This window comes from Lutra lutra, chromosome 15 (assembly GCF_902655055.1).
Source record: "Lutra lutra chromosome 15, mLutLut1.2, whole genome shotgun sequence".
NCBI classification, from domain to species: domain Eukaryota; kingdom Metazoa; phylum Chordata; class Mammalia; order Carnivora; family Mustelidae; genus Lutra; species Lutra lutra.
The window spans coordinates 67,048,991-67,119,093 of NC_062292.1; the positions used below are offsets into that span (position 1 = coordinate 67,048,991).

Genomic DNA, 70,103 nt, shown 5'->3' on the forward strand with positions numbered 1-70,103 from the left:
GGGGCTCAGAAGGTACCTCTCACTTGCTGGTGTATCTGGGAGAGGAAATTCCTTTTGCCCTGCTTGGCTCTACCACTTCCAGGTCCCTATGCCAACCTGTATGGCTCCTTTGAACTAGAAATGCATTTACTTGTGTGTAGCATGTGGTTTGCCCAGCAACAGGCAGGCTAGATTTCAGCCTCCACTGGCCACCTGAGTTAAGGGGTCCTTGGAGCATGCATAAGCTGCACAGAGAATGGGTCTGTCGAGAGGAAGGCTGTGATCTCCAGACTCAAGGTGGTTGGTCGTGGACCATCCGCTTCTTATACATTATTCCATTGGTCTTTTTCTCTTGATGGTAGAGGCTTTACCAGAGAGGGACAGCCATAGACTCTGCAGTGGACATGGGGGACCCCACACCAGCAGGATGTAATTCAGTTCTTTCAACATTGCTGGCTTGGGTTCTCAGTGCAACAATCAGATTTCATGGTCTTTTTCCCGTGGCGTCCAGGGCTGTCCTAGCTGTCGGTACAGGGACCACAGCTCTACAGCTTTCCCACGGCCCAGGTCACTGCTTCTCTACCCCCAGCCCTGCTCTCGAGCTGTCAGCCAACAAAGTAGGCTGAAGACACTGCCCAGGAGGCAGCTGTCCCAATGACCCCTCTGCCCTTCTCTCTGGCTTTCAAATCTCTTCTCAGCTGGGTTTCTTTGACACTTAGACTGTTTCTTTCTTATATGTTTCTTCTTTCTAAGGATGTCTTCTAATCCTACTTTCCCTGGAAAATAAAACTCATTTAAAGCCAGAATTTTACAATTCAAAACCAGATAACATGTGCATCATCATGATAGCTAGAGTTTCCTGGGGTACAACACAATAATGCCTGTCTAAACTCAAATCTTGCAATGACCCAAATGCTATTTCTGGATGATTCTTCTTGAGTTATATTTGTACCCTATAAATGTAGGTGTGCAAAAATGAAAACTTTTCTTAGTTTTCTGTAGTTAAAATTTAAAATCTATTTCTAGTCTCCATTCCTCTCATTGCTTCCCTCAGAAAACACACGGAAGAAAAGGAGACACAAAAATAGATGAACAACCCAAATGTCAACTTCCAATGCACTCTAAAATCAACCAAGGTCTTCTCACTCAGAAGCTTCTTCTGGGATGGATTCCAGGTTCTAGGGTGTTTGTGCAGAGCTGAGGCAGGATAGATGGTGGAAGATCTGGTGCTCCAAATTCATGTTCCATTTGTGCAGGTGCCTGCATCACCCACATGTCCTACGTGGTCATAGGTGACACTGCTCGAAATAGGGTAGGCCACAGACCAGCAGTCACATGTGGCCCCACCATGTACCCCAGACCTGTCTATGTCAACTACCCCACTGCATGGAGGCATGGACCATTCAGCTCCTCTGTAACATGCTGTCACCCAGGGACTACTGGAGTCCTTGTGGGTTTGCTCCCAGACCTCTTAAATATAATGTCCTGGAGGGCAGCACTGCTCTGAGTTCATAAACCAATACTTGGAATATAGTATATATATGCTCAGCAAAAGTGTGTTGCCTGCTAGGCTCTTTTCTGCTCTCCCACAGCCATCTCCACTCTATGTCCATCTCTTGGTGGAAGAAGGAAAAAGATTTCCATTAGCCTTTCCAACCTCAGAGTTATGGTTGGGAAGCAGAATCGTGTCCTGGATTCCTCAGAACTTATCTGGAGGCTCTGGGGAGACTGTTTTCTACCCTAAGCCCTAGAACCCTCTAGACTAAGAATCTGACTGGTCAAGGCTCTGACCTTTCCTTCACCCACTGCTCTCTGCTGCTGGGTTCTTGGGCATGGGAAGATGTCATGAGAAGCAGCAAGGATGGGTAACGGGGGATCATGGATATTGGGAGAGAAAAAGAGTGAGGTTGTTCAACCCAAATTATATCTAGAGAGCCTGCCCAGTCTGGCTGCCATGGGGAGAGACAGAATCAAGAAAAGACAACACAACAGACCACATCTCTACACTCGTGTTCTGACCCAGGGCTCCCACTGCTTAGCGGTGTGAGCATATATACCTAGGTGTCTTTAAGCAGAGTTTCTCGGCAGGGTAAGTTAGGAGTGGAGCAGAATCAGAACTTAGGGATGGGGTCCTGAAGATCCTCTCCCTCCACTTCCCTTTCAAGCCCTCCTTTCTCAGCCTCCAGCATCCCGCACCCTCTGGGAGTGGTGGAAGTGTTCTGAGATGCCTGAGTCCTCTCTCATCCTCCAGATGCCCAGCCAAGCTCTCATCCCTTTGGAGGGTCTTTGTCCAGAGTGCGGCTCGTGGGAGGTGACCACCGCTGTGAAGGGCGGGTGGAGGTACAGCGGGCCGACGAGTGGGGCACGGTGTGTGATGACGGCTGGGACGAGAACGACGCAGCTGTGGTGTGCCGGGAGCTGGGTTGTGGAGCGGTCAGGAAGGCGATCAGCGGTACCGCATATGGGCCACTGATACAAGAAGATCAGAAAATCTTCGTCCAAGAATTCAAATGCAATGGCACGGAAGAGAGCCTGTCTCAGTGTGAAAGGGAAGATTTTTTTGACTGCAGCCACAAGGAGGACGCGGGAGCTGTCTGTGGGTGTGAGTACCATAGCCCCGCACCCTGTTTCACCCAGCCCATGGGCCACGCTCACCTGTCTTAACCCCTTGTGGACTTCACAGGTGGCTAACTAGCTCCTCACCCTTCTCAACTGCGGGCCCTGCAGAGTCGGTATTTTTCCTGCTCTTTGATTGAGGTAATGAATTCAGCTTAGTTTCAACTACATGGGAGCCTGCTTCTCTCCTTCACACACACACACATACACACACACACACACACACACACACACACAGGCACACCCAGACCCATCCACCACTAAAGTGCTCGTTAAAGAGTGTAGCCTGTGTCGGGAGCTCAGGGGAATTTGTGGGGAAGAAAAGAGCTGGCAACGTATGATATATGTTTCCTGGGTTTCACTCCTAAGAAAACCAAGGACAGTGCACGCTTTTCCAGCTCCCAAAGAGTCCACCAACGAAAGAGCAGGCAAGAGAAGCTTTTAGGAAACCAACACAACACTTTGCCTTCTGTGCATTAATAATCCCTTCTCTGCATGCACTTCCCATTAGACTGTGATTTGCCTGAGGAGCTGGTCCCTGTCTTCTCTTTGTCACCAAGCAGACTGTTACCAGGGAGACGGCCAACAAATCTTTGGGCCTGATGCTGAGATCTCATTCCTACTTGTTAGAGAGATTGAAGGTTGAGAGCACTAATCCACGATACTCGGGTGATAATGATGAAAATGAACCAGGACGTTTTGGGGCTCGGACACATTGTGTCTGTCACTATTGCATTTTATTTTTTAAAAATCTATGCAATCCATCTACGTGCCTCTTATGAGGAACAAATGAGAATACAAATGTGAAAATAATTTGAAAAACTAAAAATGTTACAGAAATAATTAATTCACTTGGAACTGAAAAATGACATTCATTCTGTCGATTCACTCATCCAACCCTTTCAACAAGCATCTGCTGGACAATGCCAAGCGCTCTAGAACATTGGACTAGACACCGAGAGCGGAGAGGTGTGCCCATGGGGCTCTATTCTGGGAAGACCGTGTTCTTGCTTGAACAAACACCTCCCCTTTCCTTTCCCACAGTCCCAGAGGACGTGCGGCTGGTCGACGGCCCCAAGCACTGCCAGGGCCGGGTAGAGGTGAAGCACCAAGGGCAGTGGGGCACCGTGTGCAAAGCAAGCTGGAGCTTTGCAGCCACCAAGGTTGTGTGCCGGCAGCTGGGATGTGGACGGGCCATGCTGACCCGGAAATGCTGCAACAAAGCCACCCAGGGCCAAGGGCCCATCTGGCTGAGAAAAGTGTCGTGCTCGGGAAAAGAAAGCAGCCTTGAGGAGTGCCCTGCTGGGGTCTGGGAGAGGAGCAACTGCACCCACGATGACGACATGTGGGTGGAATGTGAAGGTAAAGCCCACGAGGTTGGACGCTAGATTCATTCCTGGGTTTGGCCACACTGGATTCCGTCCAACCGGTGTCCACGGAGAGCTAGCCACGCGCTAGCCACGCGTCAAGAGACAGGCACAGACTCGCTTAGTTGTGCTGCTCGCCAATTCTCATCTATGTATTTATTTTTAAGATTTTAATTTATTTATTTGAGAGAGAGAGAGCACCCGTGGGAGGAGGAGGAGAGAGTCCCTAGGAGGCTCCTTTCCGAGTGTGGAGTCCGATGAAATCAAGAGTTGGGCACTTGACCGACTGAGCCACCCACACGCCCGCTGGGGCTTTTACAAACACTGACACGAACGCCTCCCTTCGTGCAGGAACGTGGTTTTGGCAGAAGTAAGCCCAGAGTACTGTGGACTATTAGCACACGGAACTCACATACCGGGGATGGAGCATGTCCTCCATTGTTGAGCTCTCTGATTTTAAAAGCGATCAGAAAGTCATTATTAATATTAGAGTTTTATGAATTAGACAGAGAAGTGGAAAATCCTGGTTAAGGAAGGGACTTGGGACACTTGGTCAGGCCAGGAGAAGCGGATGTAGGGACGGGAGCTGGGCGGAGGGTCTCACATGCCGGTGGGATCTGAATGTAGAGCAGTTCCTCTCTCTGTCCCCCTGCTTGCCTCCACCGTTCCTCCCTCCTGTACCTGCAGATCCCTTTGAGCTGCAGCTGGTAGGAGGAGACAGCCGCTGTGCTGGGAGGCTGGAGGTGCTGCACAAGGGCCAGTGGGGCACCGTCTGTGACGATGGCTGGGGAGAAAGAGCGGACCAAGTGGTATGCAGGCAGCTGGGCTGTGGGCCGTCCCTCTCTCCACCTACTAAATTCCGGAGAAGATTTGGCCCCGGAGCCGGCCGCATCTGGCTGGACGATGTGGCTTGCTCAGGGAAGGAGAGGTCCCTGGAGGAGTGTCCACACAGGTTTTGGGGCCGACACAATTGCAACCATGCAGAGGATGTGGCTGTGGTCTGTGCAGGTAAGTCCTGGAGCAGAGTTCATGAGGACGTCATGGGCGAAGGGGAGGGATGGCGGCTCCCGCCGCGGTGCTCACCTGCTCTACACGTACTTCAGGGGATACTAGTGAGGCATTTCAGCAATAAATAGAAATAAGGATGAAACAAATAATGAGTCCCATATCACAGACTTACTGATGTGAGGGCAAGAGAGGTTTTAGAAACTACACCCTTATATGAAAACATGAACAAAAGTGAGAATTAGAGAAAATAAACAATTTTCCAAAATCATAAAAAATTGCTTTGAAATGATAGAACATAACTAAAGTGACCAGTCCTGACTCTGAACTCAGGGGTTGTTCATCCGGAAGACCCCAACCCTCACACCCAGAGTTTAAACCATGGGAGACAGTCCTGCCTCATTCTACCTACGTCTCTCCGCCGATTTTACGTGAACCTGTGGGACTGGGGCTGGGGTGGAGGGGCTCTTTGGAAATGCCCAGGAGACAGTCTTTCCGGACAGTGGGGGGGACTGTAGGCCTCTTCAGGGGATGGGAGGAGGAAGCCCTGCCCCAACCTGAACCAGGAAATGCAAGCTCAGTCCCTGGGGGCTGAAGCCCAGCTTGGCGAGCAGGGTGGGAATGCAGGGCTGCGTGGTTTAAGCACCCTGCTGCGGAGTCCAGTGAGGGCAGAGGCTGACCAAGGGCCAGATGAACAGCTAGTGCCCAGGAGAGGAGGGGTAGAGTCCTGGAAGGCTGCAGGTTGAGTGCTGACGCTGCCACCCTGAGGCTCTGTTAACTTAGACAGTCACTTAACTACTCAGGACCTCATTACTTTCATCTGTAAAATGGGAAGACCCTGGTGCCATTGACCGTGAAGAGTTCTGTGATCATGTGAGGGCGAGACGTGTTCACATGTGGGAACACTGTGGCCGCTGGCCGAGTGAGCCCTGGGGAGGCTGCACCCGACTCCACCTTGGTCCACATCCGTGCAGGACATGTTTATGATTAGGGTCTGGGAGGGCTTCTCTTTCCTGTTCTGGGCCCAATATTCTTTCCTAGCCTCATTGAGCTTGAATGAGATCATCCTTTCTGACGTGTCCCATCCTTACTGTACATCCTTTTCTCTTTGCAGAACAGTAGCCTGGCCTACCTGGTGGTCGACCAGAAGCCCACAGGTCCCAAGTGTCCCCTACTTCTCATGGACCCTGATTGGTCTGGCCTGAGCCCCGGGCCGCAGGCTGTACCTGCCTCCCGCTTTGCCCCCAGCAAGCACCTGAGCCCTGTGCCCTGCCGTGCTCTAGAGCCAAGCACTCCCATCACCGCCTGGAGACAGGAGCTGTTGAATGTCCTCTGCCAGGAAGACAAGCTCACGGTCCCCCTCTCCTCACCGTGGACCCTCCACACTGGCTCTGGCCTGTGCTGCCTCTTCTCACCCCACCTGGGATCCCCAGCCCTGTGCTCTGACCAGTATGGGCCATCGCTGGGCATCATCTGTGTCTGTAGAGAGCATGAGAGGAAGCAGACCACTACATGGGACTTGGGGGAAGCTTGGAGGCATTTCTCCCTGTTTCTCATGCTTCAGGTGATTGCAACCACGGCTGGCACCTCACTGCCCTTCTGCTTCTCGGTGACAGCATGTTCTTCCGGGAGCAGGGCAGTGTCCTGTAATTCCAGGTGCTGCCATGGTACCTGAAGCCACGGCACGTCCCCTCCCGGTATCTGCAATAAAGCCCCTCTGGGGACCGTATGCCACAGCCATCGGGGTTGCTCTTTACCAAGGAGAATCGCGCAAGGTTTTCTAACGGATCCAGGGAAACGTGTGTTGGCAACGGGGTTGCCTCTGGAAGGAGGGGAGGCTGAGGCAGAAGGAGGCTGGGGGGTGGGAGTTGGGCCCCCTGCCGATCAGATGATACCACTTTTACTGCACCCCCCCCCCCCAGGACACTGGCACTTGCAAGCGTAAGGTAAGGCACAGTGGTGCCATGCTCAGGACTTGAGTCTACAGCGCAGCAGCCTTGGACTCAGGCGAAGGTGAGCCCCCGCTGCAGGCCTGCGTTTCCGCTCCCTAACGAAGCAGACTCTGCCTCTGCGGCGGCTCCGGTGCTGTGTGCTTTCCCTGCCGCCAGGAAGCAGGTGTGTCAGCTCCTCCGAGACGGCCTCGGGGCCTCCACTGGGCAGAAGAGAACCTGCCTGCCGACAGGACCAGGCGTGTTACAGAGCCCTCTCCTCCTGGCTCTTCCCTGGCATGGGAATTAGAGCCATCGGGCTCCCCAGTAGAGAAGACAAGGCCTTGGAAAACATTTTGGGATCTACCCTAGATACTCGAAGAGATTCCGCCTTTATCTCATCAGCTCTCTTTAACTGATGAGTTCCTCCTGATTTTCCCTACAGATGAGGGTCCTGTTCCCTTCATCCCATTGTAGCTGGAAACTGGAGGGCCACTGGCAGCCAGAACCGAGTGCTTAAAAAGCCGTTTTATCCTCAGTAGAGTGGACAGGTTTGGAGTGTCACAAAAGGGACTTCAAATCTCCCTCAGTTTCTGTATTAAAGTTTCATTTGCTTCCATTCCAATAAGTCCCCTGAGAACCAATCAGACAAAAGGAAGAGCCCCTGGGAGAGACGGGGAATCCGTCCCAGAAGCAAGAGCTGACAGTAGTTTGCATGATGTCCCTGAAGGACAGCAAGCCGAGAAGCCGCCCCCGGCCTGTTTTCAGGGCGGAAGGCATGACCGCCGTGGGCTCGGAGGAACCCGGGCAGGCCAGCATGTGACCCTGGCTGCCAGCGCTCAGATACCGCTGTGTCCCCCCAGACACACCCCTTGTCTCCTCCAGGGGTCTCTTACCAGGAGGTATGCCAGCCCGCACCCCCAGCCAGGCCCGGGCCAGTGGGGCGCTCACCTGGAGCTCTGCATTTGGGGGGGTACATCCTGGGTAGGATGGGGATTGTAAGCTGGTTTACACCTTCTCCCGCAAGAGACCCTCTTGACACCCTTGAGAGGGTCCAGGTCCTTAGGAACCCCATGCTCCTGGGCCCACACCTGTGCAGTGTGCACCCATTCCTCTGGCCTGGGGCCGATGGGGCCCTTGTAGGCCTGTGGGGCTGAGGACTAGCCACGGCCTTCCGCAGATTCCTCAGTACACAGACAGCCCCCACCCTGAAAACCCCCCGAGGAGCAGCGACACGCTGGCCACAATTAGGGCCCACCTGGACTTGCTCTTTGGCAGGGTCTGGGGCCTCGCCAGCACACAGGGCTCCCAGATCTGTCTTAGTAGAAGACGCTGTGGGCAACCCCCTCACTCTGTCATCAGTGGAATACTGTCCCCTGGGTGGGCAGGTAGGGCTCGCAAGCCGCATGTGCCTTGTGACCCTGCTTGTCCTGCCCCTCGTCACAGCACACACGTCGTCCCGCAGCCTGGGGCAGCTGGGGCGCCGTCCCCAGTAGAAGGGGGCCAGCCCCTGAAGTCACCGTGAGGCAGCTAGAGTCGCCACCCTCAGCCCCCACTGGCACCTGCTGCCTTACGGTGCCCGGCTCCTCCAAGCGTCCAGGGCTCCCAGAGGTCTCTCCCATGTACACAGGGTCATGAGGCCAGCTCTCAGAATGGACGTGACACCTTCCCATCAAGGCCATTGGCAGAGCTTGGCTCCCTCATGCTCTCTCTCCCTGTCCGCCGGCTCATCAGGGAAGACCCCAGCGACACAGGGGCAGGCGGGGCCCTCTGAATGACTGGCTGGTGGGCCCTCACCCAGTCTCCACTGACTGTGAGACAGGGGAGACCTGTGTCAAGCCAGGGAGATGTTTGGAGGGCTTATTAAAAGCACACAGCTTACCCCAACTCACACAGACATAAACAGTTTTTTCAAAATCAGTCCCATTTCTTCAGAGCTCTCCGACCAGCGCCCCGATGCACTCTCTGCTTCCATGGGCGCCTCTGCTATCTCGTATTTGGTGCTGATCAGGGGTTGGGCCCCCTGGGCCACTCACAATTGTATTTTTAGTATGAAGGAATCATATTTTGTTTTCGACAGCCTCCTGAGCCTTTGTTTTTTAACCCAGCATGTCCGTTGTGGACATTGCGTGGGTGCGTTTTTGGACTTTTTTTTTTTTTTTTTTGAAGTGCAGTTTTAGGTTCCCAGCAAAATAGAGAGGAAGATACAGAGAGTTCCCACACACCTGCTGCCTCCACGTGTGCGCAGACCCCCCCATTGTCAACATTCCTCACTGGGGAGTGCGTATGCCACAGCCAAACTTCTTTGACACATCATCACCCAAATTCCATAGTTTACACTGGAGTTCACTCCAGGTGTCGTTCTGTGGGTTTGGGCAAATTTATAAACATGTATCCAGCATGATAATGTCGTGCACAGTAAGTTTATTTCCCTAGAACTCGTCTAAAGTCCTCTGTGCTTGCCTGTTCCTTCCTCTCACCCCCAAAGTCCTGACAACCGCTGATCCTTCTACGGTCTCTCACCCTTTCTCCTTTTCCAGAACATCACACGGAATTGGAGTCAACTGTACGTAGCCTTCACGGACTGGCTCCTTTCGCTCAGTGGTACGCGTTTCCGTTTCCTCCGTGTCTTTTCATGGCTTGAAGGCTCATTTCTTTTCAGGACCAAGCGGTATCCCATTGCCTGGATGGGCCACAGTTTACTTGCCCACCAACCTCCGGAAGAACATCTCGGTCGCTTCCCAGTTTTGAAAACCATGAGTGAACTCGCTGTGAATATCCACGGGCAGACTTTTGTGTGGACGTGTTCTCAACTCCTTTGGGTAAAAACTAAGGAGCATTTTTAAACAACACCATCCTGCCCTCCTGGCCACAGTTAGCTGGTACAGCGAGCAGGTGTCTGTCCCAAGCCGGGTGGGCCAGCCCTTCCTGGGAGATGGGAACTGCGGCTGAGAGTAGCTGGACCTGTAGCAGGTTAGCCCAGGAGCTGCGGGTGGCCGTTTTCCACACCAGGAGGACCAGAGAATGAGAAGCAGCCCTTCCACAGAGACACACTGGACGTCTGAAACACAGAGGAACAGAGATGAGAGACAGGGAGAATCCAGACAGCATCTTCTGGTTCTACTTCTTATCTCTTTCTCTTTTGTGTCCAACTGCATTCTTAGTTTTCGGTTCTGGGATACATGATTGTATACTTTTAATATACATTTTATGTATAGATATATGTAAATAAACATATACAGATATATATGCAAATTTTTTCTTCTGAATTTTTATTTAAATTCTAGTTAGCTGACACACAGGACAACGTTGGTTTCAGGAGTAGAACCCAGTGATTCATCACTTACATACAAGACCCGGTGCTTGTCATTAAGTCCCCTCCTTAATGCCCCTCCCCCATCTAGCCCAGCCCCCACCACCTCCCTCCATCATCCGTCAGTTTGTTCTCTGTGGTTAGGACTCCCTTGTGGTTTTCTATGTATATTATTTATTTAAAATTTGGATTGAATTAGCTCACTGGTCTTGGTACTGCTAACCAAAATAACCCTAACCAAATTTCTGGTTTAAAATTAAGAGAGCGACAATTTATTCATCTTGTGTGAGGTTAGATAAGCCCGTTTATTAGTTATGAATCAGTTCTCACTGCACTTACAGCATCAGGATATGGATCTGAAAAGGCGAGGGCCAGGACCTATAGGCGAGTCTCCACTACGACATGTAGTTGGCTGCATATCCCTGAATTCTAGTCCCTAGTCCAGCTCGAGGTCACGGCCTCTCTTAAATCATCAGAAGCTGATGGCCCTCCAGCCACGTCCTGTCCAGGCTGTGCTCTCAGCCTCTTTCCAGAGACGTCTGAAGTTGATCTGCTCTTGACTGACTTGGCATACCCAAGCCACACCAACGTCCCTGGTGAGTAGGTGGACAGTCAGTGTGGACAAGGCACTGTGACAGCCTGGAAAGCAGCTTGGTCTTGGTAACTCTGAGAAGAGAGAGGCAAACATCGGTCTCTGAGTGACCCTTCTGTTGGACTCCCTCTCTGTGAGAAATTCCACAGGAATTTTGACCTGATGCACTTCATCAGTAGCAGTGACAAGACTTATCCACGGTGGTTATCCCAGAGACACAGGAGAGGAGCCCTGTCATGTCAGAAAGCAGGAGGGGAAACACTGGGGGTGATCCTTGGTTATCTGAGGAGAGAGGGAAAGCCTGAAAGCACGAGTGTAGAGGAAGGTTTTCTGGTGAAGTCATAAAAAACGTTGGTCCCTGTTTTCTTAGGACAGGAGGGTTGATGTCTGCTGAGGGCCAGCTAATCTGTTAACAATTTTTAGTAGACATTTCCTCTCCCAAAAGTGTCCTGGTTTGGATGATAAAGTTCTGTGTCCATTTTAGCACTGAGGGATGGTTAATACTTGAGAACCGTATTTGGCAAGACGGAAATGTATGGAAAGTGGGATGTTGTTGCCCACAGAGCAACACTCTCTTCCCCAGAAGAGCAAACTCCCATGGTCCCGGCGGTCGGACTCCGACTCACTCCGCTGCCCACTTGCCCACCACTCGTTCAGCAGGACCAGCCAGTAGCCTGCTCTGGGGGAAGACGACCTAGACCATGAGTTTTCTATAGGACAGGCCCACGGTGTGATCTGAATTCATGGCAACGCTCTGAAAATTGCAAGAATGTCCTCATCTCTGATCTGCTCCTGATACGGGACCCCGGACCCAGCACGTTCTGTGGAGATGCTGCCATTTCTGCTCTTCCCCGAGCTCAGACTTTCCCTCTCAGTGTTTTTCTTCTACTCTGACATGGGGCATCACATCTTGCGGGAGCTTGACACAGGCAATGGCCCAGGCCAGTGTTGCCTGCCTTCTGCTGTGGGCTGAGTGAGAAAGCCTCTTCCTGCTGGGCACCAGGGCTGAACCGCTCCATCCAGCAGACACGTAAGAGGGGCCACACACAGAATGTAGAATTTGCTAGTAGCCATACTGGAAAAGAGTAAAAAGAAAAGGAAACAGGTGGAATTAATACTTTAATTTTAACATTTTTAAACCTATTACATATAAAGTGTTATCATTTAACATATAATTGATGTAAAATTATTAATGAGACCCTTCAAGTTCTTTTGTTTTTTTTCTCAAGTTTTTAAAAAACGTAGTGTGTGAACCGTGCTCACAGGGCCTCTCAGCTTGGACTAGCTCGGCTTCAAGTGCTCGGGAGCCACGTGTGGTCAGGGGCTGCTGTCTCGGCCAGCGGACCCAATCAAGGGTAAGGTGAGGTTAGGGGGTCACACCAGCCCTAGTTCTCACCACCGGTAAAGCTTTGAAAATTGCCCAACATCTTTGAGTTGCAGATTCCTAATTTGTAGAATGAGTAAACTTTCCACCTCAAAATGCGCAGACTCAGTATGTCCCTTGATTTTCACCTTCTGTGGGGCTACTTGTGTCTTCCCTTACCGTCCCACGTGCCAGCCAGGGCGGAGGTCGCACAGCTGTGCTGCTGTACAGAAATGCTTTGTTTTGAAACAATTTTAAAATTTTGCTCTCCAGCATGTAGAAATTAGTAGGTTTTACATAAAATCCCAAAATTCTGGCTTCGGGGAACAATCAGATGGTCAAACAGCGTGTCCTTCGACCCTCACGGCAGTGGCGGAACGCTGCCTCCAATGGGAGGTTCCTTCTCCAGCCCCTGGTCCCACTAGCCCCTGCCCCTCCCCGAAGAGCCCATGTTCTTAGTGCAGCGCACAGACCTGCGGTGGCTTCTCCTCCTCCCTCCACCTCTTTGGCCTCCTGCTGTCGGTACTTCCCTTTTGTTCCAAGAATCAAGCTCCAACTACCCCAGCAAAACACCTCGCTGTTTCATGACTTCAAGCCGCACACCCTCTTGGCTCTGCACAGGTCTTCCTTCCCCGCCCGCCCGCCCCAGTCATCCCCGGAAATCACACCCTCTGCAGACCCCCCCTCTCCCGCCCTTTCCCGACACCCGCTTTCGCCCCTCGACCAGGACTGGCTCAGTCGTCACGATTTTCGCACCTCCCAGTGTTCGGTTTGCTCCTACATCTCTCTCGCCTGCCGCACTGTGAATTCTCAGCACTCAGGGAACATGCACGTCTCACCTCCAGATCCTCAGACTGTAATACGGTGCGGGGCAGGCATGCGGGGCAGACGCTGCCATCTTCCGGGAACAGGTAACACCCTTCTCTTTCTCGCCCAAGCACAGGACGAGGGGAAGGTAATGGGTGTCATGCAGAAGGAGGCAAACTTCAGATTTTGTACCAGTAAAAATTACTTTGGAAGAAGTGGCTTAGCTGTGTGACCTCCATGGGTTCTCATAAGTCAGCATTACCCAAGGCAGGTTTACCATCCGGCCAGGGCGACTGGACAGCCCTGGGCCTGTACAGCAGGGACGGACCCTGGTATTGGAGGGTGAGCGATGACAGCATGGTGAGGCCTGTCTTCTCAAGGAGAAAACCCAGGTGGCATCAAGCCACTCTCGCTCCATTGCTTCTCCTAAATTTATCAAAGAAGTCTTTTCCCCTGGATAATTTTCTTCCTGAGACACGGAGAAGAAAATCTCTTCCGCTGTGGGAACAGGAGCAGCACTGGATGTGTACCTCTAACCGGCCATGGCAGGGGCCCTGTAAGCGCACGTAATGTTAACGTGAAGATGGGATCAAAGTGATAATGCGTGTGGCCGCCTGGCCACAAATCTGCGGAAATGTGCTCTTTTCCCGTGGTTCTTACTACACCAGTGCCCCCCGGCTCCCAGCAAACGTTCACCTCTTGCCCAGGCTGACCGAGGGCTGCAGGTCAGTTGAGGTCCTGGGGGCGCGGCCGGGCTGGGCTCCAGGCTGTGGGCAGGGTTCGAGTCCCCTCTGTCTTCTCACTTTGGAAAGTAGATCGAAGGGGCAGCCCGGCCGACCCATGCCAGTGCCGTGGGCATCTGACGGCGGGCGGCAGCACCTCGTGCGCCCACCTCGCTGCCCGAAGCCCGTCGTGGAGCCGAGCCAGAGCCCGTGACTCAGGCACCTCCCCTCCCCGCACAAAAGATACTAGCGTGAGTGGCTTGGTCACGAGAGAACATTTCCGACCCCCTTACAGGAAGGGAGCAGAGAGCCGGAAGCAGTGATCCGACCTGGAAGTGACCGGAAACAGGTTTCTTCTCTGCGGGCCCCGCTGGCTGCACTCGTAATGCGTGGGATGAAGAGTCCTTCTTTCACGCCCGTAGCTGGCCACCGTAGCCTGGCCAAGCTGACCCAAAATTAACCACGCCAGCCTCCCCTACAGAAAGTGAGGCCCTGCTCGCTCGATTCAGCTGGTGAGCCCTGTAGATGCCCCCTCGGCCGTGAGCTGTCACCTCTGTGTCCTCCTCACGGCTGCGTGGACCCGAGGTACAGATTTCCCAACAGAAGCACCAGATCCTCCTGCGAAAAGGCTTGTCCTGATTTTGGAACCCCAGTGACCCCCTCCGCGTCAGACCTCACCCCCACGGGCCCCACCGGCATCTCCGTGCGTGGGTTCACGGGCTTGCGTGGCATCAGACTGTCTCACAGTTTCCACACACACCAGCCTTCTCAGTGTGTGCGCGCATCAGGAGTGAACAGAGGTAAAAACGTGAGGGAGCTCGTCGAATACTGTGCAGCCTTTAAACCAGAGCAGCAGGAGGGGAGAGGCCTTAACCCGAAAGAGCCGTGCAGGGGAGCACATGAGCACAGACGGAGAGGGGAATGCAGGGTGTACCCACCAGAAGCCCCAGTCCTGAAGTTTAAACAGGGCAAACCCACCCGGGCAGACCTTCCTGAGCCCACTAGCCGGGGGCACTGCCTCGTCTTTGGGAACTCCCTGGGGCTTCCAGTCAGTTTCTGGCACTGCTCCCTCCTCCTGCAGCTGGCTCAGCTCTCTTCTCATGCCTTCCCTTGGAGCTCCACACCTGCACTTGAGCGTCACTACCTAATGGTATCTTGCTGTGTCCCCTATTTTTGCTCACATGCTTTGCTTCCGCACGTCATCTGGTTCTTTTTTTTTTTTTTTTAAAGATTTTATTTATTTATTTGACAGAGAGAGATCACAAGTAGACGGAGAGGCAGGCAGAGAGAGAGAGAGGGAAGCAGGCTCCCTGCTGAGCAGAGAGCCCAATGCGGGACTCGATCCCAGGACCCTGAGATCATGACCTGAGCCGAAGGCAGCGGCTTAACCCACTGAGCCACCCAGGCGCCCACGTCATCTGGTTCTTAATCGTAGATCCTCAAAGACTCAGGAGGTGCTGGAACCTGAGACGGTTTATTCTTTCTGAGCACGGTCTGAATCACACCCAGGCTCCCCATGCCAAGCACCAGGAGCCCCAGTGTGCTCCAGGGGGGATGGAGTAGAAGACACTCACCTGATGTGGGGGAGGGGAGGACCGCCATCACACATGCCAGGTGATCATGGCAAACTGTCCCCAACGCCCAGAAGCTAATTTGCATAAGCTTATATCCTGTATTTCACTTACAAACATCCCCCCAGGCCATAATTTCCTGTGATTCTGTTTTTCATCTGTTTCTGCTTCACTGACTGCTACGCCGTGAAAGTACCTTACAAACAGCTTGACCCTGAGCCCATAGGTCCTGCCCGTAACCCCGGTGAGAGCCATCAAGCCCCGGCTTGGCCATTCGTGCCCAGAGAGACAGCGTGCAGCTGTGGAGAAGCCGGAGCACGTGCGGAGGGGGCGCGGTGGGGGGGACGGACCTCCCCACGGGGAAAGCACCCACCGCCCTCGGCAGGACTGCAGTCCAGGAGCACTCATCCCGACTTCCTCAACCCTCTGTCAAACTGGATTCCTCCTTCACGGAAAAAGCATCTCCAGGGACAGTCCCCAACCCGGTCCTCATGCTGCTGGGACTTGTGCTGCTGATGTGCGGTGAGTAGGACGTCCAGGCCGGACCTCCCAAGGTCTCCGGCTGCACCCACAGAGGCCAGGACCTCAGCCTCCAACCTGTGGCTCGGAGTCAGGCAGCAGGTGGGAAAGACTAGAAAGCCAGGCATTTGAAGAAAACTATCAATTCACTTTTTATCTCATAGGAAGTGTTGAGTGTCTGTTCTTCCTTCCGATGTGAACTCTGTCTCTGTTCTCAATGTTGTGGGTAGCTGCAGGGGTGGTTCACACAACAAACTGGGCTCTTTGTTCCTTGTCCTCATGGTCATCATCCTTTCCTTTGTCTTCTGTCCTTGGACCCTCATCCCTACCTAGAATGGATCATCACCAACAACGCTTGCTTTCAAATCCCTGTTTCTGGCACCCCACCCCTACCCCACCCTATGACCACAGGGCATTTGCAACTTTCCTTCTCAACCCCAAGGATTGGAGTTTTCCACGGCCTGTTCCTGTCCTCCGTGCCCCCCACCTCTCAGCTCAGATGCTGGGGCTGGCCCAGCACTCCCCTGTCTACACCCTCCGTCAGCTTCTCCGTGTGCTTCACACCAGTGCCCAAGCAGCTACATGTGACTTCACACAAAAGGCACCATCCTGTTGACTCACATCCTTTAAATGCAGGGCACACATCTATGGTGGCCCCTGTAGGGCCGGAGACCCTCCCACACCTTCCCACTCGGTGCCTCCCACTCGGGCCCTCAGACCACTATCTCCCACCTTCTCTGTCTCCTCAAACTCCTTCTTACTCTCGGTTTGTAATCCTGCTGCATGTCACTGAGGAAGTGAAAGCCGTCAGAAGACAATGTCCTCACCTTTCTGCGGCCGTATTTGTGAACCTGCCAACCCCCACCATTTGTCCCCAGTCAGGACAGCACCGTCCCTCCTCCCATGCAGGACGGGACTCCTCCCGTATGCACTGGGTTCCCTAATGCTCTCGCTTTCTCAGAACCTTCCCTGTGCCATCACCACATTTCTTCATCCTGGGTTAGTCCGGCAAATACACAATCAAGCCACTGTGTCTTTTCCCCTAAGACGATGGAAATGTGCCATGACCATGTTCTGCTCCCTTTCACAAAATTTCCAGAGAGCTGCTGGGCTTGCCTTATCGCCTCCCGCCCTTCCTGTTTTAAACTCATTTTTATAATGAATACTGTTATGCTGAAAAAATAAAAAAAACTAAAAAAAAAAAAAAAAAAACCTCATTTTTAACTTCCATCACATTAACTTTCACTTTTAAGATACGGCAGCTCTGATTTTCCAGAAGGATTTGCAGTCATGTGAGCTCCCACACCATCACGATGCAGAACATTTCCATCTCCTCAAACACTCCCTCCTGGCCTCCATCCTTTCAACCCCTGGCAACCGTTGGTTGGTTCTCAGTGCTAACAGGTCCTTCTCACCCTTGGCCATGGCTGTCCACCTTTCGTCCCCACCCCTGCCCCTGCTGGGACCACCAACCCCTTCCCTGTCATCCTAACCAAGGCTCTGTTTTCAGCTTCCTTTAACTTGGACTCTCCCAAGTGGTCCTTCACTCCGTCTTCTGGAAGCACTTCTTCCCTCAGCTTCTGGAACACTACAGGCTACTGGGTTTCTTTCTAACTCAACACCTGTTGCTTCCTGACCACCAGAGGTTGGAGTTGTCCAAGGCTGGTGCCAGACCTCACACTCCATCCATGTGCACGTCCCTGCCCGGTTCAGACACTTCCTGAGCTGCTTTGACCTTCAACTCAAGCTTATGTCCCCAGCTCTGGTCTCTCCTCTGAGTGCCGTGCATGCGTTCCGCAGACACTCAGCTGTTACACTCCATGCGGCCAAACACATGTCCTGATCTCCCATGAGTTCCCCCAACTTACCCAGCTTCTCCGGGTGACCGTGCCATGCTCACGAATGTCACCTCCACTCTTCCAGCGGCTGCGACCAAGAATCTAGGACTTACACTCATTCCTCTCTCTCCTCTACACTTAACCTCCAATCCGTAAGGAAGTCTTGATTCTACTTTCAAAATTATACTGGACTCTGGCCCTTCACAGTGGCCCTGCCTAGCCCGAGCTCTTCCAGACTAAATCTTCCAGACTAAACTGCCACTAGTGTCCTCTCTGCTTCTCCTGCATGATGGTGGTCTGCCCTTCTCCCAGGATAAGAGTGATTTTACAAACGTAAGTGGAGTCAGAACTGTCCACAGCTCCCCATCATACCTGGAATGAAATCCAGACCTGGTGCCAAGTCCAGGGAGCCCTCCGTGACTGACTGACCATTTCTACCACACCAGTGCCCACCACTGCCCCTCTGTCAGCTCCAAGGGTGCCACCTTCTCTTCCCCACCCCACCACAAGCTCATTCCTTCTCACGTCCTTTGCATTGGCTAGTTCTGTGTTGGGGGTCTCATCCCCAAACACCCCGAAGGCAGCTGTCCACTTTCATTCTGTTTTCTACTCAGTTGACAGCTGTCCAAAGAGTCCAGACTGTCCTAAGACCCTCGGACTTGTGTCTCGGCCTCATCCCTCCGGTAACACTTATCACTCTCTCAGGTCAGGCTCTTTGGTGATTTTTCGATTGTCTGTCTCTCCCGAAATTCCTGGACAGCAGAGCCTGCTGCTTGCTCTCGCTCCTGCAACGCCAGTCCATGTACGGGCCCGGGCACGCCGCCGTAAGAGCTTGAAACCATTTGTAGAATGGACGGATAAAAAAATGTGATTTTTCACGCTAGCCCCATCGATTCCATTCTCCTACCTGAGGCACACATTAGTCACACCAGCTTTCCAGCTCCAACGGCAGGCTACACAAGTCAGACTAAACACGGGCTCAAATAGGTACTAATAATGAGTAATGTTTACTGGATGGTAAATAAACCCCAAGCACCCTTCTAAGCATTTTATGGGTGTGAACTTATTTAATCCCTGCAGAAACTGAGGGAGGTCTATGATTACCTGCATTTCACAGAAAAGGAAAGCGGAGCACAGAGAGGTGAAGCGTTGTCCCTGGGGTAGCACAGCTTGTAAGGGGAAGAGGCAGGCTTCAGGGCTCTGTCTTCTGGCTGCAGAGCCTGCATCTCCCCAGAATGTTCTGTTCTTGAGCATTATGCTGCCATACCACAGTCAGACCCTTGAGGTGTGGGAGAATCTTGGGAGAAATCCAAATTCTTTCTGTGGACCTCCTCCACCGGGACGTTGGTGAATAAAGGACATCAAGAGCAGGAGCCTGGCTGCTGTGACTGTGGTGGGCCAGCCCGGGCTGGGGCCACCTGGACATTTGAGAGGAGGGATGAGAGTCCAGGGCTTGAAGGGGCCACAGAACGAAGGCACCACCCTAACCATGGATAGGAGCAGTGATCAGGAAGGAGTTCCTGATCACAAAAGGAATTGTGTGGTGTTGGGGAATGTAGGAGAGGGAAAAGAGGTAAAGAAGGATGAAGGGAGGAGAATAGAGGGCAGGAGAGAGGGGAGAGGGAGGACGTGGAGGAGGAGGGAGTGGGAGGGAGAGAAGAAGGGGAAAGGGAGGAGGGAGGGAGGGGCGGCTGCAGGAGGGCACGTGGAGAACCGCACTGGGGATGGTCAGTCAGGTTGCAGGGGCTGCCTGTTTGGAATTCGCACCTGCACTGACCTCTCCTGAATTCTCTCCTAGCTGCCCCCTGCGAACCAGCCAGTGAAGGTGAGTCGGACCTCCTTTTCCTCTTCGCGGCCCAATCCGTGCAGCGGGCCCATGGGTGCTGTCTGCCATCCGGTGACAACCGCTGAGGCCTACCATGGCAGCGGCTCCCAGGGGACCAGGCTGCTTGTGTTCAGGTCAGTTTCTGCACCTGACACGTGGCCGCTCAGCTAGGGGAGCAGGTCTTCTTGAAACCATAGCCCTTTCTGTGAGAAGTCGCAGCTCGGGAAGGGAGATGCTGTTTAACTGGAAGTCACAGAGTGTGGAAGACAGACGTTAGAAGACTCGTCGTCCTCCCAGACTCGGGGGTGGCAAGGCCCTCGTGTCTTCCCCATGAGGTGCTCCCCCAGGAGCGATGGAGGAGACGCTGCCATCACACATCCATAGAGAATGTGACAGTCGGTCCCCGGACCACAGGAAAGCCAAGTAGCTCTCTGTCCCCCTCCCATTTCCAGCCCTGCTCTGTAGCCACAGCCATTACCCATGCGACTTCTCTCTCACTCTGGTTGGCACAAACCCAGCACTCTGACGCTCATTCGAGGTCTTGCTTCTACCAGACAAAGAGTGGAGGAAGCTTTCTCCCAGAAGGAATCTTCCGCTGAGGAGCATTTCAACCCAGGATACATCAGAACGGCTACCCGCGGGGCTCGAAGAAGCTTCCTGCCTGCCCCCCCAAGAAGACAGGCCATGCACACAGCTGGGGAGCACAGCTCTGCCCAAATACTGGGGACCAGCCCAGGCCTCTGGGATGCTCTCCCAAAGTTCGTCCAAGTAGAACTCAGGCTGTGGGTTAATGCCAACATACTCTGTGCCTGATCCTGCTTCTACCCCTTGAGTGCCCAGTCTGAACCCAAGCGCAGATCCAAATCCACATCCAGAAGAAACAAAGCTTCCACTACCAGGAACTTGCCAGGTTTGCCTGGGAGTCTGAGAATTCTTTGAAACCAGCTGGGAGCTACAAGACCAAGCTCCAGGCCTTGCAAACTCCCCTGTCTGGCGTCCCCTCCATGCCATCAGCCCCATTCAGAAGAGTGGGGAATGGGTTCCTGGATGCCTTTTTTATTCCTTTCTCTGTCCTAAGTCCTCTGGGGGATTGCAGGATTCCCAGGAGAGAATACCACCCCTGCCAGGAATTCCAGGCCCCGGAGCGAACCTTCTGGTACTAACACTGGACTAGAGTTTACAAAGTCCCAGGGTAAATCATCCTAGTAACACAGCTTGAGGCTGACAGGTGTGGCAGCAGCAGCCCCCTCTCAGGATCCAGAACACTCGGCATTTTTATCTGAGCAGAGCCTCTGACGCTGGGTAAACAAATATTTCGAGAGTTGGTGTCCTCTGGGATCCCATGTCTTGTTGGGCGCTGCCGCCAGGCAGACGGAGAGGAGGGGAGGCGGGACCCAGCTTTGCCCATCTGTAGTGCATCCATAGAAGAGCCCCTATCGCCGAAAAGGGAGACATCCCTGGGGCTCAGGGTATGGAATGAAACTGCCCCTGATGGCCGTGGTTCGCACGAGGTTTGCACAGAGTCGCAGAGCAGGGGAGCTGCGCGTGTGCGGGTGGCATTTCCAGGCAAGCATTCGCCTGTTCTTCCATTGGGATCAGCAGTAACAGGCAGGAGAGGTTCAGTAAAGAAGGCATTAAGTTCCACTAATCTTTCCCCCACTGGCCGAACGTCCCATGTCACATTCTGTCCTTGAAAGACAGTGTGTGGCTCTGGGATGCCAGGGGGAGTGAGCAGAAGATAACCGACATGGTTTATGACAAGAATGAATGAAACACACTCACTTTTCCTGAAACGTCAGGCTTCACCATCTCCGGTAACAGTGGTTGGCGCCCTGCCCTGTGTCCAGAAAAGGTGTTTTTAGTTTGTGGACGGAAATGTCAAAGAGTGGGAGCCAAGCGGGAGGTAGAGGTTGCCTTGTGGGGGGCGGAGACATGGCCCAGGGTCATGCTGGAGTGGGGGGCGGTCTCTGCACCCAACTCGCCTTGTTCCAAACACGGAGAGCTCAGTGTGCCTCTGACAGGAACTCTGAAACCCATGGCCCTGGGATTTGTCTTTCGTCCCTCTCTCTAGCACTGCTTCTGACAGCCAGGCCCTCTCGGCCCAAGGAGGGGGACTCAATGACCCTGACCTGTGAGATGCAGGCCACTTCTCAGAAGCTGGATGTCCCAGTCCAGTTCTGCTTCTTCAGAGATAGTCAGGCCCTGGGGCAGGGCTGCAGCCGCTCCCCAGAGCTCCAGCTCCCGACCGTGTGGAGGGAAGACTCGGGCTCCTACTGGTGTGGAGCAAAGACCTCGATGATCAGAGTCACTTGGAGCCCCAGGATCCAGATACAGGTGCAAGGTGAGCCCGGGGCCTGCACGGGAAACTTACACAGGGCCGGGGGCCTGAGGCTGCTCTCCCCTGGGGAGAAGGAGCTGGTGGAGACATGCTGGAGCTTCTCTCCTTCTCAGAGTCCTTAAGGGATCTGCTCCTATTCTCCCTAATCCCGCTCAAGTGCCCAGGAGAGTACTTAGGAGCCCCTCATGGCACCCTCCCTGTGCTGGAGAGTGGGAGCAAATCACTGCAAAATCCCGACCCCTGGCAGCATCCTCCCCAGGGGGGACACGTGTGGCCGTGGTGGGGAGTCACGGGAGCTACAGAGAAGGGAGAACTCAGACCCGCATGGTAAGGGCCCGCTTTGGGCCCGAGGCTATGGGAGGCGAAGCTGGGGCTTGGTTTTGAAAGAAAGGAGGAGAAGGGGGCATTCTGTGACTGACCCGTGTCATTCCGTGTTCCGGGGGGCATGCTAACGTCCTCCCCCATTCTCAGACAACGATGCCTCCACGGTGCTGGGAAGAGGATGTGGAATACCTCCAGAAGGTTGGCTTCCCCACCCTTGCTCAAAACTCAACACTGGTGAGGCTGGACAGGAGCAAAGAACCACCGGGCAGCCGGCCCGGCTCCAGGCCCCACGTGTGCTAGGTCATGGGACCGTCCCAACTGTAGGAGATAGCTAGTATCCCCCCCTGCATTGTACAGACGGGAGACTGAGTCTGAGAAGTGAAGTGGTTGGATCAAGCACCCACAGTAAGACGTGGGGCCAGCATTTGAGGCCAGACAGCTCGATCGGCCATCTGTCCTGTGGCCGCCGTCGTCCCGTGCCCTGCAGAGCATGGGCTGGAGAGGCCCGGGCCCTGAGAGCCCCACTGCCCCGGGAAGGGAGGGAGCTGCAGCCACCATGTAACAGTATGGCCTTCTCACCCCCACACTGTCCACCTGACCGAGGCCGCCCCCAGCCAGCAGCAACCCCCAACCCCAGAATACCACCCACCACCACGGAACAACATCAGTTATTGACTTGACCCAAGGCCTGTGCTTTCGGGACTGTCACATCCCTGGTGTCTCCTTGTGTTTGTGTAGGAGTCCCCGTCTGGAACGTGAGCTTGGAGACACGGCCTCCAGGGGGACAAGTGCAGAAGGGAAAGAAGCTGGTTCTCATCTGCTTGGCCACCCAGGGCACAGGAAACATCACCTTCTCCTGGTACAAAGGGGCCCTGGGTTTGACCCTGAAAACAAAGACCCAGCGTCCACTCACTGCCACGTTCGAGATCCCGGCAGTGACCGACAGTGACGCAGAGAAATACTACTGCACGGCCGACAACGGCTACGGCCCCAGCATCAGCGAGCTGGTGAGCGTCACTGTCAGAAGTAAGTTCCGGAGCCTCTGGCCCGCCAGCACCCCCACTCGCTGGGCTCCACGTTCCCCCGGGGCACCGTGCGGACGACCAACGGGCCTGAACCTCTGTGGGCAGGGATTACGAGTCTGTCACGGTGTGGAGACCCTCTCCAATAGCCCCCTGTCTCCCTCAGGTCCAGTGTCCCATCCCGTCTTCACCCTCAGGGTGCCCGGGGCCCAGGCCTTTCCTGGGGACGTGGTGGAGCTTTGCTGTGAGGCCCAGAGCGGCTCTCCCCCGATCCTGTACCGGTTTTACCACGAGGACGTCATCCTGGGGAGCATCTCGGCCCCCTCTGGAGGAGGAGCCTCCTTCAACCTCTCTCTGACCGCAGAACGTTCTGGAAACTACTCCTGTGAGGCCGACAATGGCCTGGGGGCCCAGCGCAGTGAGGCGGTGACCCTCAGTGTCACAGGTACGGCTCAGGCCATTGAACTGTCTTGGCCAATGTCCCTCTCTGGTATCCCAGAGAGTTTTACACAGCATTTCTGGTGCTGCGTTACCTACGACGGAGCGTCTGAGGGTGGTGCTGCCCCAGGAGGTGTGTCTGAGGGGCACAGAGGACGTGAAGGCTGTGCCTCCCTCCTGCCATGAGGGTGATGAGCTGCAAATCACATAAGTCAGTCCTGCTACCCCAGCCCCTCGCCCAGGAAGAGCAGACCTTGGCTTCAGCCCTCACCCGAGACGTCTGCTCTCCAAAGGCCAGCCCTGCTGCAGGCTGGCTCACGGGCAGACCTCTCCCCTCAGTGCCTGTGGAGGACAAAAAGGAACTTCTCGCCTCAGGAGTCCTGGAGGGGCTGCTTGGCACCCTTGGTCCCACCGTTATGGCCTTATCGCTCTGCTGTTGGCTCAAGAGAAGAATGGGTTAGTATTTATAGATTCTGGTATTTTGTTATTGTGAACTTTGTTTTCACAGAAATAGGAGGGACTGGGGACAGACAGGAATGCTGTGGGGGAGGGATACGTCCTGCCAGCCCCCAGCCTGGGAGCAGTACCTGTGTCTGTGGTCGAGTCCCCCGACCCCCGTGTGTGATCCGTCGGGGCTCAACTGATGTCCGGTGCTTCCGGGATCTAATTTTCACCCAAAACTCTGACTCTATTAAAAACAACAGGTCAGCTACTAGAAGAGAAACACAGTTAGCAACTCCAGCTCTGCCGACCACCCCCCGGTTAAACTCAGTGCCTCCGTTCTCATCCCCCCAGAGCACCGTCACGAGCTCTTCCTGTGTTCTGGAACGCTCACCTATGCACCCGCTCGTCTGCTCATGGCGGGATCTCTCCTACTTCTCAGCCTGACTGTCTTTTTCCCCCAGAGGCTTCAGCCAGCCGCACGACCTACAATTCTCTCCTTTTATTCTCTCCTCAGACCCCTAAGTTGTTCAGCTTTGCCCCGGCTCGCAGCTGGTAATTACATATTATTCAGGTGTTTAATCCTGGACTCCTGTTCTCCCCTGAGCAAGATGGAGACCATGTGAGATTCTCACTGAAATTCTAAACTTGTCCTGCCGCTTGGGGCCCCTCACCTCACCTGTAACGTGGCTGTGGCTGTGCCTGTGGTGCTTCTGAGGGCTCTTGTCATGACAAGAGTAGGTGGTGTGTTGTCAAAACCCAAAGCAAAAAAGACAATAGGTGTTCGGGTTCAGAGGCTCAGGCTCAGGTCCTTGTCGTGGGATGAACTGTCTGGAAGCTCACCGACTGCTCTTCATTGAGTGTCTTCACCTGCGAGTGAAGGATCCGAGCAGACGACGCCCTCCGGCAAGCGGTGACAGGCCTGGGGAGCAGCCCCCGCAGAAGGGCCATCTGATTCCCTTTTGACGTGTTTGCTCATCTTCTTGACTTATAGGAAGACCAGCAGCTGCAGACCAGGGCAGGTGAGGCTCTGCTCCTTCTGCGTGTGTTGATGATGCAGGAAAGCCCACCTTCCCCACTCCAAGTTGTCCTCTCTCATGTGCTTGTTGTGTATTTTATTATCTGGAGTTCTCCCACTGCTAACAGGGTCTGTTTGCTGCTCCTCCTCATTTGTACACGGACTAATTGATTCAAATCCTTTTTCCGTCATTCTTCCTGATTCACCTCCCTCATAAACTAACCCATTTCACACATTCACCAGTGAATTGATTTATCCAATCAATTAACCAATACCTGAGCATCTGTGAGTCATTCTGACGAGGCAGGAAAACAGGATCCTGAGATCCTGAAAGTATCTCAAAGGCATGAAGATACAAGCACATTTCCATCATTCAGGCCAGAGAGTGATAACCATCCCGAAAACTTGCTGGCAAAGTTCTTTAGTTTAGAGGAGGAAAATATTTTTAAAACATCAAAGTTTAGTTGACATATTTTTGTACCATGTTGTTGTTTATGCCAACAAAAATCAGATTATTTTCCCAAATCAGAGTAGCGGTCTTCCAGGGGTACAGAGCCCTGTACATGCAAGTTCACTTTTTTCTCTCCCTTCCTCAAGCTGCTTGTTCTGCCTAAAAACCTGTTCTCCATTGGGGGGGAATCAATATTCTCACTTAGTATTCACCGAGCACTTGTGATGGGAGGGGCCCTGTTCTAGGTGTGGGCGACACCACACTGACCCATCACGTAAGGAACTGCGCTCACCTCGGGCTGTGCACTCCATGGCTGCTCTGCCGTGCCTTGCTCAGCCCAGGTACAGAGTTTGTAACACACAGCGGAGCTCACTGTGGATCTTCCCAGAAGTCAGTATTCTGCTCAGGACCCTTGCTAACAGGCTTCTCTCCTTCAATGTCTCGCTCACAAACCTGGACAGTAATGTCTGGGGTATCTGGGATGTTTTCCCACAGAGTTATCTTGTGTTTCTGTGTCTGCAGGAGCCCTCCCAGCCCCGTGCCACAGGTGTCCAACTACATCAACTCAGCTGCCCCACTGCAGGAACAGTTTGTATACGAGAATGGTGAGGTTTCCCAAAGGTTCTGGCCCAAGCAGCTAGAGGGGGCCAGGGAAGGGGTGGAGTCTGCTAGCCCACCAGTGCCTGCTGTGCCCCAGCCACCCCCAACAACAGACGGCACATCTGTCTTCATGGTGACAGATGGTAGGCATGGAATGAGGTAAGTGGTAGGAAGAAAGGACTGTGTCACTATGCCTCCTTTCTTCTCTTCAGTGAATGTCGTAAGCGGGGACGAGGTCTACTCTTTGGTGTACCACAGGCAGCAAGAGCGGCAAGCAGCAGGTGAGACATGAGGGAGTGAATGTGTCTCTGACTTTTGTCTTTTCTGGAACCAAGTGGAGAATCAGTGCCTGCAAATGGCATATGGAAGTGTTCTTCAGCACTGCAGCTCTGCCTTGGAGTTGGCTGTGGGCTTTGCTCTACCTTCCTGAGCACTGGCCTTGGGTCTGGGAGCCACCCCCAGGAGAGTCCAGTTCTGGTGCTAGCTCAGCACAGCCTGGTCAGAGGAAGATTGGGGTGGTGGTGTCTGCCTGCCCTCCTTGTGTGGCCCCACTTGCTGCTGTTGTCCCATCCATACCTCAAGGGTCCAGAAATGTGAAAAGTGTAAATGCCCGGAGGGACTTCTTACATGTCCACCTCTAGGCTGCCCATTGTCCTCCGTACAGCAAGGAAATCATGTTTGTAAGAGATAAAAAAGCAAGAGTGAAATTGCTGACAGAAATCAATACATGGGAAGTAGATAGGAGGAGAAGAAGCCCTTATTAGCATGACTTTAGGGAAGGACTTCAAATAGAAGTGAAATCTTACAGCACACATCTTTTGTTCCACAGTAGACCCCCAAAGGACACATACCGCAGACCAGGTGAGTTAGAAGACTTACAGACTTTCTTTCCTGCTCTTCTTTCTTTCTTCTAGTGGCTCATTCTCAAACTCTTACAACTATGGCCACTTCGGAAAAACACAAGGTTCTCAGGGTCTATCTCTTCCCTTATGTCCCCACACAGCAGGAAAAACATTTGGTCATAACAATAAAGCCTCACCATGCAAGGGAATGTGGGAGCCTTGCACAGATGTTTCCTTTAGCAACGACACATGGATGATCTGTAGGTACAGTGTAGCACACGGCAAGTCTAAAAATTCTATACCTTTAAAATCTTTATCCTGAAATATTGTTGAACCACACACACACCACTTTGTGCTGTGAGGTTAATCACACAATCTGTGGAAAACTAAATTAATATTGAACAAAGCTAAACTAATAGTGATTTGTGTCAACTCAGTAATTTGTAAACCTTGAACAATCCAGGAGATCACTGGTAATACAAAGATACTTTCAGAAAATTACAGGAATTCCAGCTCTACATGGGTGCAAGGATAGTAGGTGCTTTGTACATTTGTCTAGTATGGAAGTGGGGAGTAGCCAGAGGTCTCAGGACAGAATTTGTGTTTAGTTTAATGTAGTTTATGAGTACAAAACTCCTTAAGAAAACATCCTTAAGACATCCTTAAGAAAAAATGATAGCCTGTGGAAATGCCTAATGGTGGCACATTAGAATGGGAGTTTGCACGTTTGGGTGAACTTATGGCTCATCAGAAACACCTCTGCAGCCCACTCGTGGGACACAGTCCTTTGAAAATGCTCACCTATGGTCAGTCTTCCAAGAGGCTCTACTTTCTGGGCCGTGTGGCGTGCCGTGATAGGACACATCCAGGGTGGTTGGGGAAGAGAACCGCGTGTCTTCCCTGCTCTGGTCCTATCCATGTGCCTTTGCTTTTAGGATGCCTCAGCCATCTATTTTAAGCTGAAGAAGGCAAGCCCTGCAGATGTGGACTATGAAGACGCCATGTAAAGTCCTGGAAGATTCTGCTCTTTGGAAAGCATCCATGACCCCAAGCCTCAGAACTGATATGTTCTTCAGAGATCCTGGAGTAGTCAGCTTTCTAGGACTTCTCATCTAGGTGCTTCCCCTCACCCTCCAGAGTCTATTCCTGCGTCAGGCTAAAAGCCCTGAAGAAACCATCCAAAAGACCCAACATGAACGCGGGGGGGGGCCTCACTCCCACTGGTTCTTTTAGGCACAGGTCAAATTGTGCTCTAACTTCATTCTATAAGAGGAAACAGGGTGGGTGACCTTGGGGTGGAGGGACAGTGAAGCTCACTCGGAGTGCGTGGACATGAGGTTAACGATTCTGCAGGCAGCTGTGCAGAGGTGAGTGCCCATCCTCTTGTCCAAGTGCAGATGCCCTCTGTGTTGAACTCCAGAATAACCCTGACACATACATGACTCTTCCTGTTTCTGCATGAAATATGTGACTCGGGGCACTTGGAGTCACGATATCATTATCCACAGTGACTATGGGTACATTCAATTTCAGTGACATGTTTTGTATGCACAGATTCATCTAGATGCCCTCATATTTATCATGACATACAATCTTTGTGTCACCACACCCAAAGTTCTGTATTTGCTGCACCTCTAGAAGATTATGAATATAATTTTTCCTCTTTTATTCACGAACTTCAAAAAAAATGTGACAATACAATTTGGAGTCCATGTTTTCATTTTAAAACAGTTATACACCAACTCTTACAAATTAAAACAATTTAGAAGTATATAATATAAAATGTTGGAGACTTCCCTATATCTAACACCACAAGTGGTACCCCTGTGTTTAATAACTGAGCATTGATGGGGCGCCTGGGTGGCTCAGTTGTTAAGCATCTGCCTTCAGCTTGGGTTGTAATCCCAGGGGCCTGGGATCAAGCCCTGCCTGGGTCTCCCTGCTCAGCGGGAAGCCTGACTCTCCGTCTCCCACTCCCCTTGCTTGTGTTCCCTCTCTTGCTATGTCTCTCTCGGTCAAATAAATAAAGTATTAACAAAAAACTTAGCATTGTTAATCAAATACTATCATAATATATTTTAATCTTTTCTTTTTTTACCATTATTAAGGAGTCTTTTATTTTGAATAAAGCTGAAGTAAAAACCATAAGTAAGCCCTCAGAATCCTTTTCAATCACTGATGCACGTTAGGTGGATTCCAAAAATTTTCTATTATTAAAAAAATACTAAAACAAACGTCCTCATACAAACGTATTTCTGTGTTCCCACTAATCCATCTGAAGGAATAATTTGTAAAGCAGGGACTCGGGCATTTTAGGTCACACACACTCTGTGTTTGTGCTGAATACTCTTGAACAGCTCTCCTGCACCAGGGAACACATTACCAACGACACATGAGAGCACCGTCTGTGAGAAAAAAGTGTCATTGTTATTTCAATTAAAAATGTTACAATGACTCGTGCAACTGAGCATTTTTCCCTTAAATTGACTGTTCATTTGTAGTTCTTCCCCGTTTCCTGTGCTGGCCCTTTGTGCATTTTCTCAGTGTTCATTCACCTCCTTCTTACAGCTTTTGGAGGAACTACTTATAACTTACACCCAGTGAGGTGTGCATAATTTAGGTGTTCAGTCCCACCAGACCGACACATACACACACCCAAGTAACCCAAACTCTTGTTGGGTTATAAAATTTCTTCCTCATTCCAGAAACTTCCGTCCCATTCCCTCCATGTGATTATGTTCTAAAAATGTTCTCGCACGTTCTTACGATGCTTTCACGATCTGGGTGTATATTCACACAGGATATCATATGTACGTTTGATGTGAGATAAGAATCTGACTTCTCCTGTTTTGGAATTTTATATTTATATTATGACTTTACTTTTTGGAATAAAAAAATTTATGTGAGATAGAGATTGAAGTATTTTTTTCAGACCGATATAAATTATCGACTGCTGTTAATCAAGTAGTCTGTTCTTTCTTCTTGTAATTCCGTGCTACCTTGTCTCATTCAGATAAAAACTTCCTGTTTCATACTTCTGCTTGACACTAACACCATTTGAACACCTGTGCAGGACGACTTTTCCCATCGCTGGATTGGCTCCAACCACATCCTCCCAGTGTTCTTCCTGCATGCCCCGGGGCCATCCCGCTTCGGGAGCTCTTCACCCACTCTCCCTTGTCCTGAGATGCTCTTCCTCTGCAACCCTCACTGGCTCTTGCCTCCTCAGCTGCCTTTCTCCCTTACATTTCTGTTTCTGGCCCATGGAAATGTTTACCTTTTTCTTTCTTAGGACAAATGTAGATTTTTAAATGTTATGTTTTATCTGCCACTGTGAAGTGTTTGGATCTCAGGCAGGACTCCAGGAATGAAGTGGGAGCCCCAGGGGACCAGAAGCTTGAACTTTTTTCTGGATTTACACACGTGTTCTGCCATTTACTAAATCTGCAGTTTTGTTTGAATTGGTTAATTTCTGTGTATTTCTTCATGCTTAAAACTGGGATAACAATTGTATCTAATATATCATGCGGTCTTGTTCATCAGATAAAATCATTTGTTTAAAGTGCTTCAAGATCAGCTGATGCATCACTGAACTCTATCTCTGAAACTAATGATACACTATATGCTAATTAATTGAATGTAAATAAAATTTTTAAAAAGGCTTAGAACACCTGAAAAAAGCAAAATGCTTCAAGGTGTACGTGGCACACATTAAATGCTCAAAAAATTATTAGGATTCCATTTCAAATTTCCCTTTTTGTTTTTTATAGCACTTTACAGTGATGGGTGTAACACTTCATTTTATTATTTTAACAACTTTAAAATAGTTCAAATACATTTAATTTATTGTATTTCTTAGGTAGTTCTTCTGCTAGAAGTTTTAGGTGTTTAAGCCTGCATTTCTTACATATTTTGAATCTTGTTCATCACGATTTGCTGGGGTTTGTGACTGTTGATGGAGACAAGTCCTGTCCATGGTGAGTTTCATGACCTATGCTTCTGTGTCCTTCAAAAGCCACTCTGTATGTGCTGCTTCTAAGTCCTGGGGATGTCACTGGCCCTGGACCACTTTTTACAACAATTCCTTATCTGGGGCTTCCCGGGGCCCACCCATGGGAGCGGGACAGTCCTGGGGTTCTGATATCTCAGGAGAAACTCTCTATCTCCCCCAGAGTTCATAGAAAGACAAGGTTACTTGTCCTCTCTGTGCTGGTGGGTGAATGTTTTTCCCTAAGACGCCACTCTTTTCTTAAAAAGAAAGTCTTCTGTGCCCCAATGTTTATAGCAACAATCGCCACGGTCGCCAAACTGTGGAAAGAACCAAGATGCCCTTCAACGGACGAATGGATAAGGAAGATGTGGTCCATATACACTATGGAGTATTATGCCTCCATCAGAAAGGATGAATACCCAACTTTTGTAGCAACATGGACGGGACTGGAAGAGATTATGCTGAGTGAAATAAGTCAAGCAGAGAGAGTCAATTATCATATGGTTTCACTTATTTGTGGAGCATAACAAATAGCATGGAGGACAAGGGAAGATGGAGAGGAGAAGGGAGTTGAGGGAAATTGGAAGGGGAGGTGAACCATGAGAGACTATGGACTCTGAAAAACAATCTGAGCGTTTTGAAGGGCGGGGGTGGGAGGTTGGGGGAAGCAGGTGGTGGGTATTAGGGAGGGCACGGATTGCATGGAGCACTGGGTGTGGTGCAAAAACAATGAACACTGTTATGCTGAAAATTTAAAGAAATGTTAGCAAAAAAAAAAAAAGAAAGAAACTGAGGGTTGCTGAAGGGGTTGTGAGTTGGGTGATGAGCAATAGAGAGGACATGCACTGTGATGAGCACTGGGCACTGTATACCACTGAATTATTGAACTCTACATCTGAGACTGACATACTACATGTTGGCTAATTAAATTGAAATTTAAAAAAAGAAAGAAAGTCTTCTGATGGTCCAGATTTTATGTGTCTTGGTTTCAACCTTCTATCATTTGTAGACATGGGGTTTTGCTTCTGAGTTCCAGATGAACTAAATACTGAGCTCATAAAAATCATCTAGTGTAGTATTTTCTCCTCAGGGCACCAGTAACATCAATTTATACGTGTTAACACTCTGTTTTCACTTCCTTTTTTTTTTTCTTATCTGTAATGGTGGAAATTTCCCTTCTTTTTTACCTGTTTAATAGAGCATTTAAAAAGTTATGTATAAAAAAAATAAATAAATAAATAAATAAAAATTAAAAAAAATAAAATAAATGTAAAATAAAAAGTTATGTAATATTCCCATCACTGAGTGAATGAATGCATGCTTCCTCTGGCTGGTGAATTACCACCTCCTGAACCAGGAAGGAGTCATTAGCAGAGCAGGCTAGAAAGAATGGGCAAATCCCTTGAAGGGAAATCAAAACCAAAAGCCAGAAGCACAGTCTGGATCTCAGTTCTTGGTCTTCTACCACCAACAGCCAATATTCTACTGCTGGGAAGACGCCCAAGGAAGCTGCCTTGGGTGGCTCTACTAAGGGTCAGTGTTCTCAATGCCCCAAGGGTCCCCTCCACCCAGCTCACACATATACAATTAGAATGGAAAATAGAAAGCTTCAGATTGAATTGTGTTTGATCCCTTGGGGCCCCCACCATGACTGCCATCCCCAGGGAGCCCAGCCTTTCATCAGGAGGTTCTCACAGACCATGGGAGGTCTGCTTCCTATTGCAGATTCTGCTCAGATATCTACCCAAAGCCTCACTAAGTCTCCCTGCACCCCTCCCCACCTCAGACTTCAAGACTGGGATCCCCTCTACCTCCCACCATGGGAATGGCAATGCCTTCTTCGAAAGGGATTAGCAATAATTTCTAGTGACACTGAAGAAAGTGATCCTCCTCATGAAGAAGAAAAATTTGAGGGCCGCCTGGGTGGCTCAGAGAGTGTCTATTGACACAACATCAAGATTCCCACCACCCAGCTCTGCTCCAACAGACATTAGCACCTCCAGAAGAATGTATTTCTCACCCTAGACATAAAATGTCATTTGTTGAATATCTAAGTCAAACCTCATTCAACAAAGACCTACCATGTTGTTCAAGATAACTACAGTAACAACTGAAATTACTACCATAGCTTCTCCCACACCAGGGTGGTGGCGGTGACAGGACCATATCCACAGCACGTATGCACCAATTCCTGTGGGAAGGGACTGCACACATTATGACATTTAATTCTGTCATTGCAGCCTTGCAGCCCCAAATTCAACCAAATACAACCAAATACACCCGGGGGCCCACCCAGTGGCCCACCTACCCACCTTGTGGCCACTCATTTCTCTTCCCCTGCAGCACTCACTTTCACACAAACCACACCTCCCACCATTTGGTAACGCCATGGGAAAAAGCTAATTGTGACTTTCCTGGTAATCAACTTCCTCAAGTGGGAGATGCTATTTATTCTGTTGTGAGTTGTAGTTCATGAAGACTCTGTCTCTCTCAAACCTAACACACACACCCCTAGCTTTGCATCTTGGGTCCCTTCCAAGACACTGAACGGAGTTGGCAAGACACTGCTGCCCCCGTGTCTGACAGGTGCCCTTGTGTATACTGCCACCTGCAGAGTCTCCGAGTCAAGGGTCTACTCGGTCTGTCCCAGAAGCTTTTGTGTCTACAGGTAACTCTGCTTCTTTCTGGCTCCTGTGACTCCCTCCTGCTGGTGCCCAAATATCCCAGCACACGTCTCTCACTTTGGCCAGCGCACCCCGCCCTACAGTTTCACTTCCACCACTGTAACCTTGAACATAAGTTACTTTGTCCTCCAATGAACTGCTGAGCTTCTGGTCTCTGGCCATGGCCCCTACTTTGCATCCGAGTTTGTGGGCCTGCAAGTTGTGTCCGTCCACATGTGAATGTCTGCCATCAGTCAGGTGTGACCAGCATCCAGATGGAGCGTGCTGGTCACCTCAAGGACTTGCTGCCACCCCAGTGGCCCACCTACCCACCCTGTGGCCACTCATTTCTCTTCCCCTGCAGCACTCACTTTCACACAAACCACACCTCCCACCATTTGGTAACGCCATGGGAAAAAGCTAATTCTCAACTCAAGAGCCACATGTCCGTACAGGACAGGATGAAACCACAAGTAGTTTGAAAAATCGGCTCAGATATCTATGAAAAACCAACACCTACCACCAGCTCTACCTCCACATTTTGCTTATGCCTTTTTCTGTATTTTCTCCCTTGACTCACTGTCCTCCATCAGAATCCTGTGCTGTCGTGACTGGGCAGGATGAGGAGGAGCCACGGGCCACCTAGAAGCCCTCCCAGAGGCAAGGGCTTGGAGAGAAGCTCAGTGGGCAGCTCTGGTCCCAGGGAGAGAAACACTCACCCTCTTCCAAACACAAATAGATCACTTGCCTGTGCAGAAAGGTCGAGTAGCATTGCTTGGTACACTTTGAGGTGAGAGAGGCTTAAAAAAAGCCAGGTCTTATTTTTTATGAATCTTTTAGAAATATATAAATAGCATGTGTTTGTTGTAAGAATACGAGAACACAATGATAAGCAAAATGAGGAAAATAAAAATCACCTTTAATTACATTAGTCAGGGAGCACCTGGGTGGCTCAGTGGGTTAAGTGTCTGCCTTTGGCTCAGGTCATGATCCCAGGGTCCTGGGATTAAGCCCCATTTTGGGCTTCCTGCTCAGCAGGAAGCCTGCCTCTCCCTCTCCCACTCCCCCTGCTTGTGTTCCCTCTCTCGCTCTTTCTCTGTCAAATAAATAAATAAAATATTTTTAAAAAATTACATTAGTCAGATATAATCACACTAACACATTGGTGTTTATTGTCCCACGCATTTTTCTTTAATTGGTCAATTTGGGGGGGGATGGTATGTGGCAGATAAATTGTTTTGAACAGCCCCTTTTACCTTAACAGTATATCGTGAACAACTTCCATTGCTATTAAATATTTTGCAGAATCATTTTAATGACTGCTTGATAGCACACTGTTTGACACATAATTTATTTTTTAACCTGCTTTTTGGGGTATTTTTCGCATTTTCTTTTTATACCACTCTAAGCGAGGCGTTGATGATACGACGTATGACATCACGTATATACCTCAGCATTTCCCAACGGAAAGCTATGTCTGTGGGGACTGACAATGGTAAGTCTTCACCTGAACAGAAGACATCGAGCCTATGATTCAGTTCACTGCCAGTCAGTCCCCAGGTTACAAATACCAACGATTTTATGATTTACAGTTTCATGCTCTGTCAGGTCCACAAAGAAACATGTATCTGCCTGTTCAGCCTGCCCCTGAGTGGACTGGAGCACAGAACACTTACAGGGACCACATCTAATCAGAACAGGAGAGATAACAGGATTTGGGGATGTGTACTCTGGAGGGCGTGGCTGCGCTGGGGGCAAACTGCCATCAAAAGCAGCATGGATTAGAAATACGGAAGAAGACTACGTTTCCAATGATACAGAGCACTTGTTATGAATGTTAGCGACATCGTGTTCTAGAAGGCAAGCTATGGACTGAAGAAAAGATCACCCAGGAAGCCTGAGGGGTCGCACCTCTGGCCCCACTCTCCTGACGAACACTGAGGAGCATTATACGTCACAGTAAGATCCGACAGCGTTTGAGGGTCAGACTGTGGAACGGGGTTGCCTGAGTTTGACGCTTGGCTGTCCCCACTGGAAGCGGACCATGATGATCTCGGTCCATTGCTTGCCTTCCTTGCCGTCTGTTTCCCCAGCTGTGTAAAGGGGATCGTGCAGACTCCAGAAGCTTGCTCTGGGCATCAGATAAGCCCGTGAGTGTGAGGCACTCAGAACTGTGTCCGACTCATGAAGAGCTGTGTGTGAACCGCAGTCAGTGTTGAGAGAAGGCGGTTCTCCTGCACCTAGAGGACCACCATCATTATCATAGCACCTATAGGAAAGAAGATTGCGGCCGGACATTGACAAGCCCTTCCACTTCCTTTTTTTTTTTTTTTCTCTCTCTCTCTCTCTAATTGTACAATACTTACTTTGAAAAGCAGTTTCCATTCCCTGCATACAGACCCCAGCTGGTGGCTGAAGGAACATCTCTTCTTGGAGAGCTGAACCAAGTCCTCATGCTGCTGTGGTCACTGTTGGTCATCTTTGGTGAGTCTGATAATTGAATTAGGACTGAGGTGGCAGCAGATGGAGGTCTCCAGCTCCTGAAAGTCCTGAGGGTTTATCAGAGCCCAGGACCAGTATGAATGCTCGGGTGTCTGCTTCAAGCTCAGGGAGCAGAGTCTGAGGCACAGCAGTGAGCTCTGGGCAAGTCAGACTGCAGTGCATCCTTCTCCTTAATGGTCAAGGTCAACTACCTCAGTTGTCCCTGGGTTATAAGCTCCTGCTTTGGTATCTTAGATAATTCATAGAGTAATATGTTCTCATAAATGCAGTTTTAATAATTTCAACATTTACTACTTCTCTGTGAAACTATTTAAACAGTTATCTCCAAGATGGGGTTCAGAAATGCATGGACATCCTTCACTCAGGCTCCTCTGTTGAGCCTTGGGCTACCAGGACAGGGAAGGTGCTATAGGGAAACAACGTTCCTTTCTCTACATTCAGGAGACCAACCAACATTTGTTAATTAGTAAAAGGACTCTCACATAAAATATAGCCAGAGAAAAGGAATCCGTTCGAGGCGGGTTCGGCTTTCAAAACTGCGTGTGCTGGTTTCAGGCCATCAATAAGGAAGGTTGTGGCAGGACGTGCCCTCATGGGTCTTATCAGGACTGCAAGATGTCCAACAGTATTAACTGTCAGGAAACTTCAGAGAGCTAAAAGTTTATTACTTACAGAGCCTTGAAACTACACAGCACCTCCAGGATCAAATAGCAAGGTCGTGGGGAGAGAAACCAAGGGATCTGGGGTTCTGCTCTTATTGGGGTGGAGGCCGGGGGCCCACAGCTTCACGGGCTCACTCTTTGCTAGTGAATTAAAACAAATGAGTGGGACCTGAAAGCTTGAGAAGAGAATAAACCAAGTGGCCCACATGGTCAGTTATGGAAATCCACCAAGATCTCCAAAACGAAGAAGGCTCAGAGCAGGGGAGGGGGCCCTGCTCTCTGTCTGGTCTGATGGCTTCAGTGTGCTGGGGTCACAGGCTTCTGTGGATGCCTCGGCCTCAAAGCTTAAGTCATACACAAAATCGGGCCAAGAAAAAACGCCATCTGTCAAGGTTTGCACTACAAACTCTGCCTGGGTGTTTTCTGATGAACCCTTGGTGACGTGGGATATGGGGTGGACGCCCGGGTGTGCAGGAGGTTGGTGGGGAGAGGGAAAGGATGAGGAAGTGAGAGAATCACTGAACATCTGGCTCCGTCCATGGGCGTACCCCAGGTTCTCCCTTTGGAATCACCTGCCTTGTGACTGTACCAAGAGTGGGGGCCAGCTGGTGCTTGAGGGAGATCGTGTTGTTGGTGATGATGGAGTAGAGGAACAGAACAGGGGGTGATGGGGAGTTGGGGGGCAGTTCAGCAGAGTAATAGAAATGTCTAAACTGTAAGGGCAAACGCTCTGGGCTAACCTCAGATTTTTGATTCCCTCACAGCTCCTCTCAGTGAAGAGGCAGGTGAGTCATCTACGTCCTTGTTGTTCCGGGGTCTGGTGTCTCCATCGCCTGGCTCCCATGAGGTCCTTCAGAGAGGGACAAGTACAGGCTGTGGAGATGTCCCAGTGTCGCAGCTCCCCTGGCCCAACCCGCTTCAAGACGGGCCCCCTTGGCTGGGTGATGACAGCCTGCCTGGCCCACCCAGGTAGAGTCCACCGCCTGGTCACCGCCCCAGCTGTAGAGATTGTGGCATCTGGAAGAGGGATTGTAGGCCAGAAAGCCAGCCCCTGGGCCCTTGGGGGAGGACGGTTCTCCAGGCCCTGGGAACATATCTCCTCCATGAGGTCGGGCTGAATGTCTTCACAGCTTTGAGAACAGCTGTTCTCTAAGATACACGGCCAAGAGTGTGCACGGTGGGAATGGCGGTGGGTCATCGTTGCTCCAGCCCCGGATGGGGAAGTCAGTGCGTTGCCCCGAGAGAGTCAGAGAGCATCTCTGCAGCATCTGCTGTAGGTGCTGGGCTGTCCTTGCTGTGAGAGAGCGGCTGGGGCCACGCTGCAGGGCAGGTACATTTTCTGACCCCAAACAGGCAGGCAAGGGTCTCCGAGGCCGTGGTCCGGTGGCCCTGGCTCTGCGGCATCGCTGAACTCTGCATGTCGTCGTACCCGTGCTACCTTCCTAACATTGTGTGCCTACAGCTAATCTCACCTTGCTCTTCTTGACTTCAAGCTATGCTCACCAAAGGAAGTGTAGAAGCAAGACTTTGTTCTATATGTAGAGAGCCTGGCCTGAAGCTAGAGTGATGGAGGTTTGTTCCCGGGCCTCACGAACACCAGCCGTCAAGGGCAAAGTGTTCTTAGGGCTCCAAGACACTGTCTTGGGAGGGCAGACCCTCACCTCACCTTTCATGGCAAGAGAGGAATGGGACGGGGTGCCAGGGGCTGCTGCAGCAGCTCTGGCCTGGAGCCCTTTCAGGAGCAAGACTCCTCTGTTGCACGCACGCTGGGCCATGAAAGGTCCTTAGCAACCGACCACAGGCTCACGTAGTCAGCTGGGCCCGTGAGCTTTTCCATCATGTGCCTTTTCAGTGGCTTTTCTAGCCATGACACAGAATGTCTGCCCCCTTCCCTGATAGCTTTCTCCCTGGACATTTTCCCAGGTTCTAGATGAAGTCTGTACTAGTGGTTTAAAAATCAGCTTGATTATAAGTTCCACAGCCGAGTCCCCAGGGGATCCAGTCTCCACCAGTAAAGGAGAGTGAAAATCTCAAATAAGCTAATTGTTTCTGCAACCCCCCTTTTCTGCCCTTCCAGTTTCATTTTTGATAACCCAGATGGTTTTCCTTATGTCCAACAGGCAAATCTGGTTCTCCTCCTGGAACAGTCAGTAGCATGTTTTCCAGAAATTATGATTCTAAGTTTCAGGGGCGTCCTGTGGCATGTTGGCTCCAGTTCTGCCGGGGTATTTTATGAGGCACTCCCTCCTTTATACAGCTGACCTCCGCTTCCCTACACTACACATCCAACTTCTGGCTGCCATGCCACCAGAGAACAGAGGCAGGAGATTTTTGTTCGGGGTATAACTTAGTTCTTCACCTCAAGGTCAAAATCCTCAACTGCAGCCCTGATAGGTAATGCAAATGTCCCAGACACAGAAGGTGCTCTGGTACCATAAATACGCAGTCACAAGGCAGAGTCGGAGACAGGCAGTCCCAGGGGAGGACACTTACTTTTGGCAATGACTCTTTTCACTACGGTCAGTCCCCTAAGACCTGAACTTTGAATGAAAGCTCCCTTCCACTAATTACTCAATGACTGGGTGGGGACATGTTTGGAAACGAGTCAGGTGGGAAGTCCTGAGGTTTGAGGTATAGGGTCTTATTCTAGTAACCAGACACCTAGGCCCCCTTGGTGGTTTCCTGTGGCCAGACAAGAAGAAGACGAAGACCCTGAATTTAGAGCACAGCGTAGTGCCTTTGAAGGCTAGATCAGAGCTGAGGAGGTGGGAAAGCAGCATGTACCCTGAGGACCAAGGTCCCTCGTGTGACATCACCAGTAGAGAGGGCTAACCAGGAGGAACTTCGCTCTCATATCCCTGTGAAAAATTAGGTTTACTTTGACATTCCTGCCATTGACCGAATGTTTGTGTCCTCACCCCCAGACTCCTGTGTTGAAACCCTAATCCCAGGAGGATGGTAGCTGGGGGTGGGGCCCTTGGGAAGTATAAGGTCATGGAGGTGGCATCCTCAGGATGGGATTAGTGCCCTTAGAAAACGAGGCCGGAGAGCTAGAAAGTGAAAATACACAAGACATCTGCCGTCTTCAGCCCGGAAGAGCGGCCTCACCAGAACCTGACTGTGCCCGCACCTCGATCTTAGACTTTCAGCCTCCAGAACCCTGAGAAATAAATGTCTGTTGTGAATAAGACACCCGGCTTACGGTGTTTTGTTACAGCAGCCCATGCTGACTCAGATACCCTACAGAAAAAAAGAGGACGTGGTGACCCCAAGTAGGTAAGGCGGGGGTTGGAACGTCCATCCTGCCTGAGGGGGAGGAACTGCCTTGTCCAAGAGCACAGGAAGGGGTCAGGCATCTGGCTGGCAGCAGAAACGGCAAATCCAGCCCCCTCACACCCTCTCTTGCAGATTGGCTGACCCTCAAGGCTCCCTCCGTTGTCTTTGAAGGAGACAGCATAGATCTGATGTGCCAGAAGAAAAAGGTGTGGTGGAATAATATCCAGACCGTGGTGTATTTCAAGGATGGAAAACAGTTACAGTTTCCAGACAAAGTCTCTAGCGTTTCTATCCCATGTGCCTCTCTGAGTGACAGCGGCCAGTATTCCTGTTCTGCTACCATCAAAACAGTCTTTCATACCAAGTCAGAATCTTCAAGAAGCGTCGGGATTGAAGTATTAGGTAAAAGCTGCCCTCCTGTGGGAGCTGAGCTGGATGAGACCAGAGCAGAGCGGGCGGGTCCCTGGAGGGGACACCTGCCCCCACGGCAGATGTGAACCAAAGTCCCACGGTTAGACAGCAGGAGGGAGAGGGTTGAGGCAACCTGTCTGGTCGGAAGGTCATTGTCTGGTCTGAAGGTCACGTTGTCTGGGGTTGTTTCTGAGCAAGAACCACCCAACTTCCTGCTCAGGACGCTTTTGATCCTTCCCTCCAGAGCTGTTTCCACGCCCTGTGCTCACTGTCAGCTCCTACTGGCCCACCGAGGGGAGCCCCGTGACCCTGACCTGTGAGACCCGGCCTTCTCCACAGAGGTCAAACGTTCAGCTCCGATTTTGCTTCTTCAGACACAGCAAAGCCCTGGGGTCCGGCTGGAGCAGCTCCCCAGAGCTCCGGGTCCCCGCCATGTGGACGGAGGACTCAGGGTCCTACTGGTGCCAGGCAGAGACAACAACTCTCAGGGTCCGAAAACAGAGCCTCCAATCCCAGATTCACGTGCAGAGTAAGTACCCGTGGGTCTCAGTGTGGGGAGTCAGGCAGCTTCACTCCTGGACCCTCATCTTTTGGGTTCTCTTGCAATTCCTGTCCTTGTGGAAAGTGGGATGTGAGCTAGAGAATGGGCGTTTCATAAAAATAACAAGTGGACAAGCTCCTGTTAAAAAACAGAACCCAGTGGAGTGAAAGTGAAGATGGGATTGACTTTATTAGGCTTTCGTGAGTCAGCAGGATCCCAGCTAGCGGGCAGAGAGATGCTCAGGGGAGTTGTAGGAAATGCAAGTGTTTATAGGCACGAGGTGGGGGAAGGGGTTCTTAGCAAAATAAAAGAGAGGATTTCCCCAGGCCAGGACATCTTTTTGCGGGAGGAGGAAACTGCCAGGTTTTCTTTTGGTTTTTTGTTTTTTGTGTATCACACAGATAACCTCTTTAGTGCAGAACAGGAAATTTCAGACTGACTTTTAGGAGGTCGCATTCCCAGGATGGGCTGAAACTGTGATTAAGTCTTGGTGTGCTGTCTGTGAGCACAAATACTGCATTTGCAGCTTTTCCCCCTTCTGTTTTAAACACTCCTTATAACCTTTCTCTTCTTTATTGAAGTGATATCCATCAGCCATAGCTACACTGATCCCTTCCTGCTGTGCTGGTGTTTAGGAGTGAGCTGGGACTTCACCCAGCAAGGCACCGGCTCCCCAGGGGCTCTGCACATCCCACCCCCCACCCCCCACCCCCCCACCCCCGGTTGGCTTGCAACACAAGTTGGTTTGTTAGAAGGCACCACAATGCTCCAGAGTCAGAAAAAAAAAGCAGGAAAGCCAGAGGAGGCATTGTAATTCGTGTGGACCCTTGTAACTGAGAACAATGCAGGAATTGTCACTGATGCTGTTAGTGGGAACAGTGCCTTTCCTGAGGTAGGACTGATGCTACACAGACCCCTTCACTCTGTGCAGAAGGCTCCACTCGGCATAGCGACTCCTCCTCGCAGAAATGTTCTCCTGTCCTTGGAGCAGATGACCCATCACACATTCGTTAGTGATCCCATGATATTAGGCAGGATGGGGGGTGGGGCATGCAGTATAAACACCCATATTCTTCAAGAGTCATCACTGTGGATTCCCTCCCTGTGTGCACTTACAATGGATTGCATGAGCCCTGCCCTTAGTCCTACTTCAAGCGTTAGTGTGAAGAAAGTCACAGCCTCGTTCCAGAGTCCTCCCAAGTCCAGCTCCTCACCTGCCATCTTCGTCTGTCTAGGAGTGCCCGTCTCTAATGTAAGCTTAGAGATCTGGGCCCCCAGGGGCCCGGTAATCAAAGGAGGGAACCTGGTCCTCCTCTGCTCTGTGGCCAAAGGCACAGGAAACATCACATTCTCCTGGCACAGAGAGGCCACAAGAACCAGTGTGGGAAGGAAGACCCAGCGTTCCCTGTCAGCGGAGCTGGAGGTCCCAGCTGTGCAGGAGGGCGATGCCGGCCGCTATTACTGCAGAGCTGACAACGGCCATGACCCCATCCAGAGCCAGCTGCTGAGCGTCCGTGTGAGAAGTGAGTTGCACTCTGAGTCAGCCCAGACAGAAACCCCAGAGCCAAGGCGGCGGTACCAGGAGTCACATGCCAGGGGTCAGCGGCAACTGGAGGGTGGGTCACCCCTGCAAGTTAGACAGCAGACCTCCTTCTTTCTGTGCAAGAGAACGTAAAGGGGGCTGGATTGGCATTAGAAAAACACAAGCTGATAATGACAAGGGACCGTGTCTTTAGACAGTAGCCCAGACTTGATATTCCCCCAAATACTAAAGACATTGTTAAGAATCTTGGAGACACACAATGACCAAGGGGCTAGGCCCTTCACTGACGTCCTAGTCTGGGGGGTCTGTGTGTCTACCATGGCCTCACGAATCCTCTCCACCGGCCCCTTGTCTTCCTCAGGTCCAGTGTCCCACCCCGTCCTCACCCTCAGGGAGCTGGGACCCCAGGCCATGGTGGGGGACGTGGTGGAGCTTCACTGTGAGGTCCAGAGAGGCTCTCCCCCAATCCTGTACCAGTTTTACCATGAGAATGTCACCCTGGGGAACATTTCGGCCCCCTCTGGAGGAGGAGTGTCCTTCAACCTCTCTCTGACCGCAGAACATTCTGGAAACTACTCCTGTGAGGCCGACAATGGCCTGGGGGCCCATCGCAGTGAGGTGGTACCACTCAACGTCACAGGTGGGTTGATGGTCCCTGGATACAGGAGTGTCATGAACAATGGCTCTGCCCCAGTAGTCGGCACTGGTACCATATCGGGCTTTTGGAAGGTAGGCGGAGGTCCAAGTGATGTATACTCTGTGTGGGAGTTTGGAGAAGGTGATCTCAGTGCCTGGCTGCTTCTCTTCTCTCCACAGCAACCTGGAAAGTACACATCATACTCAGATAACGTGTGAAATTATATTAACCATTCCTGCATAGTCCTGCACAAGGATTCCAGGATGTAAGACTTGACCCTCTAAGCCTGATGCACTGTGTCTTCCTGTAGGGACCGGTGGCTGCAGAAGAGACCATGTCACAGCCGGGGTTCTCGGGACGCTATGTGGTGGCCTCGGTTTTATAGCTGCTGCTCTGCTCTGTTATTATTGGTCCCACAAGATAGCAGGTTGGTTATTTACCATCTGTTTTGATTGCCTTTCATTGTTGTGAACTTTTCTATTACTGAGACAGATTGGATTTGAAAAAAGGAAGAAAGAAAACCTCCCCAAATCTGATTAATTATTTTTATACTTCATGATTTTCTAAGGTTTCATGCAGTGGGCAATGCTGCCATATTACTCATTTTAGAATATGTCATGTTCCCTTGTGTGGAGATTAAAACCATTAACACAGTCCTTCATGCTTGCCTTTTAAATAAAAATGTCCAATTGTTAAATTATTTAATAATCTTCAATAGACATATTCAGTTTATATGCAGTGGAGTAAAACATAAGTAACTGGATTTAAAGAAAGGAAAACAATTTAGTACACTTTTCTCCTTTATTATTGATTTTCTTATGTTATGTCACCATACAGTACATCATTAGCTTTTGATGTAGTGTTCCATGATTCGTTGTTTGCATATAACATCCAGTGCTCCGTGCAATATGTGCCCTCCTTAATACCCACCACCAGGCTCACCCATCCCCCACCCTCACCCCTCTAAAACCCTCAGTTCGTTTCTCAGAGTCCACAGAATCTCATGGTTCATCTCCCCCTCCAACTTCCCCCAATTCACTTTTCCTTTCCTTCTGCTACTGTCCTCCGTGTTATTTCTTATGCTCCACAAGTAAGTGAGACCATATGATAATTGACTCTTTCTGCTTGACTTATTTCACTCAACATAGTCTCTTCCAGTCCCGTCCATGTTGATGCAAATGTTGGGTATTCATCCTTTCTGATGGCTGATTAATACTCCATTGAGTATATGGACCACATCTTCCTTATCCATTCATTTGTCGAAGGGCACCTTCGACAACTGTTTCCACAAACTCTTTCCACAGTTTGGTTATTATGGCCATTGCTGCTATGAACACTGGGGTACAGATGGACTTTCTTTTCACTACATCTGTATCTTTGGGATAAATACCCAGTAGTGAAATTGCCGGGTTGTAGGGTAGTTCTATTTTTATTTTTTTGAGGAACCTCCCTACTGTTTTCCAAAGTGGTTTTACCAACCTGTATTCCTACCAATAGTGTAAGAGGGTTCCCCTTTCTCCACAACTTCTCCAACATTTGCTGTTTCTTGCCTTGTCAATTTTAGCCATTCTAACTGGTGTAAGGAGGTACCTCAATGTGGTTTTGATTTGAATTTCCCTAATGGCTAATGATGATGAACATTTTTTCATATGTTTGTTAGCCATTTGTATGTCTTCTTTGGAGAAGTGTCTGTTCATGTCTTCAGCCCATTTCTTGACTTGATTATTTGTTTTTGGGGTGTTGAGTTTGAGAAGTTCTTTATAGGTCTTGGATAGATCTTGGATATTTATCGATTTCTTGTTAGTTACTCACGGCAAGAGCAGTGACTCCTCTTTCAATTCTTGGATGTCTCATATGAGTCACATGGGACATCTTCATGCACACGCTGTGGCTGGCAATGGCTGGAGAGTGGGGTCTCGACTGGGACTTTCAGCTAGAACAACTTCTCAGTGTGGCCTGGACCCTTCACAGCATGATGCTGCAGGGCAGTCAAACATGTTACATGCTGGCTTCCCTTTCAAAAGCAAGTGTGATAGCGAATCTGCAATGTGTTTTTCCAACTAATTTCAGATGATTTGGTTTCACTGGGTCCCTAATAAACTTGCTGGGATGCAAGGAGAGGGATCAAAGTCTCCACCTTCAAATGGAGGTCTCAGCGTCAAAGAATTTGCAGCCATATTTTTAAAATTTCCAAACAAACCTCTACACATTCTAGTCCATGCCTCCCCACCCCACCAGACATCCTGAAGCTCCAGCCCCTGGGCCGCCCTGTCTGGCCTTGATAAATCCCCCACAGGACCAGCAGTTCCAGAGCTAGCCCTCTTTCCCAGAGCCTCATAGTTCTTCTCTATCCCATCACCTCTTCAACCCTATAGACTTCCTCCAGTATTTTGTCAAATATTTCCAGTTCTCAGAAGAAAGGTCTGTTCAATTTCTTCTTCTGTCATCATTGGAAGCATCAAAGCACCAGCTTCACTAACCAACACTCCCACAAAGCCGCTGTGTTTTCCTCATGACTCTGTCTCTGCTTTATTTGTAGGACCAGGAATTTTGAGGACTCCTCTAAATGACATCCCATTCTGACCCCTACTAGTATTCTGCTAGCCAAGACATGTTACCTATGACCAATTACTACCTCTGTTGTGTATGGCAAGCTTACACATATTATCTATAACTATAAGAAATAATTTTTAAGTGTGTTTTATGGTCAGGTTTAATAATCTTGTGGAAATTAAGTGGGCAGCCTTGTTCACACAGCCACTAGAAGGCAGAGCTAAGACTAGGTCCACGCTGGCCTGGGCACAAAGACTCAACCCTGCCTATAGAACCTCATGAACTTAACGATCCTCCTCTTGCATGTTTCCCTGATTTCCCCCAGCTCCCCCTCTTCAGTGAGTGTCATTTATTAATCTCTAAGATACAGGACAAGCATGGGGCACAACAGAAATGCAAGATAAACTTTTAAACTTGCAAAATGCTTCCTTAGACCTATCAGCTACCACAGGATGAAAGAAATTTTGGAAACTCATCAGATAGTGCAAATGTAATTCAGTTTTTTCAAGTCCAACGGAAGCTATATTTTTTAAAAGGACCATTCAAGACTCAGGAACTATGATACTGTTTTTTTTTTCTTTCATTATAGTTTTTAATTGATAAAAATATGAAGCTATGGAGAGGCTGTTTGTTAACATAAAATGATTTCTCATTCATCCATACTGATGAATTCTCTCACTTTTCATCTACATACCAATATACTATTGATTCTTTCAAATATAGAAACAATCTACAAAACAAAAAAAAATTTATCTTCTCCTTTTCAATTTTTATGCAAATTAAATTTTCATGTCTAATTATATGCTCAAGGACCTCTGGTATCTTATGTGGATAAGCTTGTCAGGTTCCTGTTTTTGAGGGAAATTTTCTAGTATTTCGCTGCTATGTAGTGTAAATACCTCCTTTAATTAAGTTCCAGTTCTTTTAATTAAAATGCCTCTTTTAATTAAGTTCCAGCATTCTTATTTTATTAAGACAATTTCTCAGAAACTACTTTAAATTTTTGCTAATACTTCATTGGTATCTGTGATGATAATCATATATTTCTCTTTTTCAGGTATTAAATCAACTAATTACATTATACCAGAATACCTAATATTGACTGATCTTTGTGTTCTTCATAAAAATCCAATTATAGTGATGCAGTTTTAATATAAACTAGCAATCTTTTGAAGGTTTTTTTTTTCCCCATTAATAGTAATGTTGAAACTTGCCAGATTTGTTGTTATTGTGATCTTCTCTGGGTTTCGTACTCACCATTACAAAGGAAGCTCAACATTTTCCTTCTTTTTGTGTGTCTTACGTGTTCTAGAGTAGTTTACATGGTAATATAATGATCTGTTTTCTCAAGATTTTGTGGGGCTCCCCTGTGGAAGCTGTGCCTGGTGGGTTTTGGGGGAGCCGGACTTTGACAGCTGTTGCCGTCTCTGGTCTTGTACCTAATCTTGTGAGAGGTGCTGCTAGTGCTCACTGACACCCAGCCCTCCCTTACCTCTGGGTGCATGGACAGCTGCATTTCTCTGTCTTCTCGAAGCGAAATGTGGCCAGAGAAATGTGGACAGAAGCCACTTGCACTGTTTCCTGTCAGAAGCATTTACCAGCAAGGTGCTGATGTCCCGTTGTCCTTCCCATGCACTGGTGCTCATGCAAACGCATGCAAGGTTAACAGTGTCTCTAGATGGTATGGCCTCCAGCAGCCTAGGTCCCTGAGGGACTCCGTCCCTGAGTGACAGAACCCCCAGCAGATTTCTGACAGGTCTGCAACACAAGTGGGAAATTTACAAACCTTCGCTGCTATAAACCCCTGCAAACCGAGGTTGGTTTGTTCAGGTAGAAAGAACACACTCCATCCTGACCGACCACCACACTCTGCTTACAGTTTCTTTATCTTCTGGGGAATTTCCCTAGAAAATTGTCTGTTTTATCTAGGGTCGCCAATTTGCTTACTTAGAATTGAGTGAAGTGGTGTCCTAGGGTTCTTCTAGGTAAGTGGCTGCCTTACCCTCTGTGTCTTCTCCTTTCACATTCTTGAGTGGCATAGAAAAAGGAATATCCCCCCCTTTTGATTAAAAAATGAAGATGCTAGAATGATTTATTTGATCTGTCCATTTGCTTTCTAATTCTGAAATTTCTGCTTTTATCTTCGTTAAGTGGCTGCATTCTGTTCTTGTTAGTCTCATTCTTTAGAACAAATTAGACATTTAAAAGATTTGCTTTCCCTTGTCTTATATATTTATATATGTATTTAGTAGCTTAAGACTTAATTCCCTAAAATGTAAATGTTACAAATATATCCAGATTTCTTCACAGTTCTGTTATGAATTTCCAGTTACACTAAGATCAGAGAAGATCATTTATACCATATTCAGTTTTTAGAATATTTTTGAAGTTTCCTTTGGGAGCCAAGATATCATCAAGTTTTGTTTTTGTTCAAAAGTGCTTTGGAAGTAGACCAAAGTCCACTTCAAAAATAATTTACTCAGGAAGGAGGTGTTAGAATCACACACATATACCAACTTCATACTGTTTGAAGATGCCATTTCTTGCCTTATGGTGGAATGACTTTTGGCTTGGTAGAAAATCCCGAGATCCTTCTTCCTTTCCTTGAAGAAAATAAGTTAGTTCTTCCTTCTCTAACACTGTATCCAAAAATCCTGATCAAGCTGGAGAGCTGGCTATATTACTAGGCAACGTTTTCCATGATTGCTGAGCCGTCTCTAAACTAGAAGGGCTCTGAGTAGGGTGATGCTCAGTGAGAAGCACAAACGAGCACATCCCCAAATGCAGCATGACTCTTGAGACTGATTATGTCCCTCGTAGTGGCCTCTGCTCCAGCCATGTGCACTTGTCCCCTGAGCTGTTAGTTGAAGGACCAGGAAAGAGCTCCTTGACCACTGGTGACATAGCTGACACGTCCAAGCTGCTCTGCTGTGTTTCTTGTTCTGCGCCTCTCTGTAAAGCTAGGTGGTGTGAAGGAGATCCCAATGGGTCTTACGAAGGTCAACACCAAGCCTTACCCCAAGACCATGCTTTAGAGTGGGGGTTGCAGTACCAAAACATTTAGAAAGTGAGAAGGTTCCACCTGAATAAGGAGGCCAGTAAAGTCATCAGCAGTTAACATATATTTTGCAATAATTGAAAGAGCAATAAAAATTCCAGAAAGAGTGACCTATGCCTGTGGGGTTTGCCATTGGGAGTGGCATGTTAGACCAGTAGGATTGTCCAGCCAATGGTGCTGGAGAAAATAAGGAGTCCTCAGGACGCAACACAACTGGATCCCTACTCTGAATCTTATACCCACCAGGACCACATGTGGTTAAGTCGGGGGTAAGTTTCAAGAGATAAAGCTGTCTCCCCTAAAATGAATGTTCCTTCATCTGCTTTTCAGGAGGACGCTCTGCCCTGCATGCACCCAGGTGAGAACTTTCCTATTCAAAATGGGAACTATAGAGAACGTCTCCCTTCATGATTTTCCATTGTGAATCATGCTCCTGCTACTTGCACAGGTCACACAGTATCTTTCTGTGACACTCAGCCATGTCTGTGTTCATTACATTTGTGGATCAGGGTGCTGTCTCGTGGTGGCCCATGTGACAAGGTGCTGTCTTGTGTAGGAGTCGAGATTTCTAAATTACTTTACTAATTCACATATTCAAGATTATTTATGGAGTACTTACAATGTATGAGTAAGTTCTTGTCAGACTTTGAAAGGTGTGAAAACATGCATAAAATGGAGTTTGTTTCCACAGGGGACATATTGTCTTATGAAGAATATATGACACATACAGTATACAAAGGAGAGAGACAAACTGATGAAAAAGAAGCAGATGAAGTTCTAGGAGACCTTGTGAGAGAAAAAAATTAAAGCTGAGGCAATATTGTTCTCTTGTTTATAACTTTTGAAAACGCTAAAGATGAGAAATCAAACATTTTTGCCAGATCAGAGGGGCCATCCTATAAAAAAGTACCCTGTGATTCTGTGTCCTGTCTCTGGTTGCCCACCTAAAAGACCACACCCTGAGAGGCTAGACTAAGAGCCATCAAATCACCTGAGCCAAGAACGTCTCCCTGGCTTCTCCCACATTCTCCCCAGCCCGCCTCCTCTGTGTTCTCACTCTTGCCCTGGAGACTATCATGTAGTTAGTTTGCTTTTTCTCAGAGATGCTTCCAGTGCAAACCCTCAAGAGTCCACCCATGCCAGCTCACTCCCAGATATAGAGGAGCTGCAGCCAGACTATGTCAATGGTGAGTCTCCCCACTGGAAGAGGCCCCAGGGCTGCAGCAGGGAGGGAAGAGGAAAGCAGGTAAAAAACATGACGAGGTCTGCATGCCCTGATGCCCTGAGTCCCAATCTCAATCAATAAATGACCCTCAATCAATAAATGACCCTCATGTTGGGGTTGGGAGGACAGTCACAAAGCAGGAGCCTGGGACAGCACATATAAAGTTTGAACCCCATGTCCATGGATGTCTTTGAACCAATGTCTTTTCCCTGCAGTGGGCCCTATAGATGTGGATATGGTTTATTCCCAGGTCTGGAGCATCCAGCCACCAGAAGACTCAGGTGAGAAACTACAAAATGGTTCTTATTAGATGCATCTTCCCAAGTAAGGGGCACATGCACACAATTGAGGCTTGCTTACGTCATCTGACCTTGATATGCAATCTGTGGATCCAAGAAGGAGCAAGAGGTATTTGCAGGCAGGTTCTCAGGGAGGAGCTGAATTACAAAACAAAACAAAACAAAACAAAAACAGATGGTCAGTTGAGAACGGACAATTAGCGAGAATCTGGGATACAAGGCAAAGGAATAAAACAAATCAGGAAAGAGTGAGAATATCTGAAGTATGGTATGTAAAGTCCAGTCTGAAGACGCCATGGAAGGGGTCCCTGAACACATCAGCCTAATCTGGAGACTTGCGCTTTGATGTGTAGTCTTCCAAGAGTTGAATCAGTAGTTCTTTAGAACTGCAGAGTCATGTCCTTCAAGCTACTGCTCCACTGCCCTTAAAGTTGCAACCTTCAGCCATGTCCTTTGCTCTGTACTCCTGGCTGCTTCTGTTGTAGCCAGAGGCTGCTGGCAGCCTGGCAGGTGTCCCAGGAAAGGGTCAGCCAGCTGCATTCCTCTGAACCATGGGTCCTCGGCCAGCCTTGCTTACAGTTGTACCGCAGCAGCCTACAGAGAGCCCATGACCCTGTCATTCTCCTTCCCTGCCTGGGACCAGCCCCGCAAACCTGAAAAGGCACAGTCCTGCCCACTGCATGCTTATCCTGCAGGCCCTCCAGGGGTTGATGTGTTGCCAAGGGCAGGAGGGGGATTGATTTCCATTCTGCCCACCTGAAATGAAGGGAGAAGGAAGCAGGCCCCACACCCTCAAGTGATAGTGTGATTCAGGTCTCCCATCCCTCATCTCTGTGTCCCATTTCCCTCTATGTAGTGCATGAACACCTGTGGATTTATCTGAAGGACATAAAGAGATAACAGGAGAATGAGCTCTGACAGAATATTGTCAATGATCTACAGAAATTGTATCAAAGAGAGGAAAGGTTTTGTTTAACAAGGGTTGGCAGAAGGCTTAGAGCTTGAGTGGTCTTCAAAGGACTGCAGAGTGGACAATATTAAGGCATGGATTTTACAGAAGAGCAGGAGAAGCTGGAAACCACACAATAAGCATTGCCATCCTGTGCCCTGGAGCATTGTCTGAGAATGAAGTCTAAGTAATATATATACATATATATATATGTATATATATATATATATATATATTTTTTTTTTTTTTTTTTTTTTTTTTTTTTTTTTTCTCCACAGCAAACACCAGAAGGATGATTCTGGAGAACAAGGTGAGCAGACTCCTGGACAGTTCCTTTCTCATCTAGTCCCCCACCAGCCATAGTCCTTTTCTTCCTTCTGTGCATCTCTTCTAGGACTCCCATGTCATCTACTCTGATGTGAAGAAGACATAACACTTGGAGAAACTGGGGGGCAGAACCCCAACAAAGATGGAACAGCACTAAGGGCTACAAAAAAACTTCATAAAAATGCCAAACTTCATGACATCTCACAGACAGAATGTGCTGCAAGTGCTGAGAAGGCCAGCTGGGTCATCGTTTCGGTTCTCATCATGTTCTCTCCCAATGTCTTCTTCCATTTAGTCAATATTTACAGAACGGCTACTGAGTCCCAGAAGCTGTGTGGGATGATTATCTTTGTTACCTTCTCTCTTTTTTAAATTTTTAATTTAAATTCAATTTAGTTAACATATAGAGTCTTATTAATTTCAGAGTTATAGTGATTCATCAGCTGCCTATAACACCCAGTGCTCATTACATCAAGTGGCCTCCTTAATGCCCATCCCCCAGTTACTCCATCCCCCCACCACCCTTCCTTCCAGCAACCCTCCATTTGTTCCTAGAGTTAAGAGTCTCTTATGGTTTGTCTCCCTCTCTGTTTTTATCTTATTTTATTTTTCCTTCCCTTCCCCTATGTTCATTTTTTTGTTTCTTAAATTCCACGTATGAGTGAAATCATATGGTATTTGCTTCAAAGTTCAAAGAGTTGGGGAAGAACAAGGAGCACAAGACACAAGCCTTCATCTACATCTGCTCTGAGGTGATGTGAACAGAATCCATTTCTGGGCTTCTCTTTGTCTTCCAAACTGGAAATTCATTGTCTTTTGTCTCCACAGACAGACATCTCAAGTTTTAAATAAATCCTCTCTTGCTCTTGTGAGAACTTTAGGGTTGAGTTTCTGTGAAGGAACAGCAGCGTGAGCCGGCTCGCCATATTTGTCCATTTTTGAATGCTTGTTTTGTACATTGATTCACATTGATTTAAAAATAACAAGGGTATTTATGTCTTCTTGAAATGCTGAATATTTTACATCCATTGGTACAATCATGCAAGGAGTAAGATCATAACCTCTGGGAACCCCTGTCTAGGGTGGGGTCCCAACCCCATCCCCCACTAATTGTGTAGTCTTGAACAAACTACTTAACCTCCATGTGCCTCAGTTTCTTCACCTTTAAATGGGGAAAACCATTTGTTAAATATTTGTAATTCACATAGAACAATGTCTGGCATTAAGTAGCACCAAATAAGTTTTCATTAAATAAAATATGCATAATTATCACTTAGCCTCAAACTTAGTACAAAAATGTTTAAAAAGTTGGGTAACGAGAATCTCAAACAAAGTGACTATCAAATGCAACTATCAGATTTTTAACGCTTTGATTAAGATCTTCTATAATCCACTCCCCTGCTAAAGATAGGTCCCCAATGGGAAGGACAGAGGTGACTGGGGCTTGGGTTTGGTCATTAATCCACAGAGAGCTAATCTGGAATATTTTAGAAACTATACACAACAAATTTGATGTTTATCTGAAAAAAATAATTAAAAAATGGTTATAATTCTGATGGCTAAGTACTCAGTGGCCCCTCTCATCCATAGAGGCGGACTGTCTAAGGGCTGACACGGAATGCTCCTCTTGTCCACACACTTCACATGCACGAGTATGACCCCAGTATTCTGCAGTCTGAGGGCTACCACCTGGATGTGACTGAAGTCACAAAACCCATGGGTTTTAATATATAAAATACTGTATCTTCATTGTAGAAATTTAGAAATACAGACAGTGAAAGAGACTATTAACTCACTCATACTTTCATCACTCTGATAATTGTTATTATTTCAATAGCCATCAGCCAGAGTAGTATTTTCCATGAATGTGCTCAGATGTTCATAAATATGTGATTTTAAAGGAAAATAACTGTAACCTGTTTTTATTTCTTAAAAAATTTGGATGTTTTTATGCCATTAAATGTTCAAAGATCTTTGTAGTTTGCTTGGTATGTTTGGATACATAGTAACTTGTTTTGTAAATTACTTATTTGGGGACCATTATCATATTGACAATTACTCGCCGTGATGAACAGTGTTGGAGTGAATATCTTTGCTTCTAAGTCAATATTTTGGGGAGTTTCAGTTTGGAGAGATTAAACGTATTACTTTATTCAGAGTCAGACAATAACTTGGCAGGATTTCTCCCGAGGAACCTGAGTAGTTGTGGAGAATCCCTCAGCTTACTGATACTGTCACAACTAAGAAGTGAAGGAGAGAACAACAGTTTCCATCGCTCCTGCCTTCTACGTGAGCAAACAGATCAAACCCTGGAGGAGTCTCTTGCTTCCTTGCTTTCTTTTCATACGAAACATCCTGAAGAGCAGCTTCTAGCTCCCGCCTCCTGCGACTCTTGCAAGAAGCCCCCGGGCCAGCTGCTGAGAGTCTCTCCTCCAAAGGCAGAGTGAGGAGGACTTCGTGCTGCCGTAGGGGTGCTGGGTGCTGCAGGCATGTGGGGAGCGGGACAAGAGGAATGAGACAGGGAAGCAAGAGGATGGAGACCCAGCAGGAGGGCATCTCTGGGGCTCTCGTGGGGTCCAAACCTCTAGCCAATGCCTAGAAGCCGTCTGAGCCCACAGCCAGTCCAGTCTCCAGAGATCATCGGGAAGACCCTAGTTTCCAAGCGTGCGTAGACATGGTACCTCTCAATTTCTATCAGGGAAAATGATAGTCCCTCTTTGTCATAAATTTCTGTTCTGTTTATTTAGGAAACTTTGTAAATGATGTAACTGGGATTTTTTCAGTACTAGACCCTCTTTTCTTCCTTTGTGGGTGTGGAGAAGGAGATGCCGAGCAGTGGTGCAGTCTGTGGGGAGACGTGGAGAGTAGGAGGTCGGAGAGGACAGGGAGGGGGAAGAGAGGCAGAGCGGATGGGGCAGAGGCCTGGGCATCACAGAAGAGCAGAGCCCGGGCCCTGGGCCCCTGGGCCCCACACCTGCTGCTCTGGGCAATGAGCACCCGGGTAGTTTCCCCGCTGCTCCATCTTGTGGGTTCTGAGAAATGCTGTCCTTCTGGCCGGTTCAGGAAACACACGGACTCCACCCCAGACATCTGAGGTTGAGGCCTGCTCCCCATGCAGGCCCTGGGCCGCTGCTGGCATATGGCCTCTGTGAAGTGGACAGATGCCAATCGGCTATCTGAAGCTCTCTGGTTACTGACCCTTCTCTCAGGGACTCATCACTGGTGCTCTCTGGTCTGGCTCTAGCTCACACATCTCTTTGTTTCACTAGCATTTGGGGTTTTTTCCCCCATTAAAAACTTTCCATTTGTGGACAAGATGGCTTCAGGCTGTTCCACATATTCTGCACCTTGGAAATCTATGAACAACAGGAAGGTGGGTGCCTATCAAAACCTTACATGAACTGTCCCAAGTATGGGCCACACAGATGCAAGGAAGCAGGAGCTGCTCACACAGGAAGAGGCAGATGGACGATGGAGTGCTCTCTGGATGAGACCTTTGCTCCCAACATTGTTTGGAAGGGGTTCCCTGCTGGACCTCCAGGGCCCTTGTCCCGCCAGCAGCGTCTGGGCTCCACAGGACCCCAGCCGTTGTGGGCCCCATATTTAACAGCAGGTTGAGGTGAGCTGCTAGGCCCCTCAGAATTCCAGTCTCCCACCTCCACCCATGGCGCAAGGGCTGTGCCCATCACTGAGAGGGACAGAGACGTGCTTGGGACAGAACAGTGACCACGGCAGAAGCACAGAGACATGCGCCGGTGGTGGGTGAGCGGGGAAGGACACGGTGGGCGTCCTCCCCTCCACGCCACCTGAACACACCAAACCGTGCACAGCTTAAGAATAGCCAAGTCAAGGCCATAAACATGGAAATTATAAAAGTCAGAATAAGTAACCGGCAGGTGGACGCGTTCACACGTGGATTAATACTGAGGAACCAGGGAGTAACCTGGAAGGTCAGAAAAACTCCCCCGGAAATACCAAAATGGGGTAGAGAAACAGAAAGTCAAAGGAAGGCAGTCTGGGCGCTGGCTGTGCAGGCGTCCCTGAGTGTCACGTCCGTGCTATAGGCACAGGTAAAAGAGAAGGAGAGCCTGGGGGAACATCACCCAGGATCTTACACGAGCAGAGAAAAGAAAGAAAAGAAAACTCACGTTGGAAGTGTCCTAATTTGCTGAGCTGAGTAGATCGTGAGAGCCGAGCATCACAGTTCAGCAGGTGAGTGTGAGAGACCAAGGGACGATTCCAAAATATCAAGACAGGAAAACACTGTAAGTCGCGGCAATTAGATGGACTTCCAGCTTCCCACAATAACAACCAACAGGAGACGTCAACGGAAAATAGCATTTTCAAAGTGGAAATTATAAAATTTCGTACCTAGCAGCCCTTTCCTTTACCTCTGAGGATGAATATGATCTTCTTGGGTAAAACAGGCCTCAGTATGTTATACACACCATACACCACACACCACACACACATGCCACACACACACCACACACATCATACACACCACACACATGAACAGACACACACACCCCACACGCAGCACACACCCCACAGACGCTCCACACACTAGACACACACCACACACACACAAACACAGAGACGCACACAAACACACACACACCTGAAGACATCCTTAAGGAAGTGCTCTATTTTTTTTTTAAAGATTTTATTTATTTATTTTATTTATTTTTTTTAATTTTTTTATTTTTTCAGCATAACAGTATTCATTATTTTTGCACCACACCCAGTGCTCCATGCAATCCGTGCCCTCTACAATACCCACCACCTGGTGCCCCCAACCTCCCACCCCCCACCCCTTCAAAATTCTCAGATCGTTTTTCAGAGTCCATAGTCTAGCATGGTTCACCTCCCCTTCCAATTTCCCTCAACTCCCTTCCCCTCTCCATCTCCCCTTGTCCTCCATGTTATTTGTTATGCTCCACAAATAAGTGAAACCATATGATAATTGACTCTCTCTGCTTGACTTATTTCACTCAGCATAATCTCTAAGGAAGTGCTCTATTGAGCCGAAAAATATACTCGGAGATATGATGGAGGAGATATGAAATGTAGGTTTGAGCAATTAAATAGTAAAATTTTGTTGTTTATTTATTAAAGTGCATTTATTAAATGCTTACTGTGTGCCAGGCCCTAGGAGTGTGAAGGTTACTAAAACAGTCTCTAACCTCAGGTCTAATGGGGAAGACAGAAGTTTTTAAAAATTATAAAACCCGGGCGCCTGGGTGGCTCAGTGGGTTAAGCCGCTGCCTTCGGCTCAGGTCATGATCTCAGGGTCCTGGGATCGAGTCCCCCATCGGGTTCTCTGCTCGGCAGAGATCCTGCTTCCCTCTCTCTCTCTCTGCCTGCCTCTCCATCTACTTGTGATCTCTCTCTGTCAAATAAATAAATAAAATCTTTAAAAAAAAATTATAAAACCCACAGGAGAAACAAACACGCCTGTCGTGTGTTTGTCCCCGTGACAGGGAAACAGATAGAAGAGATTTTATTCTGCATCCCAAACCAGGAATAAGCCTACTCCCCGGATTCCAAGCACTTTCGTTCCTCTCCTAAAAACACTTGTGGCAGGGAAGTTTCACCCGTGACACGGAGGATGGACACAGGACAGTCAGGGATTCGCCAACTGAACAAAGAAAGGGCAGGTATTTCGGGCAAGGCAAGTGCAAAGGAACTGGGGCCAGAAGGAGCCTTTCCAGTACAAACATTTTTCCCCATCACTAGAGAGCTTTGTACAAGAACAGGAGGAACCAGGGGGGTGTAAAAGATCTGTTTTTAAGTAGCAGGCTTCAAAGGCAAGGTCCTTACGCTTAAAGCACAGCTGTTTAAGACAGAACCGAATTATGAGTACCCAGCTTTCTCTGAGCCTAATACAGCAGATAACCTATTGTTTATTTTTAAAATTATTTTTTTCTTGGTGATCTAGAGGACTGTTTTTAAACTTCTTTAAATATTTTATAAGTAATATCTGGCAGTTTCCTAACCAATTGAGTATATTTTGTTGCAAAATAAACCACTTCTCATCTTTCAGCAAGAAAAAAAGAAAATCCCACTAAATTTGAATAAAAACATCACCCATCACCAGGAAGCCAGCTTGGCTTCGAGCGTTTAGTACACTCACTGTGCACATTAATTCTCTTGGCAGGAATCTGGCCCTTGTGTGTTCATAGCAAGGCTCATAGCCTGCTGGGTGACATGCAGAGTCTCTCAGATCTGTCCCAGTGTCACCTTTCTTGTGGATTTGCACGTACGTGGCCAAAGGGACCACTCCACATGTTCTGAGAGGCTTAGGGAGGCTTTTGCTGGTGCCTCTCCTCTTTCCCTTCATGTTGGTCATTTCGGCGAATTACTAGAAGATGGTGGTTCTGGCTGAAATTTTGTTGCTTAAATAAGCAGCTGTTAAATCTTGGAAAGAAAAATAAAATAAATTTTTAATTTCTATTACTTAAACCCTAGACTCTGATAGCACCATGGAAGGGTGGGGAGGAGTTGTTTCAAAAAATATAAATGAGTGCTGTTACTCATCTTAGTAGTCACGGGCCCCAGGAAATAGAGTGTGTGACTTTCAGAGCAGCCCATCCCCGGGCCACGGCCACTGCAGAGTGCATGGCTGTGCCACCCCATATGCGTTGGACTGGGCAAAGCCACCAGGATATCTTCACCAGGGCTGTAAGTAAAAGGGCTATTCATAAAATTTGGATTGGAAACAAAATCTTAGAATGGACTGAAATTTACCAGCCCGGGCTCGGCCAACACTGAGATGGCTGTGGAGAAGGGCAGCCTGTTTGGAAGCAAGCACAGGGGGAGCAGGTGCGCTCTGACATTTGGGGAGAAGCGGACACCGCAGCAGTCTGGGCACGAGGCTGTCGGGGAAGGCGAGCCGGCATGTGCACGGAAGACGACTTTTGATTCATGCTGCTCGGCTCACGCTGGGGCGGTGCGGACAGCTAAACTCAAGTCAGGGAACCAGCAGCAGCGCATCGGCCCGGGCTGTGATGAGAATCCTGGCTTCGCTAGGTTCTGGGGGGCTCGGTGCTGAGTTAGCAGGGCTGGTTGGGTGGCTGACAAATGAATTCTGAAATTGCGAAATCCAGAGTAACCCAGAGAACCTGTGGGCTTCAAGACTCGTCAACGCCAGCTTCACACAGAAGTGAAAGTAGGGCAGAGTTTGGCTCCACTTACCAGAAGGTGAACAGAATTTTGGTCTCCGAGTTAAAGATGCTTCATCTCAGTGTTGTCACCCTTTCAGAGGTACAATTCTTAAAAAATTCCAATTCAAAAATAAATAAATAAATGAAAGTCCTTTCAACTAGATATGGGGATCTGGGATAAAGATCAGAATGCAAGCAGCTCTGGAGGCCGTTATGTTCTGTGGCCATATGGGGAGGGGGTGGAAAGCCTGTGTGAAAATGTTGGGAAGGGACTGAGCTGAGACTGAGGTAGCCTTGTAAGGCTATCAACAAAAACCCAAATCTGGTGTCTGTGAAGCTCTGGGAACAACCTTCCTTTTAGGGTTGGGACCTCATAGGGCTCCACTGCCCATGTAATGGTGAATTGGAAGTAAACTAGCCCTCCTACAAATGGGTGCCTGGCTTCAGCTCATTTGGTGGCTGGAAGACCGCCATGCTTGGATGGGGGTTAAGATGATCTTGTCCTGGGACACCTGGGTGGCTCAGTGGGTTAAGCCTCTGCCTTCAGCTCAGGTGGTGATCCTGGGATCCTGGGATTGAGTCCCCGAGTTGGGCTCCCAGCTCCCTTTGTCCCTGCCTCCTTTTCCCCTGCTCATGCTCGCTCTCTCACTCTCTCAAATAAATACATAAGATCTTAAGAAAGAAAGAAAGAAAGAAAGAGGGAGAAAGATGATCTTGTACTGCTAGTGCTTCCAGATCCCCAACTTTTCCAAAATGAATTGAATATTCTTGGGAATATTTATTCTTGGGAATAAATATTCTTTTTTTTTATTTTAAAGATTTTATTTATTTATTTGACAGAGAGAAATCACAAGTAGGCAGAGAGGCAGGCAGAGAGAGAGGAGGAAGCAGGCTCCCTGCTGAGCAGAAAGCCCGATGTGGGGCTCGAACCCAGGACCTGGGATCATGACCTGAGCCGAAGGCAGTGGCTTAACCCACTGAGCCACCCAGGCGCCCTGGGAATAAATATTCTTGGGAAAAAAATTAATTCAACTTAGGCTTCAAATTAATTCAATAAGTTAATTTCCAAATGCAATGAGCGCATGAAAACAATCCCACAAGGAAAAGAATCACCATGAGTCACCATGAAATAGAGAGAAAGGTCACACCCACAGTCGGCTGATCAAGACAGAAGAAGAGAGAAAGCACCAATAACCAATGTCTGCAGCGAAGAACATGCCATGACCATATATCCTGAACTTATTAAATATTAAAACAAGACGATAACACTTCATTTTAGTAAAAATGAAAATTAGATGAAACAGACAGTTCCCGGGAAAATTCATACTTTTTTCCAGGAAGAAATAGTGAAAAATACACTGAAGGAGACACCAGGAGAGAAACAACATCTGACCAGCGCTGCAGTGATGAAATAAATTGAACCAATGGTTTAAAACTTGCAACAAAGAAAACTCCAGGCCCAGAGAGTGTTCCTGGCAATTCTACCAAGTATTCTGAAAGACATAATGCCAATGGACCCAAACGCCTGCAAATATTTGAAAAAGGTGATGTATTTTGTGAGTGATTTTATGAAGCAAGCAGTTTTTTATCACACTTGTTGCCCTTCTGCTGTAAAAACTCATGTAATGGTTTGCAGGGTTTAGGGATCCTGTCTCATTTCTCTTTGTGTCTCCAACAGCAGCTATGCGATGTCCCTGGAGGTTGGCGGCCATGCTCACAGATGGTTTACCAGAACCATCCCTGCTCCCGTGTGTATCCTCCTAGCACCACCAGGCAGGTCCCAGGCACTCTGGGCAGTGCTTGGCAATTGCCCTCAAGATGCAGGGGAAAGTGTTAATTAAATAACACCCATGTCATTTGGCATCCCAGGGTGAAAATTTGCTTCTAATTATTATTTCCATCCCACATCCAGTCCAATAGGCTGTTCAGGCGTTCTACGATGAGACTTAGGATCCTAAGATCCTCTAATAGTAAAATTACAACCGCCAGGTGCCATAAATTGTGCTCTGAACTCCTTCTCTTGTCAATATCCCCTGGAGGAAAGTGAGGTTCAAAGATCTGATCCCCAGGTCAGAAAAATTCCAGACACATTAAAAATCAAAATAAACCAAAGCCTGACATCATATTCTCCTTTGTGAGTCAAAATTCTAAAGAAATGAAAATCACCCTTTACCCTGATTTCTCTTCTGACTCGATCTCCGCTCAGAAGCGGTTCTCAGTGTCTGGGTGAAGCTGAGGCCGGTGCAGCAGGGCTGCTCCCGGAGAACCGAGCACTTCCTTCCAGGACTGTAGAAATTGGATTAATGCAGTGCTAAGATTCTCATGAGCCACACTTGGTTTTAACGATTTCAAAGAATTAACAGGATTCAGAGAAGACCCCAGCACAAGCCCCCGGCCCCAAACCCCCTGGATTTTAAGAGGCCAGCCCCAGCCTGGAGCACATACACAGAGCAGACTCACACCCCAGAGCCCGTGGGTAGGGTCTCCAAAGGCCCTGGCAGAGCCCCGGTCACATAAGAGGAAAGGACGGGAAGCGAGTCCTCTGTTTGGCCTCAGTAGGGTGTAAGTTAGTTGGTGTCAGTTAACATACACTCAGCTGTGAGACTCCCTTCCAGCAACGGTTAATGCTGGTGCCCAACATTTGCTATCTTGGGGGTGGGTGGAAACCACCTATTTTGTACCTTCTCTCAGCTTTCACTTCCCCTCTGAGTGAGGTGCGTGGCGCTGCGGTTCCGGACAGAGCAGGGGCCTGTGTGACACGGCGTCTACAGCAAGGAGGCAGGCTGCTGCTTCCCAAGAATGGCTCTGGTCTGACAAGCCTGCCAGATTCACCGGGTCCCCACCCTTACTCCAGGCAGAAGAGGCATCTCAGAAGATTCTGGAAATGGAACGGCTCTGTGCCAATCTGAAACTTACACCTCAAGCAGTCAGTCCAGGAAGACTCGACCCTTCCCCCATGTGCACCCCAAGAACATGACCTTCTCCCCACTTTTAATTTCCTAAATTTGTCAGTCACATTCTTGGAGGGTACAGGCAAGAATTAATGTGGCTATAAGACTGAGAAGTCCAACAAAAAAAACCTTTAATATTTGATCATAATTCTCCCCCAAACCAGGCACCTAACAAATTGTTAAAAACAAAGGGAAGAAAAAGAAAAAAAACAAAGGGAAGGATCTCGTAGACCCTCAACTTGAGTATTTATACTTTTTAGCAGTCCTGTGACAGTTCTATGGTAATCTGGGAGGTACGCACTGCATTCTGTTTTTAATAATGGCACAAACACTTCCTGTGTTTCTGTTAGAACGTCTGAAGTCATTCCATTTTGTAGAACTACTTTGCACATCTGTGCAACTTCAGTGTTGAGTAAGGAGAGGCTGGTTTGTGAATCATTGAGTGCTTTATGGTATATTTATTAAGGGCTTCCCCATGCCAATTTTGCTTTCTAACCCTACAGATGGAACAAAGATGGATGTCAGATGGTCATACCAAAGAAAGAGATCATGTCCACCTTTCTTTCTTTGAAGTTGGGAAGATTAGCCAGGGTGATGATGCTTTTAGTAATGCACCCACGAATCCAGGCAAAACCTAAGGTGTAGTGACCTATCCACCCTGGAGGAAGCCAGGGGCCATTGGTGAGTCCCACATAACCAGTGGGTTCCCTCTGGAGCTAGCTGTCTGACTCCAGGTCACCTCATCTAATCAGCAGCAAGCCAGTCAGTAGCCTGGAGCAGGACGGCTTGGGGCCACTCAGTAGCCTGGGGCAGGACGGCTTGGGGCCAGTCAGTAGCCTGGGGCAGGACGGCTTGGGGCCAGTCAGTAGCCTGGGGCAGGACGGCTTGGGGCCAGTCAGTAGCCTGGGGCAGGACGGCTTGGGGACATGTATCTAATGATAGACAACATAGGTATTGTTGCTATTTGCCTGTGTATCGGAAGTATGATTCCTTTGTTCCCAACATAAAATTGCATTTTGACTGAGGGGCCCAATGGTGGGTGTGAGCCATATACATGTATCCCAAATTTGATACAAACCCTTCTCAGTATAATAATCAGTAGGATTTTGTAACTTAGCCACTCGATGGGCATCAATTGGTGGGGTTGTAAAGCTAGTTCATGTATTAATAATTTGAGGGTATAAAAGAGTCTGGTTATGTCCTGATAAATTCCATGTCCTCTTGATCATGGGCCAAGAAGAAACATTCTGGTTAGTGATAGATTTATCATGAAACAGGGTATCGTTATATGTTATTCCTGAAATATAAGTATATAGCAAATGCTAATCAGTGCCTTGTAAAGGGGAAACCCACCAGAGTAACCCAGAGATCCTTCACGTGGACAAAATTCCACATATCCAACAAACTTTCTGATTTTGAAGTTCAGCATAATGTTGCATCCATTGCGGAAAGGAACTCTCTGTTGAGATAGGTGAACAGAGAACAAAGAGAAACTATGCAACCTTCATTGTCATCTGAAGAAGACTTGGAGGTCTTCTACAGTTTTACAGGAGTAAGAAGGCGCACTAGCTTGCTCCTGGGTTTTCTATGAAGGAGGGACAGGTTTTATTCCAGATATATGAGTCCAGGAAGAATGTCCCTCTAACTTTACTGCAGGGGGAGAGAGTCAATTATCATATGGTTTCACTTATTTGTGGAGCATAACAAATAGCATGGAGGACAAGGGGAGATGGAGAGGAGAAGGGAGTTGAGGGAAATTGGAAGGGGAGGTGAACCATGAGAGACTATGGACTCTGAAAAACGATCTGAGAATTTTGAAGGGGTGGGGGGTGGGAGGTTGGGGGCACCAGGTGGTGGGTATTGTAGAGGGCATGGATTGCATGGAGCACTGGGTGTGGTGCAAAAATAATGAATACTGTTATGCTGAAAAAAAATTAAAAAATTTAAAAAAAAAAAAAACTTTACTGCAGGGGGAGTACATAATATAACCTAGTATAGACCTTTCCATTTTGGATTTAAGTCCCCCACTGAACTTGATTTCCAGTCTTTTAAACAAACCCTGTCTCCCGGGCTGACCTCGGGTGGACTTTCAGTTATACTGAGTTGGTTTCAGGGAGCAGGTGATCAGTATAATCACTACGTGGCGTATGAGTTAAACCAGCCTTCAGTGAATAGTTTAATAGAGTATGATAATGTCCTTTCAGTAACAGGTCCACCATAGGAAATGGCTTTCTATATAATAACTCAAAACGCCTGAGTCCTACAGGTTGTTTTGGAGCAGTTCTCCTCCTGAGAATTCCTATTGGGACTAAAGTAACCTGGTTTTCTGGGTCTCTAGACTAAGCTTAGGAAGGTGTCATATTAAAGCATTATTAGCTTTTTATACCTTTCCACAGGATTGTAGGAAATGCTTAATTTTTAAAGCTGTGCTATTTGTTATTTGTGCCAAAAAAAGAAAAACCATTATCACTTTGCAGGGATTGTGGAAGGCCAAATCTAGAAACAACTTCTCGAAACAAAACTTTGGTTGCTACAGGATGCCTGGGTGGCTCAGTGGGTTACAGGTCTGCCCTCGGCTCAGGTCATGATCCCAGGGTCCTGGGATTGAGCCTTGTGTCGGGGCTCTCTGCTCAGCGGGGAGCCTGCCTCCCCCTCCCCCTATGCCTGCAGATCCCCCTTTCTGTGCTCTCTCACTCTCTTTCTCTCTCTCTGTCAAATAAATAAATAAAATTTAAAAAAAATGGACAGCTTTGCTTACTTCCATGGTTCTCTCGGTTTTACAAGGAAAGACCTTGATCCATCCAGTGGAAGTATCCACAAACACCAGTGGGAGTTTCTAGACTTTGAAAGGAGACATCCTTGTGAAATCAAGCTGCCAGGCCTCTCCAGGCCTCTACATGTTCCATGCCTTTGGACTGGTTTTAAAAGTGGAGGAGGGGCGGACTGTGCCTTCTCAATTACTTGTGCACAAACGATACAGCACTGACAGACCTGGTTTATTGTAGTTGTTAAATTTACTCCATCAAAGATTTTTTTAAAGATTTTATTTATTTATTTGATGGAGAGATCACAAGCAGGCAGAGAGGCAGGCAGAGAGAAAGAGGAGGAAGCAGGCTCCCCATGGAGCAGAGAGCCCAATGCGGGGCTCGGTCCCAGGACCTTGACATCATGACCTGAGCCAAAGGCAGAGGCTTAACCCACTGAGCCACCCAGGCACCCAAAGATATTTTAAATTAAATAGTCTAAAGTATTTTTGCCCAAATGAATGGTCTGGTGTAAACCCTATATTACCGTCCATTGGTTATTTTGGGGTATAAAGATTTTCCTTCATCATTAACAAGCCAGTCCTTTGCTTATTTTTTTTTTAATCCCCATTCCTGGGCTACGTGAACTTTTTGGTCTAAATACACTGGAGTTATGGACTTTATTCGAGTTAAGACTGGTATAAAATTGAATATTTATTTATTTTTTTGCTGTTTGCTTGGCTACACGGTCTGACAAATTATTTTCTTTATATTGCGAAGTCACGTCTTTTTGATGTCCTCTGAGGTGAATTACAGCTCCCTCCTCCCTCCTTCCCTCCCCTCCTTGGGCAGGTCTACAGTCTTGAGAAGAGTAATTATTTCAGGCCCATATTTGATTGGGGAGTTCTAGCCTGATAATAATCCCCCTTCTTTCCAAATTGCTCCATGAGCATGTAGTACCAGGAAAGCATGTTTGGAGTCAGTGTAAGTATTAACTCTTAGGCCTGTTGCCAACTGAACAGCAAGGGTAGGTGCTATTAATTCAGCCTTTGAGCAGACGTATTTGCTGGAAGGGCTTGTGCCTCAGTGGTCTTAATTAAACTAACTATAGGGTATCCAGCTTTTCTTTCTCCGTTATCCAGGAAGCTGCTGCCATCAGTAAATCAACCGTCACCTGCATTTTCAATAGGGGCGTCTTTCAAATCCCTTTTGCTAGAATAAACAAGGTCCATAATTTCTGGGCAGTCGTGTTCTACCACAGAGGGACGATGGTCAGGTCCAGGTGTAAGGACAGCTGGGTTTAAAGTCTGTTGGGTTTTACGTATTATTTCAGGCGTGTCTGAAAGTATAGCCAGCATCTAGCAAGTCAGCCTCCCAGCCTCCTTTGGTGGCCTTTGGTCTCTAAGACCCTCTGAACCTGATGTGGAGTCATTACTGGTAAGGACTGTCCCATGATGAGCTTTAAAGCTGCTTCTACCTGAAGGGCTGTGGCAGCTCCAGTTCAAAGACAAGCTGGCCACCCCTGCATTGCATAACTAGGTGACTTTGAAAAATAACCCACCAGACTTGTTTCTTTTCCTAACTTTTAAGTAAGAATTCCCAAAGCTTGTTCCTGTTTTTCTGTTACATATGAAGTAAAACGTTTTTCTAAATTCGGTAAAGCCAAAGCTCGGGTTGACGAAAGCTTAGTTTTTAGTGTTTGAAAGGCCATCTCCTGGGCTTTAGTCCAGATTCTTCTTCATCAGGGCCATTAGTTGAATCATATAAGGGTCTGCTAAGAGCCTAAATCCAGGAGTCCGCTCATGACAAAAGCTGGCCATGCCTAGGAAAGCACAGAGTTGTTTCTTTGTAGCTGAGGGTCCAAGATCTTATATAGCCATTTTTCTGTTGGTAGAGAGGGTATGGTGTTTGTTCAGATATTCTTCTTTTTATCTAGATATTTTTGCCTTTTTAGGGGAGATACGATACCCTCTGTCTGCCAAGAAATTGAAGTTATAGAATTATATCCGACGTCTCCTCTGAGGGTCTACGGATTAAAATGTCGTCGTATACTGACAGATTGCAGTCCATCAGATACTGAGTTATACCGCCTTGAGACAAGGAGATATCACAAAGATCTCTGCAACGTGCAGCCCCCAACAAGTGAGGACCATCTCTAACTTCCTGCGGCAAGACTGTCCAAGTTCATCGAGCAGCCTGTGGGCTTGAAGACAAGGCTCATTCAAAAGCGAGTGGTGGCCGTGTTTCCTCACTTAGAGGGATGCAAAAGAAGGTGTCCTTTGAATCAAGTGCAGTAAACCAGGTGGCACCTGCAGGGACCTGGGTCAGAATACTGTATGGACTTGGCACTACGGGATGAAGAGGCACCATCGCCTCATCTAGAGCTCTTCAACCTTGCACCCTCTGATAGTCCCCATTTGGCTTCTTAACTGGTCAAACTGCCATAAGGGGATGGACAAGGCTTTAAAACACCATGTTTGGGGCGCCTGGTGGCTCAGTCACTTAGGTGTCTGCCTTCGGCTCAGGTCATGATCTCAGAGTCCTAGGATCAAGCCCCACGTGGGGCTCCCTGCAGGGAGTCTGAAGGGAGTCTGCTTCTCCCTCTCCCTCTGCCCCTCCCCACCATACGTGCTCTCTCTCTCCCTCAAATAAATAAATAAAATCTTTAAAATAAAGTAAAATAAAATACCATGTCTAAGAAACTTATCAATAGTGGCTGTAACCCAGGTTTTGCCTCAAGTTTTAAGGGGTGTTGTCTTTTATGAGGTATAGTGGCTGGTCCTTTAAGGTTATTTTAACTGGCTGGGCTTAAAAGCCCATCCTGGGACATCACAAACCCAGACCTGTGGGTTTACTTCCTTCCAGATGTCAGAAGGGATACTGGGGTAAGGTTTTAATTCCCTAGATGCTAAAGAGAACAAGCCATTCTCTTCTTCAGTATGAGCAAATCTGCTACCTAGTTTATACATTAAATCTCATCCAACTACTGCAGTGGGTTGAAACAGAAAGACTAGAAAGGAATGAGGAACCAACTGGTTTCTACATTTACAGTTAAAGGCATTTAGACACACATTTTAGTTTCCCTATGCCAACCATTCTATGCTTAGAAAGACAAGTAGGGCCAGAGTGCTGAATAAAAACAGAGTAAGGGGCTCCTGTATCAGTAAGAAAGTCGATAAAATTATGTCCTACAGCTTTCTGCCCGTGGATGCCGCCGAGTAAGCATCGTTAAAGTCTCCCCTCCCACCACCGTCATGTCTAAGTCAGAGTCTCCCAAAGAGCCTGAACAGCTGCGGAAGCTCTTCATCGGAGGTCTGAGCTTTGAAACAACCGATGAGAGTCTGAGGAGCCATTTTGAGCAATGAGGAACACTTACGGACTGTGTGGTAATGAGAGACCCAAACACCAAGCACTCCAGAGGCTTTGGGTTTGTCACATATGCCACTGTGGAGGAGGTGGATGCAGCCATGAATGCAAGGCCACACAAGGTGGATGGAAGAGTTGTGGAACCAAAGAGGGCTATCTCAAGAGAAGATTCTCAAAGACCTGGTGCCCCCTTAACTGTGAAAAAGATTTTTGTTGGTGGCATTAAAGAAGACACTGAAGAACATCATCTAAGAGATGATTTCTAACAGTATGGGAAAATCGAAGTGATTGAGATCATGACTGACTGAGGCAGTGGCAAAAAGAGGGGTTTTGCTTTTGTAACATTTGATGACCATGATTCTGTAGACAAGATTGTCATTCAAAAATACCATACTGTGAATGGCCACAACTGTGAAGTAAGGAAAGCACTCTCTAAGCAAGAGATGGCTAGTGCTTCATCCAGCCAAAGAGGTCGAAGTGGTTCTGGAAACTTTGGTGGTGGTCGTGGAGGTGGTTTTGGTGGGAATGACAACTTTGGTCGTGGAGGAAACTTCAGTGGTCGAGGTGGCTTTGGTGGCAGTCGAGGTGGTGGTGGATATGGTGGCAGTGGGGATGGCTATAATGGATTTGGTAATGATGGAAGCAACTTTGGAGGTGGCGGAAGCTATAATGATTTTGGCAATTACAACAATCAATCCTCAAATTTTGGACCCATGAAAGGAGGCAATTTTGGAGGCAGAAGCTTTGGCCCTTATGGTGGTGGAGGCCAATACTTCGCCAAACCACGAAACCAAGGTGGCTATGGTGGTTCCAGCAGCAGCAGCAGCAGCTACGGCAGTGGCAGAAGGTTTTAATTACTGCCAGGAAACAAAGCTTAGCAGGAGAGGAGAGCCAGAGAAGTGACAGGGAAGCTACAGGTTACAACAGATTTGTTAACTCAGCCAAGCACAGTGGTGGCAGGGCCTAGCTGCTACAAAGAAGACGTGTTTTAGACAATACTCATGTGTATGGGCAAAAAAACTCGAGGACTGTATTTGTGACTAATTGTATAACAGGTTATTTTAGTTTCTGTTCTGTGGAAAGTGTAAAGCATTCCAACAAAGGGTTTTTTGTTTTGTTTTTTTGTTTTTTTTTTATTTGACAGAGAGAGAGAGAGGTCACAAGTAGGCAGAGAGGCAGGCAAAGAGAGGAAGAAGCAGGCTCACTGCTGAGCAGAGAGCCCGATGCGGGGCTCGATCCCAGAACCCTGAGATCATGACCTGAGCCGAAGGCAGAGGCTTAACCCACTGAGCCACCCAGGTGCCCCCCAACAAAGGGTTTTAATGTAGATTTTCTTTTTTACACCCATGCTGTTGCATGCTAAATGTAATAGTCTGATTATGACGCTGAATAAATGTGTCTTTTTTTTAAATGTGCTGCGTAAAGTTAGTCTACTCTGAAGCCATCTTGGTATACTACCCCAACAGTGTGAAGTTAGAATTCCTTCAGGGTGATACCAGGTTCCATTCGAAATTTATTTGCAACCTGCTTGGGCACAGAAGCCATTGTCTCCACAAACCTTGGTGTAGTTGAACTGACAGTTAATGTGTTGTGACCTGGAGTTCACCATTAAAAGGTCACCCAAGCAAAGTCCTGGAGTTTATTTGGTTATTAATATGATTGTTGGCACATCCTATGCAATATATCTAAATTGAATTATGGTATCAGATAAAATTATAGATGGGATTAAAGCTTGTGTATCATCCATTATCATGTGTAATCAATAAACGATTTAATATTCTCTTGAAAAAAAAATTATGTCCTACATCCAGGGTAACCCAGGGCTCCATCATCTTGCTGTCCCAGGGAGGGAGACCAACCTCAGGGCCCCATAATGCTCACCCTCCAGTTCCTGCTGGAGATGAGGGCAGTCTCTCTCCCAATGTCATCTTTTTTTTTTTTTTTTTCCTTTTTGACAGATAGGACGTAGCCCTGGGGGAGAGCCTTGGTTTGGACACTCTTTGCTCCAATGTCTGATCTGGCTACCCATAGCATGGTGTCTTACCCGATCCTTTGTAGGATACTGGCTCTGTCTTGGGCCCCTGGTCAGTCTGGTGTTGATGGTGCCCACATAGGGGCGGCCAATACTTGAGCCTGTTAGCTCTCTAGTCCCTTTCTTGCTCTAAAGTCACATCCCTGTTATTAAAGTCCCCAGTAGCTACCTCTAGTAGGCGCTGGGTGGGAGTTGGAGAACCCAAGCCATTTTAGTCAGTATCAGGTTGGTGTCAGGTGCCAACTGACTTATAAAGTTTTAGTATTGTTATTCCCTCAGGTGAAGTTG

The 70,103-nt window shown here is 48.5% G+C and overlaps 3 protein-coding genes across 7 annotated transcripts in view; all 3 read left to right on the forward strand.

The window, feature by feature from the left end:
* The window catches only part of CD5L (CD5 molecule like), a 9,419-nt gene extending 2,716 nt beyond the window's left edge, over positions 1 to 6,703 (forward strand). Inside the window, exons 3-6 of the mRNA XM_047703960.1 lie at positions 2,231 to 2,581; positions 3,640 to 3,957; positions 4,650 to 4,970; positions 6,082 to 6,703. Of these exons, the coding sequence (XP_047559916.1) occupies positions 2,231 to 2,581; positions 3,640 to 3,957; positions 4,650 to 4,970; positions 6,082 to 6,089 (998 nt within the window). The 3' untranslated portion in view covers positions 6,090 to 6,703. The remainder of the gene's footprint in view (positions 1 to 2,230; positions 2,582 to 3,639; positions 3,958 to 4,649; positions 4,971 to 6,081) is intronic.
* Positions 6,704 to 15,513: 8,810 nt separating this feature from the next.
* FCRL1 (Fc receptor like 1) lies at positions 15,514 to 30,660 on the forward strand. Its single transcript, XM_047703959.1, has 13 exons — positions 15,514 to 15,785; positions 19,419 to 19,445; positions 20,524 to 20,637; positions 21,517 to 21,786; positions 22,255 to 22,341; positions 22,846 to 23,133; positions 23,296 to 23,574; positions 23,907 to 24,023; positions 25,003 to 25,030; positions 26,000 to 26,082; positions 26,290 to 26,358; positions 26,907 to 26,938; positions 27,855 to 30,660. The coding sequence occupies exons 1-13, from the start codon at positions 15,755 to 15,757 to the stop codon at positions 27,924 to 27,926; spliced, it is 1,497 nt and encodes a 498-aa protein (XP_047559915.1). The 5' UTR covers positions 15,514 to 15,754; the 3' UTR covers positions 27,927 to 30,660.
* A 5,252-nt stretch (positions 30,661 to 35,912) lies between these two features.
* On the forward strand, positions 35,913 to 52,023 carry FCRL2 (Fc receptor like 2). Of its 5 annotated transcripts, none has more exons than XM_047703956.1 (12): positions 35,913 to 36,057; positions 37,502 to 37,522; positions 40,146 to 40,415; positions 40,669 to 40,953; positions 42,201 to 42,488; positions 42,870 to 43,148; positions 43,456 to 43,572; positions 49,087 to 49,114; positions 49,858 to 49,943; positions 50,197 to 50,262; positions 51,508 to 51,539; positions 51,624 to 52,023. In XM_047703956.1, exons 1-12 carry the CDS (start codon positions 36,027 to 36,029, stop codon positions 51,660 to 51,662), a joined length of 1,542 nt encoding a protein of 513 aa, XP_047559912.1. In that variant the 5' UTR covers positions 35,913 to 36,026; the 3' UTR covers positions 51,663 to 52,023. The 5 variants fall into 5 exon arrangements, with proteins under 5 accessions (XP_047559912.1, XP_047559914.1, XP_047559910.1 ...); XM_047703954.1 differs by having other exon boundaries at positions 35,981 to 36,057; positions 37,502 to 37,706; XM_047703955.1 differs by having other exon boundaries at positions 35,981 to 36,057; positions 37,502 to 37,706; positions 50,232 to 50,262.
* The last annotated feature ends 18,080 nt before the right edge of the window (positions 52,024 to 70,103 follow it).

Bases quoted from the DNA above. Each gene is read 5' to 3' on its own strand.
- FCRL1 (XM_047703959.1), top strand. From the start codon at position 15,755: ATGCTGCTGGGACTTGTGCTGCTGATGTGCG. The intron at 15,786-19,418 runs GTGAGTAGGACG...ATTCTCTCCTAG, and splicing joins ACTTGTGCTGCTGATGTGCG to CTGCCCCCTGCGAACCAGCC. The intron at 23,575-23,906 runs GTACGGCTCAGG...CTCTCCCCTCAG, and splicing joins GGTGACCCTCAGTGTCACAG to TGCCTGTGGAGGACAAAAAG.
- FCRL2 (XM_047703954.1), top strand. From the start codon at position 37,580: ATGAGGTCCTTCAGAGAGGGACAAGTACAGGCTGTGGAGATGTCCCAG. The intron at 40,954-42,200 runs GTAAGTACCCGT...TCGTCTGTCTAG, and splicing joins ATCCCAGATTCACGTGCAGA to GAGTGCCCGTCTCTAATGTA. The intron at 50,263-51,507 runs GTGAGAAACTAC...TTTTCTCCACAG, and splicing joins CCAGCCACCAGAAGACTCAG to CAAACACCAGAAGGATGATT.